The following is a 72,089-nucleotide window of genomic DNA, read 5'->3' on the forward strand; positions in this document are numbered from 1 at the left end:
TATAACTGAGTACAGTTGGGCCATTCCAGGGCTTCTCTCTACTTTATTATTATTATCAGAAACACATAAAATTTGCCATCTTAACCATTTTTAAGTGTGCAGATTAACCAAATGTGCATTTTTGTGTTACATATCTCTAGCACTTCTTTATCTTATACAGTTGAAACTATTCATTGACCACTCCCCTTCTCCACCTCCCCCCAGCTCCTAGAAGCCACCATCTACTTTCTGTCTGAGTATTTGACCATTTTTGACTTCTCATATCGTCAAGCTTCATCCATGTTGTAGCATGTGGACTTGCCTTCAAGTTCACGGATTCATCTGCTTGATTGACTCTCCTGTTAATTCTTTTTAGTGAATTTTTCAATCCACTTACTGAATTCTTAAGCTCCGGTATGTCTGTTTAGTTCTTTTTAAGAGTGTCTTATCTCCTGATGTTCTCATTTTTTACATGCACTCTTTTCCTGATTTCATTCAGTTGTCTATCTGTGTTGTCTTGAAGTACTTGACTTCCATAAGATGATTATTTTGAATTCTTTGTCAGGCAATTCATAGATCTCCATCTCTTTACTGTCATTTTCTGGAGAATTTGTTCCTTTAGTTGGGCCAAGTTTCCCTGTTTCTTCATATACCTTATTATTGTTTGTCATGATTGGAAAAAAACCCAGACACTTTCACCAGTCATTAAACAGCCTGGCCTCATACAGGGGAAGGCCTTCACCAATCAGTTTGGGTAAAGCCTCTGGGAACCTCTCAAACCTTTTATCGCTGTGGGTTATCTCTGGGATTGTGTGTGTCCTTTTCCCAGGGAGAGGTATTTGATGGTTTCCTTTTCAGGAGTTTGTGATATCTTGCTCCCTCTGGTGTTTCTCTGTGGTACTACACGTGCTGCTGTTCTCCATGGCCCCCAAACATCCAAGATGTGCTGGGTTTCCTTGTTGCTGTTGTTTTTTAATTTTTATTGGAGTACAGTGGCTTTCATCAGTTCAGTTCAGTTCAGTCGCTCAGTCGAGTCCGACTCTGCGACTGCATGAATCGCAGCACGCCAGGTCTCCCTGTCCATCACCAACTCCCGGAGTTTACTCAATGTGCTATTTCCTGAGGCAAGGCAAAGTGAAACAGCCATGCATACATATACGTCCTCTTTTTTGGATTTCCTTCCCACTTAGGTTACCACAGAGCACTGAACAGAGAAAACTAGGGGGGAGATGGAATCACTTGTAACCCATATTGAAATCCAAAAAAACTAATACTTTAGCTGCCAAAAAGCACATTCACATTCTGAATATGATTTGACTGCGACAGAATGACATTTCTGTCACGATAATTAAGAAAGTGAATAAATAACAAAAGATGTTAATTTAAATTTATATTGTTTGTATATAATTTTAAATTTTGTTTGCTTAGTGTTATGTGAATTATAAGAAATATGTGCCTTTTGTTACTCAACCAGGTAACATCAAAATAAAAATAGTCAATGTGGGCTATCTGCTAGCATATTTTTCTCCTTCAAAGAGGTTCCTACCCGTTACAAGTTGTATTATGTGCTGCCCATATTTCCTGGGTTGAAGTCCTAACCCCAAATACCTCAGAATGTGATCTTTTTTGGAAATAGGATCATTGCAGATATGATTAGTTAAGATAAAGTCATAACGGAGTAGAGTGGGTTCCTGATCCAATAGACTTATGTCATTATAACAAGCGGAAATTTAGATACATGCCACATATACAGGAGGGCTTCCCAAGTGGCACTAGTGGTAAGGAGCCCACCTGCCACTTCAGGAGACATAAGAGACTTGGGTTCGATCCCTGCGTTGGGAAGATTCTCTGGAGGAAGAAAATGGCAACTCACTCCAGTAGTCTTTCCTGGAGAATCCCATGGACAGAGAAGCCTGGTGGGCTACAGTCCTTAGAGTCTCAAAGAGTCGTACACAATTAAAGCAACTTAGCACGCACATATCCAGGAAGAATGCCACAAGAACATGAAGATGGCCATCTTTGAGCCAGTGACAGATACCTGGAACAGTGTTCCTCTTGGATCTAAAAAGAACTAACACTCCCATGTCTTGATTTCAAAATTCTAGGCTCCAGACCTATAAGACAATAAATTTGTATGGTTTAAGCCATCCAGTTTTTGGATGGCTTTGTTATAGCAACTATACTTTGCTATACTTTGTTATAGCAACCCTAGCAAATTAACACATCTGACTGAGGTTCTGAAAAATGTTTAGCTTTCTTCTCCTCTGTAAATTTGCTCAATATTCTTGAAGCTGTCTCACATGACTCATTTCGGCAAAAATTATATATATATCTATATCTATCTATATATATATATCTGTTTTTAAACCTCTTTTCCCAATTATCCCTTGAATTTACTTGTAATATTATTTATTCAATTAACCTGGAGCTTAGAAGATCTGTTTTAAAACAGTTTCCATGATGTCACTTCCTTTTTTGCTGACCTTTCTTTTTTTACACACTCACACAGTTTTGGAGAGTCAGAAACCCAAGGACCAATTGACCATCATTGAGAAAACTGCCAAGGTACAGAATATGTGAATGTGACATGTGACTAGATAGTGATGGCGCTTGTATCAAAAGAACGTACAGTAAACTCCATTGCATTCTTTATAGTCATCACTGGTATAGTATTTAATTCTTACATAATTGCCCTTCACTTTCCTGACCTCTTCCTTTTTTCATTCTTCCTACCTGTCTGGGCATTACTGCTTGTCTTTTTCTGTATTTCTCTTGATTACATATATCTAGATTACATATTACATATTCTTGTCTCAATTCACGTGCGATATTTTTCTTACAAGATGATAATTATTTAATTATGTTTTAGAGAATTTCTTGCCTACTATTTGTGTTCCTAGAGCTAAAGAAAAAGGATATCAAGAAATCGCCTGAGAGAAAAAGAAAATAGTCTCCAGATTCCATCATTTCCCATAAATCCTCTTTGCCTTTTCTCTGACTAATGAATGCAGAGTGGAAATTACTAACATTCCAGCAGCAGCGTGGACGCAGAGATGCTTGCAGAAGGCCTGGAATGTCATTCATTCAGGATTCGTTAGTTTTCTATGCAGATCATGGCATCTGAGTTAGGACAGGAGTGTCAGAGGGAAAGGGTGTGTTCTCGGCACTGCAGAAAACTGTCAAGGTGACTAGGTGGCATAGCAACTCACTCAATTATAAAAATAAATCCGAAAAGAGAGTGTATTAGGCACGGATTTTCAATTTTACTCCTGTCAATGTCAGATGGAGAATATATGTTGAAAATTGTAGTTACCGGGATCCCAGAAAAAAGCGTTAGAGAAGGAATAGTAGCAGAAAACCCAACCCTACAAAGACGAGGATATAAAATACACTCATCTTCAGGTTATTTTGAGATTGCTATAGTTGACAGCTTTTGAAATATTTTCTGAATTAGAGGCAGGGAGTAACGTTTCTATAAAATTTAAATCTCTCTCTATATATGTAGTGCATTCTGAACTTTATGGAATTGTGTGTTTTGAGTTTTTTAATGAAAGTTTTGCACTCATTTTTACCTACAGGTGTATTTTTCTCCAGCATTAATCTTATCATGAACCAAATAAGTAGCGAAGACCAGGGAATACTTAACATTTAGAAAAGAAATTTAATTGAAAATCAATTCTAAATAGTACAGCCACATTCTAAAGATGGGTCTGCCCTTTTTCGGCTTGAGTGTGTAAGGGTCCAGTGTCATGGAGGTCAGTTTGGGGCTGAAACCCTGCTCTGGGAGATGTCCCTTCAGCTACAGCTGTGAACTCCGGAGGAGCCAGACTCCACGCCTGGTGCTCAGCAATTAAACTTACTTGGCCACCCCCCTCCCCTGGGGGGATTGTGGAGACTAATTAGCAGAAAGCCTTGATTTTTCCACCAGGTGCTGTTTCACTTCTTCCCATATTTAGACATTTAAAGTGAAATTTTAGAGGTAAAAATCCCCCCTCCCCCAATGATATAAATTTTAATGTGGAGAGCCAGGAAGGAAGTTGCTCTCATTCTAAAATACATATGTGGGTCCCACAGGGAGTCCCACCTGAAGATGAGCAGGAGAGGTTATTGTAAGTTTAATCTATGAGAAAAGTGTTAGTTGATTTCCTATTTATGAACCCACCCTCCTCTGGTGCAGATCAAGGAAATAGGCGAGAGGGAGGTTGGGTGATATTTTTAAAGAACTGATTACAGATTTTTTAGTCAAACTTTGACATAATTTTTTAATTTCATGGCATATGAAACATGAAAGTCTTACAAAATCAGTGTGCTTATAATCATGTCAATCGTATTTGTAGCCGCTTTTAGGGTTTATGATGAAATTATTTACTGCTTACAGAAGGCACACAGACCCAGTTTCTGTGTATTGTATTTTCTGGGTTTGGATTAGACATTACAAGCATTTAAAATAAGTTCACTGTGTATGTCCCACTACTCTGTGAAAGGAAACCTTCTTGCCCTAAAGATGCTTATAACTTATATGTGGAAAGGAGATAGATGATATAGAATATCTGGGTGACCATTCCTACATTTATCCGATACATACCGGAACAAAAAGTGGAAGTTTTGTTCATTTCCAAGGTATTTCAACACTTCAGACATCTTTCTAAAGGAAAATTTTAATTTTTGTTACTTTGTTGCTTAAACTTTCCAGTAGCTTCCTCCCCACTTTGAGTTCTCCACCATATCCTTCTATGAACCCCATCCTTTCCCTTTGATAGAAAGTATCTTTGGCCTTGTTTAGTCCTCTCTCTACCACTAAGCTGTGCTTTCCAAAGAGGCAGGTGTTCTGTTTTCCCTGTTTATTTTTGTCTCCCTAGAAACTAGGGCCTTGAATGCTCCATAGCGAGTATTCAGTGCTCCAGAAATGACTGGAACGTGTGAATATTAACATCTCTAACTTGTGGTACTTCAGCAGGCAACAAAGCAAAGCCGAAAGGAGAAGTGCTCTTCTGTGTGGACCTCTGCAGCCTTGGCTTAATAGGCATTGGCTGGGGAGAGGAGTGGTAGAATTTCTAGGGTGCCGTGTGTCCCCACTGTCAGATTCAGGCTCAGAAATGAGGAGACCAGCGAACGTGAGCAGAGATAGGATGAGACGGTAAACCACTCGCTCAAGCTTGGAGCTGGCTGGGCACTGAGGTTTCTACCCTCATAGTGCCCTCACTCTCTCTCTTTCCCCAACACCTTTAATATCCTCTCACCCTGTCTGTTAGGGTTTTAGAATTGGTTTACGCCTAACTTATTCCTTCAATTTTTTTTTCTTGAGACTATTGTATTCCAAACACACATACACACACACACACACACACACACACACACACACACACATGCACACACATCTTTCTCATTTTCTTAAACTCTCTGCTCCATCCCAGCTGACTTACACAAGGCCTTCTATCATGCATTCCTGTAACAATTTCTCTATTGTGTGATCAGTGAAACTAACATGTTATTTAACCCATCAAGAGAGGTCCCTACTCACTTTTCTATGAACCACAGTTATGAAGCAACTCAACAGTTAATTATTTGCTGGATTAATTATTGGTTGAAAGGATTATATAGATAACTGGGAAAATGGGTGGGTGGATGAGTGAATGAATGGATGGATGGAAGGATGGTGACAGAATTGATGGATGGTGGATGAAATGGAGCAGTAACTTCTTTTTTACATTATCTTGTCAACTGGGATAATTCTTATACTCCAACAATAGATGAGGTGTTAATAGATGAGAGCAAAAACTCTGTAGGAAGGAATTAATAGCAAAATAATAAGTAAAATAAAACAATCTATTGCAAGCAGTCTCATGCACAGTCTTAAACATTTATAGTATACAACATATATCAAGTTACTTAAGATATTTTCCTGTTTTGTGGAGACTTTTGTTAGGTTTAGAGTGGAGGTAGCACATATTTTTTTAAATGAGACCAAGAAAAAGATCATTGATTTTAGTTGATTGGTTTGATTATGGTTTTCCTTAAAACTTCTTACTATACCATTTATTTAGTGTGAGCATAAATTATATCTTTGTACTTGATGAATTAGTGGATATAAGGAGGTGTCCTATGCCTCTTATAGTGGAAAGCATATTTATTTTAAAAATTTGTATAGCACCACTATTTAGTATTATTCCCGATAGACACACATTGATTTAAGTAGAAATGGAGCAATTGCTTTGATGTCTACTCGGAGGGGTCTCAGAACTATAGCAACACAGTAAATGAAGCTGTCATTCAAGTGGGCAAAATTGTTCCACTGCAATATTGCATAACTGAAATATGGAGCCACAAGGAATGTGACACAACTGAAACTAGATTTGGTACACTTAAGATCTGAAATGATGACTTCTTTTTAGATGACAGCAAACAGCAGATCCAGGAGCAGTTGAGTCATCTCACTTGAGACACTTATTTTGCATGCAATCTGTTTAACTCCAACTTTTACCATGTTTAGAAAATATAGTCCTCTTTTCCAGGGCACTTCTCATATCCATTTGTAGGCAGCTTATTGAAGAGCATCCAAAGAGAAAAATCCCATCTCATGCAAAGTAGTACACTTTGACATTTTTGTGGAGAGTCTCTTCTCTAATGAAAAATGACTGTTATCTTTTTTTTTTTTTTAAACTGAGGCTTGTTTATGTCTTTTTTTTTTTCTTCCGCTGTTGATTACTACCTCCTGCTCTCAGGGTATGACTTCCTGCAAGTTCAGTGCAGGTCTGCATTCATAGTCCACAGAGCAAAGATGTTTGAGCATTTTCCCTGTGTTCCCTGTAATAAGACTACTTATTTTATAGGCTCTGGGTAGTTGTTCAGAGACCATTCTCCATGAAGCTCTCACATATCTGCCCATCGTGCAAGCAGTGACACTATTTTTGCAAACAGCCTTGGAAAATAGTGTGTCTCTCTCCAGAGCCAAGGATGGAGCCAAGTCCCTGGCCCCAGATGGAGTTCCTCTGCTCCGGAGGTCAAGAATCCTGGTGTCATTCACGGCTCAGCAGCAACCTTTCATAACACAAACCATTGGGTATGCAGGTGTCACCCAGCTCTCCGCTCATTACATTGTGGGAGGGGGAACTCAAAGATCCTGAAACTTTGGCTACTGCTTTTACTCTGAGTAATAACATCATTAGTTTCAGATTCAGGAGTCTTGTGTCTTCTGCTAGCATCTGTGGGATTACAGTAGGCCAACTTGTTAGCTTGAAAATAGGATAACATCTCATATTCTTCCAGTAAGGGAGAACAGGGAGGTAAGATATGTTATTTTCAGCATTCTGATATAGAATTAATTAATGAAACCATTGGTTTTAACAAGTACTTGTACTTATATTAAATAATGTTTTACTGATGGCTGCGCTGTATGGTAAGTTTAAAATAGTGCTAAGAAGAAATGCTTCATTGTGACACAGTATGTGCATTTATTCAGTGTTACAGCGAGGGTAAAATTAAATTTACATATGTATAGCATAGCTCTTCACAGCCAGCACTTTGCATGTTTTGTTGAAATGTTGCTACTTTCCTAAGCTTAACATTTTAAACTTGAGAGAAAAGTAACCTTAAATTAAAAGAGTTGTGCAATTAAACATTTTCAGGTATTTTCTACCATAAAGTTCCTCAATTATTTTCTTACATTTGATGTCCCCCCTAATTTCTACTTTTTTCTAAGTCATGTTTCTGAAATATGCCTGGTTAATAAAACTCACTATGTTTGTTCACTTTCAAATATGGTTATACTTTAAAACTCATAGAGTTTAATTACTGCTAAACATTATTTTGAATTTATGAAACATTATGATTACATGTTTATAGGTTTGGGAGCATTCTCTTAAAATATTTAAGAAGCCTAATTTAAAAAACAGTTTTAAATAACTCAAATATAGTTTCATAATAGTTGCATTTCATAAAATAAGAATTTTCATTAAGCACGTTACTTGAATTTAAATAACTTTTAATTTCATATTGTAGGTTTAATAAAAGTAACTCAGCCTAATAATTTATTATATTTCTGATTTAGAATTACTTGAAAATGCAAATTCAGGGATATATAATGGTATTCTTTTTCATTATGTAAATCTAGATTTTTAATAGTGTCTGATAATTATGTTAATAGTGATAGATATGTTTGACATTAGTTGGTTATGTAATATTTTACAGTTTATATCTTTCTTGTTAACACACTGCCTTTCATAGATTAATTTGGGTGGTTTATTTGTTTTTCAGTCACTAAGTTGTGTTTGACTCTTTGTGACCCCGCAAAGTGCAGCATGCCAGGCTTTTCTGTCCTTCACTATCTACCGAAGTTCACTCAAACTCATATCCATTGAGTCAGTGATGCCATCCAACCATCTCATCCTCTGTCATCCTCTTCTCCTCTTGACCTCAATCTTTCTCAGCTTCAAGGTCTTTTCCAATGAGTTGGCTCTTCACATCAGGTGGCCAAATATCAGAGCTCAGCTTCACCATCAGTTCTTCCAATGAATATTCAGGTTGATTTCCTTTAGGATTGACTGGTTTGATCTCCTTGCTGTCCAAGGGACTCTCAATAGTCTTCTCCAACACCATAATTTGAAAGCATCAATTCTTTGGTGCTTAGCCTTCTTTATGTCCAACTCTCACATCAGTACATAACTATTAGAAAAATCATAGCTTTGACTATATGGACCTTTGTTGGCAAAGTGATGTCTCTGCTTTTCAATACACTCTCTAGGTTTGTCATAACATTTTTTCCAAGGAGCAAGAGTCTTTTAATTTCATGGCTGCAGTCACCATCCATAGTGATTTTGAGGCCCCCCAAAAATAAAATCTGTCATTGTTTCCACATTTTCCCCATCTATTTCCCATGAAGTGATGGGACCAGATGCCATGATCTAAGTTTTTGAATGTTGATTTTTTTAAGTCAACTATTTCACTTTCCTCTTTAACCCTCATCAAGAGGCTCTTTAGTTCCTCTTTACTTTCTGCCATTAGAGTGGTATCATCTACATATCTGAGGTTGTTGATATTTCTCCCATCAGCCTTGATTCCAGCTTGTGATTCATCCAGCCCAGCATTTCACATGGTGAACTCTGCATATGAGTTAAATAAGCAGGGTGACAATATACAGCCTTGACATACTCCTTTCCTGATTTTGAACCAGTCCATTGTTCAATGTCCAGTTTTTAACTGTTGCTTCTTGACCTGCATACAGGTTTCTCAGGAGACAGGTAAAATCATTGGGTATTCCCATTTCTTTAAGAATTTTCCAGTTTGTTGTGATCCACACAGTCAAAGGTGTTAGCATAGTCAATGAAACAGATTAGATGTTTTTGAAATTTCCTTGGTTTTTCAATGATCCAGTGGATGTTAGTGATTTAATCTCTGGTTCCTCTGCCTTTTCTAAATCCAGCTTGTATATCTGAAAGTTCTCGATTTACATACTGTTAAAGCCTAGCTTGAAGTATTTTGAACATTACCTTGCTAGCAAGTGAAATGTGTGCAATTGTACATTAGCCACTGGCAACTTCTGTTGTGCAGAAATGAAAGCTTAGCTTCGAGAAGCATGTTTTATTGTGAACCCTGCTTTTTTCTCTCTTAATTTCTTGTTTTTCCCTAATTCTATACCTTCCTTCCTCCTTTTTTTTTTTTTTAAATACACTTAGAGGGTTGGCAGGAGAAGGCAATGGCACTGCACTCCAGTACTCTTGCCTGGAAAATCCCATGGATGGAGGAGCCTGGTGGGCTGCAGTCCACGGGTCGCAAAAAGTTGGACACGACTGAGCAACTTCACTTTCACTTTTCACTTTCATGCATTGGAGAAGAAAATGGCAACACACTCCAGTGTTCTTGCCTGGAGAATCCCAGGGACAGGGGAGCCTGGTGGGCTGCCGTCTATGGGGTCGCACAGAGTCGGACACGACTGAAGCGACTTCAGCAGCAGCAGCAGCAGCAGAGGGTTGGCAAGTGGGAGTTGCAGACAGGGATGGGCTGGGAAACGTGGGGAGACTCCAGAGTGTTTCCCTGTCTCTCTGTCTTGAGTGGTGTCTCCATCAGGGACTCTGTCTTCTCCATGTCTCCAACTGAGCCTTTCTTCTGTGGTTCCAGCTTCTGCCAGGCAACCCTCACATGGTGTTCCAACCCCAGCAGACCCCTCTGACTCTTGAGGTCTGTTAACACCTCCTCCTCTTGTGTGCTTCTAGCCCTAAGACAATATTGCTTTCTGATGAGGTTAATCTCTGTGTTTCATCACTGTCCTTTGCTTAGCTTTTTAGCTTACCCTCACTTTTATAACTAGTTTGTGTATTAAATTTCCTCTTTTTAACATACCCAGAATGGTTTCCGTTTGCCTTCTTGGACTCTGACAACTTCCTTGAAGGGATAAAATATATTTATTGCTCATCCTAGTCAGATCTTCTTCCTTTCCTTTTATTCCTCCTTCTAGGTTCTTCTCTCTTCTCTTTTAGCTCTTGCCTCTTCAACTGGCTTTGACTTTTTGTGCATGTAGAATAGATGATGATTACAACCACCTAATATAGAAATATGGAAAACAATTCCAACTGAATTTCTTATTAAATATCTTATGTGTCCATGGGGTCGCTAGGGGTCGGACACGACTGAGTGACTTCACTTTCACTTTTCACTTTCATGCATTGGAGTAGGAAATGGCAACCCACTCCAGTGTTCTTGCCTGGAGAATCCCAGGGATGGGAGAACCTGGTGGGCTGCCGTCTATGGGGTCGCAGAGAGTCGGACATGACTGAAGCGATTTAGCAGCAGCAGCAGCAGCATACATTATTGAGTGAGTAAGTGAAATAGTCTTTAAAAAATAGTTATCAAAGCTCATTTGCATGTGTCTTTGTGCGTGTGTGTATTGTATGCATATATGTGATTAAGAGAGATGAGAGAGCAGGACACTGAGGTCACGTTCCAGTCCCAGTTGTGAATTCTGCTTTCGAGCTTTGTGCTAATCAAGTCTTTATACCTCTGCTGCCTCCTTTCTGTGATGAGCAAATTACCCAGATCTTGGAAGAAAGGCAAGGGAAGATGCAAGGTTTTTTTTCAGTGTCACACTAGAGCTTGTGCAACAGGCTTATTCAAGGATTATTTTATTGTCTAAGTAAGGGATTTAGTGAATTACAACCCAGACTAAGGCCTGTTTGTTCAGCCCACAAGTAAGGTCCAGACCAAGGCCTGTTTTTTCAGCCCCTGAGCTAAGTATGGAGTTTTTACATTTATATAAAGTTAAAAAAAAAAAAAAAAGGAAACCAATATGAGACAGATTTTATATGGCATGCAAATACTAAAATATTTACTATCAGGCCTATAAAGGTATTTATATCTCTATGTATATAGATATTTATATCTCTCTGTATATATAGATAGGACTTCCCTGGTGGCTCAGACTGTAAAGTGTCTGCCTACAATGTGGGAGACCCGTGTTTGATCCCTGAGTTGGGAAGATCCACACTTTATAGAAAATGTATGCCAGTCCCTGCTCTGGGAGAATGAGCTATTTTTTATTTACTACTTACTATTAATCAGAATTTAGGCTCAATATGGGTACATGATAACGTGGATAAGTTGGCAATGAATTTTGTCCATTGGAGAAGCAATGGATTTGTGTCTGGTAGAAAAGATTATGGCTATAGGACCTCAATTAGTTTCACATATAGCTTTGTAATTACCTTTTAGCATCTTCAATTGATTGTGAGTAGTTTAAGATCTCTCATTTGAGAAGACTTAACTATCCTCCATGTTCCCTTATTAAGAAGTCAAATGATCTTGTCAGTATGTATTTATTTTATATTTGCATTTAAATGATATTTTCAACTCTTAGAAAGTTATGCTTTGATGATAAATGGGCCACCTCCATCTTTCCTATTTGGCTGTCAGTTCTTTCAGAATTGTAATACTTCAGTCAGTTTGTCCGTTTAGTGTCTCAGTCTTATCGACTCTTTTCGAGCCCATGGACTGCAGCATGCCAGGCTTCCCTATCTATCACCAACTCCCAGAGCTTGCTCAAACTCATGTCATCAAGTTGCTGAAGTCATCTAACCATCTCATCCTCTGTCGTCCCCTTCTCCTCCTACCTTCAATCTTTCCCGGCATCAGGGTCTTTTCTGAGTCCATTCTTTGCGTTGGTGGCCAAAGTACGGGAATCTCAGCTTTAACATCAATTCTTCCAATGAATATTCAGGACTGACTTCCTTTGGATTGACTGGTTTGATTTTCTTGAAGTCTAAGGGACTGTGCAGAGTCTTCTCCAATGCCACAGTTCAAAAGCATCAATTCTTTGGCACTCAGCTTTCTTTATGGTCCAACTCTTGCATCCATACATGACCACTGGAAAAACCATAGCTTTGACCAAACGGACCTTTGCCGGTAAAGTAATGTCTCTGCTTTTTAATATGCTGTCTAGGTTGGTCATAGCTTTTCTTCCAAGGAGCAAGCGTCTTTTAATTTCATGGCTGCAGTCACCATCTGCCATGATTTTGGAGCCCAGGAAAATACAGTCTGTAACTATTCTCACTGTTTCCCCATCTATTTGCCATGAAATGATGGGACCAGATGCCATGGTCTCTGCTGTTTGAATGTTGACTTTTAAGCCAGCTTTTTCACTCTTCTCTTTCACTTTCATTAAGAGGCTCCTTAGTTCCTCTTCGCTTTCTGCCATAAGGGTGGTGTCATCTGCATATATGAGGTTATTGATATGTCTCCCTGCAATCTTGATTCATCCAGTCCAGCATTCCATCTGATGTACTCTGCATTTAAATTAAATAGTAGGGTGACACAGCCTTGACATACTTCTTTCCCAATTTAGAACCTGAAGGTTGCTCCATGTCTGGTTCTAACCATTGCTTTTTGACCTGCATACAAATTTCTCAGGAGGCAGATAAGATGATCTGGTATTCTCATCTCTTTAAGAATTTCTTCTAGTTTGTTGTGATCCACACAAAGTATTTGGCATAATACAACTTGATGTTGGACAACTATGTGTGAATTTTCTCCATCTTAAAACTCAGTCTGGGTGTTCTCTTAACAAAAATCCTATCAAAGTCCTCTCTGAATTGTTCCATTTTCTCTATTTTTTTTAATGCACCGCCTGATTTCCACAATATTGAATCATAGTTGATAGTGCTCATCTCCTTGCTCAGATTTGTTCAACTCTTTGGGATTCTCCAGGCAGGAATACTGTAGTGAGAAGCCATTCTCTTCTCCAGGGTATCAAACCCAGGTCACCATCTGAACCACTAGGGTAGCCCTTATCAAGAGACAGTGATTTTTTGTTTGTTTGTTTTTTAATGTAAGTTTTACTTATTATTGTTAATGCATTATTTGATTAAATAATACACAAACAAAATTGGTGCAGAAAGACAGAGTTGACTTAATGGAGACCACACCGAAAGGTTCGTGACATTGTACAGGAGGCGGTGATCAAGATCATTCCCAAGAAAAACAAATGTGAAAAGGCAAAATGGTTGTCTGAGGAGCCATTATAAATAGTTGAGAAAAAAGAGAAGTGGAAGATATACTCATCTGAATGCAGAGTTCCAAAGAAGAGCAAGGAGAGATGAGAAAGCCTTTCTAAGTGATCAATGGAAAGAAATAGAGGAAAACAATAGAATGGGAAAGACTAGAGATCTCTTCAAGAAAATCAGAGATACCAAGGGAACATTTCATGCAAAGATGGACACAATAAAGGGCAGAAATAGTATGGATCTAACAGAAACAAGATATTAAGAAGAGGTGGCAAGAATACACCAGAAGTACTATACAAAAAAGATCTTCATGACCCTGAAAACCATGATGGTGTGATGACTTACCTAGAGCCAGACATCCTGGAATGTGAAATCAAGTGGGCCTTAGGAAGCATCACTAAGAACAAAGCTAGTGGAGGTGATGGATTTCCAGTTGAGCTATTTCAAATCCTAATATATGATGCTGTGAAAGTGCTGCACTTAATATACCAGCAGATTTGGAAAACTCAGCAGTGGCCACAAGACTGGAAAAGGTCAGTTTTCATTCCAATCCCAAAGAAAGGCAATGTCAAACAATGTTTAAATTGCACACAATTGTGCTCATTTCACAGGCTAGCAAAGTAATGCTCAAAATTCTCCAAGCGAGGCTTCAACAGTTCATTTACCAAGAAATTCAAGATGTTCAAGCTGAATTTAGAAAAGGCAGAGGAACCAGAAATGAAATTGCCAACATCTGCTGGATCATAAAAAAAAAGCAAGAAAATACCAGAAAAACGTCTACTTCTGCTTTTTTGACTACGCCAAAGCCTTTGTGGATAACAATCTGTGGAAAGTTCTTAAAGAGATGGGAATACCAGACCACCTTACCTGCCTCCTGAGAAATCTGTATGTAGGTCAAGAAGCAACAGTTAGAACCAGACATGGAACAAGAAGACTGGTTCCAAATTGGGAAAGGAGTAGATCAAGGCTGTATATTGTCACCCTGCTTTTTTAACTTATATGTAGAGTACATCATGTGAAATGCCAAGATGAATATAGCACAAGCTGGAATCAAGATTGCTGGGAGAAATATCAATAAGCTCAGATATACAGCTAATACCACTCTTGAGGCAGAAAGCAAAGAGGAACTAAAGAGCCTCTGGATGAAAGTGAAAGAGGAGAGTGAAAAAGTTGACTTAAAGCTCAACATTCAAAAAACTAAGATCATGGCATCTGGTCCCATCACTTCATGGCAAATAGATGGGGAAACAATGGAAACAGTGAAAGACTTTAATTTCTGTCTGTCAGCAGATGGTGAGTGCAGCCATGAAATTAAAAGACACTTGCTCCTTGGAAGAAAAACTATGACCAACCTAGACAGTATATTAAAAAGCTGAGACATTATTTTGCCAACAAAGGCCTGTGTGGCAAACTATGGTTTTTCCAGTAGTCATGTTTGGATGCGAGAGTTGAATCATAAACAAGGCTGAGCCCTGAAGAATGGATGCTTTTGAACTGTGGTGTTGGAGAAGACTCTTGAGAGTCCCTTGAACTGCAAGGAGATCAAACCAGTCAATCCTTAAGGAAATCAATCCTGAATATTCATTGGAAGGACTGATGCTGAAGCTGAAGCTCCAATACTTTTTCCACGTGATGCAAAAAACTGTCTCATTGGAAAATACCCTGGTGTTGGGAAAGATTGAAGGCAGGAGGAGAAGTGGATGACTGAGGATGAGATGGTTGGATGGCATCACCGACTCGATGGACCTGAGTTTGGGTAAGCTCTGTGAGTTGGTGATGGACAGGGAAGTCTGGCATGGTGCACTCCATGAGGTCACAATAAGCAACTCAGCTGATGCTGACACTGAAAACTTTGAGAAGCCTCAGTAAAAATGAGTTGCTAGGTAACTGCTGTGCAGTTAAGTCTGGCTGAAGCAGTAGCCAGAGGCTGGCATGCTTGGCTGTCCCAGGCCTCTGCTTAGAATTACCCAGTTCTGAAAGCACTGGTGCTACTTGTCAATCACCTCTGTTAAATGTGGACAACTTCATGCTTTCTGGTTCATAATGACTAGAAAGCTTATTACCTTTTGCACAGTGACATTTTCTTCTGAGGTGTAGGTTTGGGCTAACAGGAGTCAGTTGGGGTTACAGCTCAGGCACAAGGAAGCTATTCTCTCGTAACTCACAGCCCACAGATGCAGAGTCACTGGGAAGGCATTGCAAGGCGGCAGCAGAGGGAAGCTGGTGCGCCTGTTGCTCTAAATAGCTGGCCTCGTCTGTACCCAAGGTCAGAAAATGTAGGGAATCACTGTAAACATTCTGAGTGATGACTGCACTAGACTGGGCTCCCATACTCAGAAAGTTAAAAGTCAGCAAGAATTCCTATACTCGGACTATTTCTTTAAGTTCTCATTCACTTTCAAGAAACTAGAACTGTAATTTGAAGAACTTTTATGGTGGCTATGAATTCAAAAGACAGAGGTGATAAGCTGAAGTTAAAAATCATAGATTCATACTCAGAGAAAAATGTTTTAGATAATACTTATTGACTTATTTATTTTTATGTCTCTCCACTTTAACTGGTTCTGATCTTGTTGAACAAGATGACTAGCAGTCAAATAAGGAGCTTAAAAAGCATAAAGGTATCTGAGCAGGTATTTTGATAATCTCTGAGATTAAAAAAAAAAGACCTGAGTTTATGAAAATTACATAGCTTCTGCCTTTATGGGAGATTTTGGACTATTATCAACTCTCATGGAATATTTAATAAGATATCAATATACTGTTATTCGACAAACCTAAAACCATCATGTGCCCTCCAGGTATCAGTGTCTTGCTCACAAAAGCTGGATACACTAGTGGATGTTTTTTAATATGAATATGGATATAAATTATAATACATGACTCATACCCTAATAAAGGTACAGATTAGGTTCATCTAGTGAGTCTGGATTCAGGTTAAAAGGATAGAGTGGCATCAAGTGTCACAAAAGGCCTCTCGGAATGGGGTCAACACCAGAGCATTTAACCAGGTTGTCCAGGAGGTGATATTTCTGACCAAGGGAGCAATGGATATAAATACCTGAACATGGTGTAATCAATTGTAATGATTTAGTATTACCTGAATGTAGGATAGTATAGAGAAGAGGGGTAGATAGTACATCAGAGATTAGGCTCAAAAATCAGGAACTATGAAGACACTTATATGCCAGACCAAAAAGTTTGGAGATTATCCTATGTGTGAGTGTCCATTAAAGGTTTAGGCAAGAGAGTGACTTGATAGGATTTTTCATTCAGAAAACTCTCTGCAGAACACAAAAGTGAGTCATAGTGAAGTAAGACTGGCAAAGTGGGTGCCAGTTAGGTGGCTGTTGGAAAGGCAGAAAAAATGATGTGGCTCTGATTTATAGCAATGACAGTGCTGATGACAATAAATTAAATAGGTAGCACTTATTGAGTAATTGGGTCTGAGATCTAAAGAAAAATGCCAAAATGACTCCTTAATTTTACACTCATAAATATACTGTTATGGTCTTTCAGCATTGACTTAAGAAATGTTCGTTTATGTTTCAGGGCAAATGATTCCATTTTAATTACAAAATGAGAAAATAAATATATTTTGCTTATAGTTGGCCTCTTTTTTCAGTTATTAATTTAGAAAATATATATAATTCTATTAATATTTACTTGTATTTTTTTGAGGCAAATGGAGTTATTATGAAAAACAGTTTATTTGAGCTTAAAAATAACCAATTGAAATAAGTAATGAATTCTTTCAAAAGGTAGAAGCAGAGTTTATTAGTGGGTATATGTATGTGTTTGTAGATACATATAACCTTAGAGTTTTCAATGAAGTTCTAAATTTGCTTCAAGCCATTGTGCAATGATACTTTTTACTCTTCATTGACTTCTACCACTTAATGTAAAAACTACATTTGGGAGAATGGCTTTTATCTGGCTTAAAACATATTGAGTTTTCAATCAATCTTTAACCTTCTGTTGTTGGGGCTTATTTACTCTTTATAAAAGACTACTTCTAGCAAAAAATAAAATCCTATAAAAGAGTTTATAGAATTTTTGACAATAAACATGCTTTTAAAGCAAATTTTTAATAGTTCAATCATAAACTCAATATTTAAATCTCCCTCAATGTGCTGTTGGTTTTTAATAATGGATTTTGGTATGATCCCAAAAAAGATTCATGTTCAGGTATTAAACAAATACTGCTTTGAAAGATGAATTTCAAAATATATTTTTCTCTAGTACATAATAGGAATTTCCTCTGTCTTTTCTGTTTGTAAACAGTAATGAAAACCAGTTTTGTGGGTTTGATTCCTGATTATGTCTTTGTGGTAAACACAATGTATTTGGATAGTAGAACAAAATAATAATTCAAAGGCATCAATTACAAAAATATTTGCTTTTTAAAAAAATATTGACTTTTTAAAACCTAAACTGATATTTTAAAAATAAGATAGTTTAATTAAAATAGATGAAACAATTATAAGAATATTTAATATAACCTATATTATGAAACACTTAATTTTTTCTTATCAGTTTTTAAAAAGCACCAGATATTTATAATATTTTATATCCAAGCCAACTCTTGAGGAGGGCATGGTCACCGTCTCCAGTACTCTTGCCTGGAGAATGCCCATGGACAGAGGAGCCCGGCGGGCTGCAGCCCACGGGGTCGCAAAGAGTCAGGCATGACTGAGCGACTAAGCGCATCATTTATAAAATTAATTTACAATTTATTTTCCCTAATGCACAAAATGAGTAAAAGTCTCAGAATAAGGAAACTATACCATACTTGTCAAAAATTTACTACTTCAAAATTCTTATTTGTAAAAATGTAAGTTGATGAAATGTCTTATGTGAGATATCCAGGAATAACTAAACAATCATCACCTCAAGGAAAAATGTAAACTCAAGAAGACAGGTTTCTTTGTTCAGAAATATTCATTGCTGACTTCAATCTAGATATAATACAAGGCATAAATATTCAATGGCTAAACAATAACCCAATTAAACTTTTTTTTTCTATTAGGCATCCAATCCTATTTTTGTATCTTAAATGAAATAAGGAGAGAAAAATTATGTTTCTTAGAGAAATGAGGTTATTGTTAGAAATGTTATTTTCCCAGCTTCTATTTGTTATACTTGGAAACACACTAATATCTATCCACGTATTATTATAATTAATTATGCATATATATTTTACATCCAAATGTACACTATAAATAGTAATTTTAATAAAACATATAAAATTCCTCTGAAGTGGCATAGCTAAAGTAAGTAGTTTTTCTTTAAAATTCATTCCCCATGCTTCCCCATTAACATGCAAAGACAAATCTGACAAAACATTCAGAGGAACACAGAGTGAGTGCCCTTTATTCATATAATAACTGATTACTGCTGTGACAACATCCCACCTTTTTCACATAGTTGTGAAAAGAGTTCATTTTAAATTAATTGGCATCACCATGAAATAAATTATAAAACTGTGTAGTTGGGAAGAAAATCAGGCCCACATAAGATATAATTGGGTGCAACTGATACAAGGATTATGTGGGCGAATGTTAGAAATGGAGTTTTTGCATAAGAAATAAATGTATGAAGGCTATGATACTGAGACCAGATTGTTTTTGTTTTTAAAGAGAATTTCCTCTCTTTAAAAAATGAATCTCTTTGGATTGTATAGTCCACGGGATCACAAAGAGTCGGACATGGCTGAGCGACTTTCACTTAGTGATCTAACAATGATTATTATTATTGATTACTTATTTTAGGACATGGCTTGTATAATTCAGAAGCTTAGCTGATCAGCTTCCATTTAAATGAAAGGAAAGGTCCATTTAATCTAAACTTCAAGTCCTAGATAATAGATTTGAATGTTTCTTGAAATATTAGAAAATAAATCTAGACTATTCTCCAAAGTTATGGGCCAGGATGCTACTGTTTGTTTAGAAGCCAAGATGATATTAAGCTCATTAGAAAGATATTGGAAAGGAAACAAAAAAACATTTTTCTTTGCTTTTATTATATCAATATGTCTGCTCATTGGGAATATTATGAATACATACATAATAACTACACCACACAAAATTTGAAACACTATAAACATATATAACTATATATGAAACTATAAACATATAAAACAATGGAGGTGAATAGAATGAGTTCTATATAAACACAGAATGAAAAGAAAGTTTGGGGAAAGATATGTGACAGTAGTTCATGTTTGTAATGCCCAAAAGGTTTCAGTTGTTTATAACATAGTATTAATATAAAAAGTGTTGATTATATTTTGAAGTTGAAATAGATACTTCCTAAGCAAGTATTTGCATAAACTTATAGTCTTCCCCGGTGGTGTAGTGGTAAAGAATCTGCCTGCCAATGCGGGAAACTCAAGAGGCTTGGGTTTGATCTCTATGTTGGGAGGAGCCCCTGGAGAAGGGAATGGCTACTCACTCCAGTGTTCTTGCCTGGATAATTCCATGGACACAGGAGCTGGTGGGTCCCAGTCCATGGGGCTTGCAAAGAGTTGGACATAACTGAGCAACTTTAACACACATAGTAAAAACTATCAGAAAATGGAAAACACTAGGCTTAGGAAAACTCTTCTTATAATTTGAAGATCATATCTATGTCACTATTCTATTCTATTACTGCTTAACTGCTTAGTTTAGTTTCTAATATAAGTAATTCTTTTCTTAAAGCTGATGTAAATATTTTTAGAAGATGGCATTAAACAATGGTTGAATATTTAAAGATGTTACTGGGAATGTTAATGATCTTATTCATTTTTTGGCAAATTAACCTTTTATCTAAAAATCCCATCCATAAAATCACTCATCAGCGATAACTGATGAATAAAGTAGCATATGGAGTAAAAGAGACCTACAGAGAACAACATATCAAAAATAAAGGTCTGATATTTTACCAAAATTCATCACTACCAAGTGTTCCAAATACCTGCAAACTGATTGATTTTATTCCCCAAACTGGCAGTTTTCTAAGTCAGAAAACCTTTAATTATAGTTGAGGAGGTAAGGGGAAAGGATTGCTATTGAGGGCCTTTGACTGGAGTCTGTGAGAGGTGATTCAACACCCAGTTTTTTTAACAGATCTTATTGACACCGACTGCATTTTTACCCACCACCCACCGTCTGCTTCTGGGTGGGGAAAGTCTGATTTGTGACTGCCTGTGCATTCTTAGAGAAAGCCTGAGGCCGTCACTGAACAGGAAGGAATTGGCAAACTGACTGTAAAAAGGCCAGTTTGCATGTTCAACGAAAGGAAAGGGTGCCTCAGTATTTGAGGTTGAGCAGGATAGTAGATTTCTGGCGTCGGCAAAGTCCTAATGGGAAGGACGGCGCGCTGCTCTTGTGGGAGCAAGGTGCTGGTTGCGGCCCATGAGGAAAGCACTCTTCCTACCAGCTCTGCCTCTTAGCAGCATGTGGCCTAGGAAATAACCATGGTCATGGTTTTTCATGTCTAAAAGGATGGATGTGATTTTAATTTCTACTTTAAAGTTTTCTTTTTCTGTTTCTAGGAGTAATTTTTAAATTTCCTCTTTAAATACAGGCTAAATTAAGGTTGGGTCCTTCCAGATAAATGTTGCAGAGTATATATAGCTCTTTTTCATTAAGTGCCGCCTAAGGAACACTGAATATTCACAATCAGTGTTCATTATGTTTTCCTTTAAAGAATTTGCACGTATCCAGGGAACACTCCATTTGCATGTGTTTAAATGTTTATTTTTCAAGGCAAAGAGGAGATAGAATTTTGTTTATCAAATGAATAGCCTGTGGAAACATAAAACAAATCCTACTATTTTTCCTCCATTTTCTAATGTTCAAATAATCTGCAAAATAGACCTATCAAAAAAATTAAGTAAATCTGTGAAAATAAAATGGAAACATGGAAGATCTATTGAATCTTTATAGCTTCTCATATTGACATTAAATTAATCAAAATTATCATGGAATATTTACATGTAGTGAAGTAGGAAATGGCAATCCACTCCAGTACTCTTGCCTGGAAAATCCCATGGACAGAGGAGCCTGGTGGATCACAGTCCATGGGTTGCAGAGTTGGTCAAAACTGAGGACATTTACATGTAGAAAGAGTGCAGTGTAGGAATATCTCAAAAGAAAGGCATTTTGAAATCTCTTTGAGTTCTATAAACAAATTACAGTGCTGAAGGAGTGAATGCTTAACTCCATACTTATTTGAGTAGATAATGTTGCAGTAATCTTTTACTTTATGGGATAGGTACTGTTGTGCAGCTCATCATATATGCACTTATCCATTCTCTTTATTCCTCCTCTTTCCTTTATATTTTTATTGAGCTAAGAAAATCAATCCTTCCCACCCACAAGGCCCATTCCATACATGACTGTGTGATGCCACAGTATTAAACTAAGTGATCTATTTTGACAGTTTAATCAATGGCATATATGTATATATGTGCCATTTTTTCTTTGTCATTAATCTGAGGGCCATAGCAGTTTAGATAACCACTGCATCATTATGTAGCAGATGCTGGTTGCAAAGAAATAGTTGATATACTAAATGAAGGGTTTTGGTTCAGAATTTCTCTTTTTACAAAAGTGAAGTTTTGACTAATGCAAATGGTATTTAAAATCATCAGTATGATGCTAAACAGTCTCCCATGCAGCAACATGAGGATATATAGTTTCCTGAATTTATAATGTCATGAGAATATCCACTTATGGTTTAAGAGTGTATTATATCTCCATAAACTTCCTTTGTACTCTCCCAGTAAGAGATTTTTAAGTACCTGATAAAAGAAACACATTCTAAACCAGTGACTTAAACATTCAGTCTTCAGATATAACATCTTATTTTTCTATTGAAGTAAAGCTTGTTTTCTAAATCCTAAAAAAACTTACATTGTGTTTGTATATTTAAAACATTCTAGCCTTGAAGTTTATCGATCTAGCTGATCTATCCTATCACTTCTTTCCCCGCAATTATAATCTGATTGTTAGTTTGTCATTTACCTTCTTTACAGGAAAGGGAGCCATTTCTTATGATTTCCAATCTCTTTGCTATTTACCAGTTTCTTATAAATCTCTGACTTTAGAAATCGAGGAAAAGAATCCTTGGCCATCAGACTATAGATTAACTTCTGAGCTTCATCAAAACATTTGATAGTTGGTTCTGCAATATTCTTTGAGATGAGGTCCCTGGTACTGAAGTCAATGTTAATCTGTGGAAATAAATTGCATCACATTAGACTAGTTTAATAAAGACTGCATGGTCTATACAGATGGGAGATCCACATATGATTTGAAATTTTTTAAGCATAAAGTTAATCTTATACAAAACAGCGGAAAGGTCACACGTTCATTTTCTGAGATGCAGAACACATGCTTGGTTCAATTACTTTACCTAGGTTGAGAGGGTTGGCATTGATAGAAAACAGAGGTCAAACCTTATTTTGAGATTATAAAAAAATGACAAAGGAGATGCATATAAGATTTTTTGTGACTTTACATTCTTTTTGCCTACCATCTTTTATTTCTTTCTAGTACTTTGGCCTTAATATCTGAAATGTTTGTCTATAGGCAGAGCAGTAATTAGAATTTACTAAGCTGGCCTTCACCAGTACATTCCCATTCTCCATAGCTCCCGGTGTTGTTTCTCATAATCTTGCTTTTCATCCTAAATTGTGTTTCTTTTTGTTTGCCAAAATGGACCAACTAACACTCTACCCCTGTTCACAGAACACCATGCCTCCCAAGGAATGTACATACACACGTACAGATGTGTGTATGCATATTCTTGCCCCCTTAGCACTACCACAAGTAAACATTCTCAGCAAGGTCTAATAGAGATCTATTATATTGGAACACATCACACCTGCAAATACATAAATGCCCCAAACCTCATGGAAATTCTTGTCCAGTTCTACCCATTTCCAGGATGCTTTCTGAGAAGCAGAAAATTTCACATCCAAGTTTTTTCACTTAAACTGAAAATATTCGTGAATTATCAAAGAGATGTGAATCCTAAAACTCAAAGCTCACCAAAGGCAGGTTCTGCTGCTGCTATAATAGGAAGTCAATAAATATTTGTCGAATAGAATTATGTCTCTTGGCAAAATGAGGGAGACCAAAATGCTAGAAATTGGGGGTCTGGTAAAAAACTAGAAATGACAATTTATGTTCATTGAATTGAAGTTAAAAGATAGGCAGACAGACCTTCAATCAAATTTCTTAGCTACTTACTTGCTGTTTATATGAGTAAAGCAAGTTTTACAGTTTCCTTCAACTTTCTATTTCCTTGGGGTAAAAAAGGATAATAATAATGTCTTGAAGTCTTTTAAGGGCTAAATGAGACAAGCAATATCAAATTATTTCAATATTATTATTCTCATACAAAGAACAAAAGAAAAACTTTTATTTTGAAAAGAATCATCAAAGGCCACCATTTGCTCACTGATATTTTCTTTCTTAGGGATTTCGGCTACTTGGGGATTCAGATTACATTGTGTTTTTATTTCTTTGATTATCCTCTCAGGTCCTGCATCAAAGTTCCAGATGAAATTATGCAAAGTCCTCCAAGGCCTCAAAATCTGCAATCAGTTTCTGCTTCTTTACACAGAAAGATGATGTGGAGTAGTGGTAAGGTTATAGGATAGTTTTCCAATCTATGTTCTAATGCTTATGACCTTGGTGACCTGGGTGACCAAGCTATTTTTCATCTTTAAGCCCAGTCATTCTTGACTGAGTTGTTATAAAAATTAAAGTGAGATGATCCATATAATCATTGTTTACACAAATATTTATGAGTTTGTTATGTGCCAGATGCTTTCTATATTTGGAGAAAGTACTATATATTTTCTATACAGTTTAATTTTAGATTTACATTAGAAAGAATGAGAAGGAGCCAGTTCTCTAAGAATCTGAGGAAGAACGTTTCTGGCAAAAAAAAAAAAAAAATCAGAGTCCTTAAGGCAAGAATGAATTGGTGATGTTCTGAAGAGCCTCTGTGTCTGCGTGGTGGGGGTGCAGGGGGTGATAAAGTTCCCGTGGGGAGGGAGATTGGGAGAGGAGGCACACAGGTCAAGTCTTGTAGGATTTATCTGCTGTGGTAAAGGGCTCCTATCTTTCTACTAGAAGCAGTGGGAAGACACAGAAGTGTTTTTGAACAGGGAGATGACATGATATCATGTCATGAACCTGGTATAGTTCCTGATTCCCATAGTGGGAATAAAGAATAGTGGGTATTATCAAGATTCTGTAGGGGTTTCTCAACAAATAGTGAAATCTTTTTCATATCCTGTCTTGTGTTGCTAGGGTATGAGATTATACATGTGCTGTTAATTCTTCAATGGTGTCGTCTGCAATTTATTTAACTTTATATCCCCCTTAATGGTAAATATACCAAGGTAACTCCTTTAGGCATTCATTCATTGGGCGAGTTTTCACTGATAGCAGGGACAGTGCGTGCAGAGTACTGTCTTATTATTTTATTCAGAACTGAACATCTGCAATAGCTCCATATTCCCTATTTAAAATGCCCAAAGCCCTGATCTTGGCATTCATGACCAAGACAATATTGTCCAAGCCTAGATACTTTTTCTCCTCTCTGTGCCCTGTGTTTGCTGACTCTCAGATTTCTTATATTTTGTTGCTGTTGTTGTTCAGTTGCTAAGTAGTATCTGAATCTTTGTAACTCCTTGGATTGCAGTATGCCAGGCTTCTCTGTCTTCTATTATCTCCCAGAATTTGCTCAAATTCATGTACATTGTTACCAGTGAATATTTTCCTTCACCATCCCAGGCTAGCTGAAACCCACTTCTCATCTAAGTCTATCACAGTCTTTTATGTCCTTAAAGTGAAAGTCACTCTGTTGTGTCCAATTCTTTGTGACCCTGTGGACTGTAACCTCTGTCCATGGAATTCCATTCTCTTCTCCAGGGAATCTTCCCAACTGAAGGATCAAACCTGTGTTTCGTGCATTACAAGAAGACTCTTATCATCTGAGCTACCAGGAAAGCTCTTATGTCCTTAAAGTTATATTCGAATAACATCTGCTTTGTAAGGTTTACCTTTTCTGATCTGTGAAAGGACTTTGTGTTTTTTAAATTATATTTAATTTTGCCTATCCTTCACTATGCCTTGTGTAGTGTGAGGATTCAATATACGCATGTTGTGTAAGCAGCTTCTACATTTGTTAAAAATCATGGTAAATTTTAAGCAGAACTATTCATTTCCATATATTACTGATAATTAACATTATTTGTTCAAATATACTAAATTTGTACTTCTGACTTCCCCTCTCACTTTTCTGATTTGCCTGTTTTCCTACCAATAAGCTGCCAACATCAGCTATAGATATCTAAGTGATGGGCAGAGACACTGTTCCCAGGAGATAATCAGTAGTCTTAGGAAGATGTGTCTTGGCAATTCATTTTAATGTCAGTGACAAAATAGCACACCCACATGTTTTTATAAATGTCATTATTTTTCTCCAAGTTGTTCAAGCTGGAAACTTAAGAATCATCTCTGACAACTCTTTTTTCCCTCTGATCTCTCTCTCTATCTATATATATATAGAACTTTCCTTACTCACCTTTTCTTTTGTAATTTCACAATGCTCCTTTTATTTCTCACTCCTTCAGTTCAGTCGTTAGTCATGTCCAACTCTTTGTGACCTCATGGACTGCAGCACCCCAGGCTTCCCTGTCCTTCACCAACTCCCAGAGCTCTCTCAAACTCTAGTCCATTGAGTTGGTGATGCCATCCAAACATCTCATCCTCTGTCGTCCCCTTCTCCTCCTGCCTTCAATCTTTCTCAGCATTAGGGTCTTTTTCAATGAGTCACTTCTTTGCATCAGGTAGCCAAAGTATTGGAGCTTCAGCTTCAGCATCAGTCCTTCCAGTACTCATTGGACTTCCAATACTCAGGACTGACTTCCTTTAGGATTGACTGGTTGGATCTCCTTGTAGTCCAAGGGACTCTCAAGAGTCTTCTCCAACACCACAGTTCAAAAGCATCAATTCTTTGGTGCTCACCTTTCTTTATAATCCAACTCTTACATCCATATGTGACTACTGGAAAAACCATAGTTTTGACTAGACAGACCTTTACTGGTAAAGTAATGTCTCTGCTTTTTAATATGCTGTCTAGATTGGTCATAGCTTTTCTTCCAAGGAGCAAGCATCTTTTAATTTCATGGTTTCAGTCACCATCTGTAGTGATTTTGGAGCCCAAGAAAATAAAGTCTGTCACTGTTTCCATTGTTTCCCCATCTATTTGCCATGAAGTGATGGGACTGGATGCCATGATCTTAGTTTTTTGAATGTTGAGCTTTAAGCCAAATTTTTCACTCTCCTCCTTCAGTTTCATCAAGAGGCTCTTTAGTTCTTTGCTTTCTGCCATAAGGGTGGTGTCATCTGCATATCTGAAGTTATTGATATTTCTCCCTGCAATCTTGATTCCAGCTTGTGCTTCATTGAGCCCAGCATTTCACATGATGTACTCTGCATCTAAATTAAATAAGCAGGGTGACAATGTACAGCCTTGACGTACTCCTTTCCAATTTGGAACCAGTCCGTTGTTCCATGTCCATTTCTAACTATTGCTTCTTGACCTGTGTACAAATTTCTCAAGAAGCAGGTAAGGTGGTCTGGTATTCCCATCTCTTTAAGAATTTTCCACAGTTTGTTGTTATCCACATAGTCAAAGGCTTTGGCATTTTCAATAAAACAGAAGTAGATGTTTTTCTGGAACTCTCTTGTTTTTTCTATGACCCAATGGATGTTGACAATTTGATCTCAGGTTCCCTCTGCCTTTATGAAATCCACTCCTATCTCTCCAGTTTATTTATTTTTTTTATATAGTTTATCTTTCTCATGCCTATCTTTCCATTTTAATCTTGTATAACAATGTCTTTCTTAAACCATGGAATTTTTCTTTTATGTGATACCTCCCCCTGTACACACAGTGGACAGCATTACTATGCCAATTTCACCAAAATATCACTTTCATTGTATGAATGTTCAGTCGACAACCATTAGTTTCTATAATATAAAATTTAAACATGTTACCCTTGCATTTGAGCTTCCTCAGACCTGAACTTCAAATGTTGTTTTGAAATTACCTCCTACTTATCTTTGGTGACATACAGAGATGAACAGAATTTCATATACTTTCTGTTCCCAGAGTGAATTTTCTGTCTAAAGCCCTTGTTTATGCTGTTTCACCGTCTAAAATCCCTCTCTCCTCCACAACTTTATTCTGTACAGATTTTCCTCAATCCTTTATAATTTAGCTGAAGTTGAATATCCTCCAAGAACCCTTTCTTGATTACATAAAGAATGTCACTATAATTTCCTTATCATCATACATTATTTTGATTTAAAAATCCTAAGAAATTTGATTTCTTGCTTAAACAGATTTGGACACAGTGGCTTCTGTTAATGATAAGTATTCAGTCTGATAATCACAGAAGAAAATTTGTTACTATAAAGGGAATTCAGTAGTTTGTGGCATGGAATTAACTTGTCTTTTATCTGCTATCTTTCCCTGTTTCTTTCACTGATTCTTTTTTCTCTACATGTCCCTCAACATACAAGCAGAGGAGTCACGCATCACCTAAGTTCTGTGCCAAGTCTTCTCTCCCTGGATTATTTTCCTTGTTAATTTTGTCTTCTCCTGTTTCAAAAAATTTAAGCAATGACATTATCTCTAAAATAATCTTTAGGATATTTAAAGAAGATTACTTTAACTGTAAATAATAATAGTTAATATTCATCAAATATTACTACTGTTGTGCTGAGTCTTTATATGGCTACTGTATGTCACACACACATACCCATAAGACGGATAGTATTATTATCCCTGTTTTTCTTTAATAAAAAAAGGACCTCATCTGAAAAAGTGGTTGTTTTGTAGTAAATTTCTATAATTTATTCATTTAAATTATTTCATTGAATGGGTACTTAACAATTGTGCTAAGATCTGACCATATAAAAATAATTAAGTTGAAAGTCAATCAAGAAGACAGATTTTGGGAAAGGAATTCAAAGGAAAGAAGCTACTTTCTTTAAAAAAAAATCTTTCTGAGAGAAATGAGGTTGTAAGCTGATCATCAAGGTATTATTATGAGTATAGAAGATTATGGAATGGACCTGGGAGGGGATATTGGAAAAAGCCCAGCAGGTTTTCAGGTGGAAAAGGGCAACAGCCTGAAAAGGCATAAAGGTCTATATCACACAGACTTTTACAGGTCTTCTTAAATAATTTTTAATTAACTTGAAAGCAACAAGAAGAATTTTAAGTAAGGTACTAATTAATGTAAACACATGTGCTTGAAAAAACATGTTACTGGCTGCTATGTGATATAATGACTAGTTGTGGATAAAGGGGAGAAAAATTAGTAGGTCATACCAGAAATTCAGGTCGTTTGTCATGGTGGATTAGGCTGGGTCATTTCACACAGAATGGAGGGAAATGTATAGATTTCAGAGATACTTAGAATGTAGAATAGATGAAGCCTGCAACTGAATATTTATGAAGTGGGATAAGGAACAACATTTTAAAGAATGACTGGATGTTAGAAATATTCTGAAGAATGAGATGACAAAGTGTCAATGGATTGGATATGGCGCTGAAGAGAAGAACCAAGGATGAGTATCAATTATTCAGCCAGAGCAGAAAGAATGGAGTTGCCATTCACTGAGACACAGAAACTCAGAAGAAAAGTTTGAGGCAAAAATAAGGACTCAGATTTGTAGTGAAGGTTGAGATGCCCTTTTAGAGCTGAGACTGGAAGAGATCCCCTGGGGAGTAAATGCAGGTAGAAAATAAATGACGACCACCTCCCCTCAAGATAGTGTGTGCTGGGCTATGGGTAGGAATGCAAAAGAAATTGGTAAAGAATTGTCAGTAAGAGAGGAAGAAATTAAGTACAGGACACCAACTGAAGTTAATATTTTGGTTAAGAGAGGGTGATACGTGTCATTAAACGGTCCCAAGGAGTCGGTCTAAATAAGGTTTAAAAAAAAAAAAAGAAAAAGAAAAAAAAAAGGTTTGAGTGTAGTCTACCCACAGTGCCCTATCTTTTCTTCTTGAGTCCCCTGAAATTTTAGTATCAAGACAAAAGTGAAAATATTCAGCCTAGCATGTATTCTGATACATACATTCCTTTAACATGATCACTTTGACGTTCATGTCTGCCAACTGCACCTCCAATTATGCTCTCATCTCAAGTTTGATGTTTGGCTAAGTCATATCAATTGCTATCTCAAAAAGTAAGCACAGAGGAGATATTGATCTTGGAGTAGATTGAAAGTAGGCACCCTATCAGCAGGTAACCCTATAGAGATGCAGGCCTCCCAACTGTGTGGACCTGAGGCCCTCCTGAGCTGCTTGGGCCCTGGGGGAAGCTTAGACTCAGCCGAGCAGCTCAGATTAGTAGGTCCAGAGCAGGGGCTGAATGGCATATCGATTGATGAAATAAACAGAGTTATATCTATATTATTTACTCATGGGAATAGTCACTTGCATTTTTGTTTCTATGGATACACTTAAGTTTCAATGATGCTGAGAAATACATTTAATTTGCTTATTTTTCCAAAGGTCACGGATTATCTCAGCTCTCTGAGACTGCTGCACTGCCAATCTCAGAAAACAAGACATAGGCTTGTGATTCTCACAGAATGACAGCTGAGATGTCATCGCAAGTGTTTAGCGACTTTTAAGTCCTGTCATTTTTGAAAAGGCCTTGACACAGCTGACATTGACAACAATCCAGTGCATTAAAATGAGTGCCTCTGACTGGTGTTTGCATTGTTGTTTAAAAAGCGATTTTATTATAATGAGCCAGGGATATTTTAATGCTCAGGTGATTTTGATAACTGCAAGTTATGCAAGCCAATTCCTCTTTTCTATGACAGCAGTTTTAAGTTCTTTTGGCTTCCAACAAATTATTGTAGCAGGAAGAATGCATTTGAAACTGTACCTTTTGGCTTTCCTGTGACCCTAAACTGTGCTTTATATATTTTTACATAATTTGAATGAAAAGTTCTCAGTCGAACTCTCACATTCAAATGAGATTGCCTTTCCCTCATTTAGAATGTATGGTGTAGCAGGAGATGGTCATTATGCAAAGAGTGTGTGCATGCATATGGAAAGCGCCTTACTCAAATGGGGCAGGCAGCCACCTCAACCTCATTCACAGCAGCGCTGAAAAATTACTATTCAAATTAAAGTTGCCTATAATCATGTTTTTGGCTACATAATTCTGTTTAATCACCGCTAACACCTCTAGTATTACTTCGTTTTTGGCATCATTAAAGGCACACGAATATCCTGAGGTATATTCTCAAGGGTTACTGTGAAAGTTGAGAATAGCCAAGTTTATAACATTGAGAGGGAATCCATTCTGCACAGGAGTGTATCCTTTGTCACAGTTGGTTTTAAAGACAGAAATAAGTGACATGAGTTGGGAGGCAGCACTGACATCTTAAATTGGACAAGAGAAATGAAAAAAAAAAATCAAACATATGCAATCAATGTATAAAAGCTTGAAGGATATGGATTGCTAAAAATAGATGGAAGGAGCAAGTGCTATCTGGAGCAGGCAACAGAGAATAGGATGGAATAGGTTTCCTTGACGAACCCCGACATGGTGATCCAAGATTAAGTGGCACAGGGATGTGTGCAAATTCAAAGAGCGTTTTGTTTTAGAGTTGAAAGGCAGCAGTCATTTTTTCAGAGGGCCAAAATGATACTGCAGGCTACTAAATGAATTATTCCTGCCACTTTTCTTGCTTTACAGTTTAAGAAGTTATACAAAATAGAGAGAATATGAGAAGAGAAATACAGCTTCTGACAGAAAGGAAGATAGACTTATGTGACGAGGTAGTTTTCTGCTTTCACCTTTAGCGTAAACACCGAGGTTCCCAGGCTGTGTCGTGAACATTGAAAATATGTAGTAGATCTAGAGGAAGGAAATTAAAATATAAAAGCAGGGGCAGAAGACCTCCCTCTTTAGGATCTGTGTATCTTAATGACTGCAGGACTCAATATTTTCCTCTCTAAGCCTCAGTGCATTTTTCACCTTTACAAGGTGGATGATTGTATTGCCTAAGAGAGAGCATGGTGATCAAGTCAGATAGTCCACATAAAAGCCCTGGGCAAGTGTGCAGCTTAGGGTTTCTTTATCTCTGCTTTTCTTCCTTTCTTCTTCCCCCTCCCTATCCTCTTCTTTCTCTGTCTCTCTCTCTCTTCCTTGTTAAGAGATCCCTTGAGTTGAAGAGGAAATAAACAGAGATGCGGAAATCACTAGGATTCAGAAGATGCTCTTGGCTCCACGTACACTCTGAGGCACCCAGAACTGGGCTTCTTCCTCTACTGGGCCAGCCTTCTAGACACCAGCTGGCGCCCTGCTAGACTCTTCTTCTGTTTCCTCTCCTATCATCCTTCCATCCTTCTGTTTTGTCTTATTTCCTTCTATACTCACATCTCTGATCAAAGCTCACTAATTACTTCCTTTGAGATACATTTCCTGATCCCTTAGACTTGGATTTTTCCATGTAGAGTGACCATATTACCTGTATTTCCCTATCACAACATCCATGAACGTTTATTCTAATTTTTTTTTAAACTAGAGTCTTCCCACCAAGATGGTTAGCTTTATTTATTCAGAGACTCTTTTTTCATAACTGCATCAGCATGGTGCCTGGTATGTAACAGACCGCTAACTATTGATAAGTGTACAAAAACTTAGTAAATTAATAAATAAGCAAACATTTTATCTGGTGGTGATTTTATAGTTCGGGGGTGCTGTTGACAAGCGGCAACTTGTGGGTCAGGACCAAGACTCAAAATAATATCAGCTCATTGGGGAAGTAACACTTAAACATGCAAAGAGGAAAGTGTTAGTTGCTCAGTCATGCCCAGCTCCTTGCAACCCCACAGACTGTAACTCACCAGGCTTCTCTGTCCATGGGATTCTCTGGGCAAGAATACTGGAGTGGATTGCCTTTCCCTTCTCCAGGGGATCTTTCCAACCCAGGGAGTGAACCGAGGTTTCCCACATTGCAGGCAGATTCTTTACCATTTTGAGAAAATACGAATATAAAATGGAGGATACAAAGCTGGCATTTTGAGAATATCGAGAAATGCTTATAGTGCCATGGGGTTCTCTCTGCCAAGAATTCAGAGGTCTATCTTTTCCCTCAGGATTATAAAACTAACCTTATTTTTGTGTGTGTGGGGGAGGGGTGTACCATGTGGCTTGTGGGATTTTAGTTCCCTGATCAGAGCTCCAATCCCAAGCCCTCGGCAGTGAGAGTGCAGAGTCCTAACCACTGGAAGACCGCCAAGGAATTCTCAAAATTAACCTTATTTAATATAAAGGCATGGCTTCCCTTGTGGCTCAGACGTAAGCAATCCTCCTGCCAATGCAGGAGACAGGTTTGATCCATAATCCAGGAAGATCCTTCATGCCTCAGAGAAACTAAGCTCCTGCACCACAGGTACTGAAGCCCACCTGTCCTTGAGCCTGTGCTCTGTAGCAAGAGAATCCACTGCAGGGAGAAGCCCACACACCACAGCTAGAGAGTAGTCCCCATCACGCCAAAACTCGAGAAAAGCCTCTGCAGAAGTGAAGACCCAGCAGAGCCACAAATAGATGAAGAAATAAAATCATAAAATAAAGGCCTTATCTCAGTATCCTGCCTCAGTACTATTCAATCATTATCATCTTTTAGCTATAATAAAAGGACCTCCCTGACCACTTAGAACCTTTATAACAATGTCCCTTTAGAACCAGACATGGAACAATGGACTGGTTCAAAATTGGGAAAGGAGTACATCAAGGCTTTATACTGTCACCCTGCTTATTTAACTTATGTGCAGAGTACATCATGTGAAATGCCAGGCTGGATGAAACACAAACTGGAATCAAGATTGCTGGGATAAATATCAGTAACCTCAGATTTGCAGATGATACCACCCTTATGGCAGAAAGCGAAGAGGAACTGAAGAGCCTCTTGATGACAGTGAAAGAGGAGAGTGAAAAAGCTGGCTTAAACTCAACATTCCAAAAATGAAGATCATGGCATCTGATCCCATCACTTTATGGCAAATAGATGGGGAGAAACTGGAAACAATGACAGACTTTATTTTCTTGGGCTCCAAAATCATTGCAGATGGTGATTGCAGCCATAACATTAAAAGATGCTCCTTGGAAGAAAAGCTATAATAAACCTAGACAGCATATTAAAAAGCAGAGACATCAATTTGCTGACAAAGGCCCATCTAGGCAAAGCTATGTTTTTTTCCAGTAGTCATGTACGGACGTGAGAGTTGGAGCATAAAAAAGAATGAGCACCAAAGAATTGATGCTTTCGAACTGTGGTGTTAGAGAAAACTCTTGAGAGTCCCTTAGCAAGGAGATTGGACCAGTCAATCCTGAAAGAAATCAATCCTGAATATTCATTGGAAGTTCTGATGCTGAAGCTGAAGTTCTAATCCTTTGGCCACCAATTGCAAAGAGCTGACTCATTGGAAAAGTCCCTGATGGTGGGAAAGAATGAAGGCAGGAGGAGAAGCGGATGACAGAGAATGAGATGGTTGGATGGCATCACTGACTCAATGGACATGTTTTAGCAAACCCCAGGAGATAATGAAAGACAGGGAAGCCTGACATGCTGCAGTCCATTGGCACTGAACAGCAGACTTCCCTGGTGGTCCAGTGGTTAAGTCTCACCCAGAGCAGGGGGCACAGATCTGATACCTGGTCGGGGAACTAAGATCCTGCATGCTGCTTTATGTGCCCCGCACCAAAAGAAACAGGAAAGAAAAATAAAAATGCTAAAAAAAGATACAATGGAAACAATTTCATCTGTTTTAAAATTTTTTCCACTTAATCATTTGTTGCTTTGCTGTTTTTTCCTGGTTCTAGAAATCTCATTTTTTAACCCAACTAGACTGTTTCTTTTGAGCCAAACCATAGTTTCAATCTACTCTATTGTCTTGCATTTCCTTATCAAGCTACCTCATTTACACAATACATTGCATTGTACTTCTGTGTTTATTATCTTTTCTCTTGCTTAGACCCAACTTTCCTTCCGTGGAAGGAATTTATCTTATGGTGGTTAATCGTAGGCATAGAATAAGCATTTATTGATATGAAATAAGAGTCACCAAATATCACTGTGCTACAATAAAAATTAAAAGCAAAACATCCAGACACAGATATTTTAAAAGTGTCCCGTGTAATGCATTAAGATGTCTTTTCCTTTATGATGATAGTTTCTTCTGTTTTATGGATTATGATGTATTCACAGTTAATAAATACATTTAAGAATTAAATTTTTTTGTACTTTTTTTTAAATTTAAAACACTGCCAATGTATTTGTCCCAGATTGTTCATAATTTGAATTTGAATTTATATAATTTTTAAACATTACCGTGTGGTATGATTTGGAACATTTTCTAATCTCACAGAATGACAATCAACATAAACAGTTTTCTCTTTAGTCACATATTTTCCCTCCTGACTAATTTTCTTGTTAATATAAGAGATGATATAAACATAATTTGTAAATGACAGATATAAAACATAAATATTTAAAATATGTCAGTATCTTGGGTTTCCCTGATGGCTGATACTATTTTAATTTTAAGACTTACATTCTTCTGAAACCCAATAATATTGTTTGAAATTTTTAAAATATTATTAAATTAATGGTCCAAATTGAAGGAAGAATAAATACAAGGTTAAGAATTTTTTTCTTTGCCACATTCCAGTTCTTACTGTGTGTGGTAAGGACACTTTAAAATATATATTGCTTATGTAATAATTTTCTCATTTTTAGACTACTTAGTCAGAAATATCTGACTCACACTTTTATTTCCCCTTGCAATATCTTCTGAAAATATCTAGGTATAATCCATTCAATTAGTAGATATTTCTACCTGAAACGTGTGATTTGCTAACATGTTTTTCTAATTTGTGTTCATATATATATACATTTAGGGGCTTCCTTGGTGGCTCAGACAATAAAGAATCTGCCTTTAGTGTAGGAGACCCAGGTTCAATCCCTGAGTCAGGAAGATCCCCTGGAGAAGGGAATGGCTACCCACTCCAGTATTCTTGCCTGGAGAATTCCATGGACAGAGAAGCCTGGCAGGCTATAGTTCCTGGGGTTGCAAAGAGTCAGATATGACTGAGTGACTAACGGTTTCAGTTTCATGTATACATTTATCAAATCATTCAAAGTGGCTTGTCCTCAGATGGCCTTAGAAGTTAGTTAATCAATGTTTTGGGGTAGAGTCAGTAGCACTTATAGTGACTTGTGTAAAGAAAAACAGGAATTAAAACTTAAAGACTGTTCTGCCTGAGACAAACCCTAGAAATGCGATCTCACTCACCATTTTCATCTATCCTGTATGGTTGCTGTGCCTTTTTCACAGCTACATTTTTAGATGAGGAAACTGAGGCTCAGAGGGATAAAATAGGTCAACACAAGATTACAGGATTTGAGTCTGTATCTCTAACCTTTAGATTTTCTACTACATCACACAATTAGTGTAGAAACCAGAGAGATGGTAAAACTCTAAGGGAGAGGGCATAAAGTTTCCTGCAATTATAATCTCTCATAGAGACCTGAAAGTTCAGTTTTTCTGTGCAGTTTTGCCTATTAGAAAAGGAAACAAAGAACCATTAGTAACATCCATTTATAGACAGGGATTGTTAGTAAATAGTCTGATGGTAAATTGTCTAATTGTGTCAATTAAAAATTATTGTCATGCTAGCAATTTTACAGATGAAGAAATAAAGACATGAAAAGTTGAAAAGAAAGTAAATGGGATTTAATAAGACATCTGGATGATGTGACCTTGTCATTGTTCTCTATTTTAGGGTTTTCTACCAAGGAAATTGGTTATAATTTTGATTTCTTTATGCGAGACAGTTTTACAACTGTAATTGAATATTGAAAAATGAAGAATGCTTTCATATGAATCTCATTCTTGTGTTAATTTTCTACTTATGAAAATGGTATTTTCCAACCTCCTTATCAGCTATATCACGTTGTCTTGTGAAGTCTGCCTACTGGATAAATCTAGGTTACTTCCCACCCTCTCTTTATCTTTATCACTGCCTGTCCAGCCTTATCCCACTGCTTCTCATTAGTGATATCAAAATGCTTGTGATTTCTGGAAAACTCTAGGGAGTTCTGTACATCTATGCTGTACCCTGTGCCCTCAATCTGAAATACTTTCTTCATTTGCTCTCTTGATAAATATGACATAGTTTTCATGTGTGAATCACCCTACAAATCCATCCTGTAAATCTCTGGATAGACTTCATTGCTCTTCCACACACTGTTAATAACAAGCTTTAAATGATTCAACTTATTAGTTGCCTATTGTGTATTTGACTGGTTTTATCACATGTCAATCTCCCCTTCTACTGTGTGACTTCATTGTGGGAACAGATTCTTCATTGTGGAAACAGACTCTCAAGAAAATTCCATTTAATGACTCACACTAACACTTGTATTATGTAATATTAACTGATGGGCTATAGCCCATGTATGTAAGAGACATATGCCCTTTAGTTAATTTGAATTGGAAATAATTAATGGCACATAATAGGAAAGATGATGGCTGTTTCAATTGTATATATACACTTCATCTTCAATGAGAATTTTGTCATATCCATTAACAATATTTTTAGATACTTCGAGTCAATATAATCCTTGATTTGTAAAGCAACTATAAAATTAACTAGATGGACAAATTATAAAATAAGTACGAAAGTTTTGTATCCTAAAACAGTAACTGTACTATTTTTTAAAATTATTACCATATTAATTCAGGAAAGATTAGGAAAATAAAACTATTTTATCCAAATTGATAATTTATTATATATTATAACTTTGAGTTCAGCTGTAATTAAAAGATTACATTTCTTTAGTATTAATTTAAGATTTTTCATATATAATATTTGAAAAACTTAAAATAATCATTAAGCAGACAGATTCATGAAGAAAAATAAATCTGGCTTTCAAACCAATATCACAATAAATAGATTACCTTTAGAGTTGATTTCAAAGCCTTTTAGGGAATGACACATAAATCAACTTGACAAATCTTATACACTACATTTAAATTTTTCTGGACTCATTTATTGATTCTTAGATAGTGACTGGGAAATGAATGTTGAAATAGCTCCACAGGAGTTAAGTTACTTTTTCTTCCCCCCTTTGAATTCCAGGCTAAGCTTCAGTGGTTCATATGTCAGCAAAATTTTACTATACCAATATATGCTTCAGTAATTAATGTCCATCTAAAACTTGAACTATTGATACAGCAACTTTATGCCCTAGATTTAAAAAAATGTTTGCATTTCATCTTTGCTGTCCTCTGTCCTCATTAGTACAATAACTTCTCATACCATGAATTTTAATTTTGGATTAGAACATATAGTAGCTGTCACTTGGGAGGGTATCAGTATTTCAACTCTGTAGGGACAGATGACGTATGTGGTTTATGTTTGGTGCTAGTGGCTTAAGGTAGAGTCCCATCTGCTGCTTAGGCATTAAAACTCTCTGCTTAGATGTTATAATCAGTGAGGGATTACAGCAGTTTTAAAATGTAAATAGTTTAAACTTTAAAGTTAAACATTAAGGGGATGCAGCAGAGATGATCATCATTTGGTTCTGGAAATTAAGTCAATTATAAATGAGATGGTATATACATAAAACATTTTTGAGGGGCTCTTCTCAAAGTCCTTCCAGGTTTTCCTGTAAGGCCTTTTCTATTTTCCTAATGCAGCACAGGTGGAATCTGACCGCTTGAGACATACCTGTGGCTCATTTTTACTGTTGTAGAGCCAGGCCACCCGCACACCTGTGGCTCATTTGCACCACGGTGATCTGGCCACGCAGGATGGCTGTTTGCTCACTCCCTGTCCAGCTCCTGCTCCAGCAGTCCCTGGCTCCCTACAGCCCACTCACAGGGTGGACCTTAGCCAGTAAACATCTGCATGTTTGCCTCTCAGCCCCAGTCAGTGATTGCTTTAATCTTTAGGACAGAATGACTCCCTTTGATAGTTTAATAAGGGAAGACCTCTGCTCCAAGAAGGCGCTTGGAGGGCCCTGACCCTCTGCTGGTACCCCTGGTAACCCATGAGCCAATCCGATGTCAGTCATTTCCCGGCTAACTAGCAGCCTTCCCATTCCTCCCCATCCCCCGCGGCAAAGTCTGTAGCCGTGTTCCCTCCACCGTCCACCGCAAGCCACGGGGTGTGGCTCCAGGACCCTACGTCACACGTGCAAGCTCCCCGGTTCACTGAACCGTGGATGTCTCTGCAAGCCTGCGGGGTGCACCCCAACAGCCATCAAGGAAAAAAAGTCAAGCAACCCCCTCTTTGAGAAGGTAAGGCATTATTATATGCCGTGATGTGGGCCTCCAGAATATTAAATATTACGAATTTGTACTGTTGGTTAGTAGGCTTTACCTTCCCGTACGTATCTTCTTTTATTTTAAAAATTGTATTCAAGAGTTCTATTCCAAATTGACCCCTGTGCTTACAAAAGGAAAAATGAAACTGAATTGGAAATAAATCCAGAAGCATGCTTAAACAGGATTTCTGTAGAGCTGTTTAATTTGGGACATTAGGCTATTTTTTAAGCGCCTGCTTGTTGTGCTCGGAAAATAGAAACACTGAAGCACATAGAGAGTGCTAGAAACTATTTACTGAATCAGTGCCAGAGGATCACCATAAGGAACTTCTGTTCAGATTTATGGATATCTTCTGTTTGAAGACATGGCGACAATTTAATTTCCCTTGAGGTGGACCTGGTGTCTTTCAACTGGGAGCAGATGTGTTAGTGGATAAGTGGATAAATATTCTCTGTTGTGGAATATTTCACTCACCTCTTTGGGGGCATCGGCTTCAATGAATTCAGAATAAATCATCCTGGCTTTGGAAGCAATTTTTTCTGCACTTTCTGTTTTCTTAAAGTCTTCACAGGCAAGCCAGAACTCAACATTTTCTTCACTAAACTCTGATTTTAGGAATGTTCGAAAAGCATCTAGACCAGCTATAAAATACATGAGGAAAACATTCGTGCATCACACAGTTCAGTCACGTGACCAATTGTATTCATTGCTTAGTGAAAGCATTTGAGGATTCAGTGGCAAATATTTATCATCCTTCTAAATATAGCATTTATATATTTTAGTTTTTAACTTTAGAAAGCTTGATTTTGGATCAGTAGTCATCAACGTAAAATATTCAGTCTATTTTTCTAATAGTAGCCCTTTAAAAAATTGAATAGCAACCAGAAATGCTAGGATTCCCATATGTTCCAGCTCTTCTCACTGTCTTATTTTCAGTCACATTTAAACTTTTATTATTGCTGTTCATAAATGTTTAAGTTTCTGACCACCTGTTTAGACTCTTTTCTCTAGCTTCCTCATTAAAATGTGCCCCAGAATCTTTTTTGGCACACCAAGAACTCCTTTGAGAAGGCAATGTTTCTAAATCTTTTACAGCCAAGGATGGTTAAGAGTGGGCCTCTACTGAGGTACCAGGTTAGAAAGATTATTATCAAATTCCTGCAGTTGCCTGAACTACGCAGTCCTTCAGTTTGTTAGTCAGTTTCAGTCGGTACCTTCCTCTGGCAGTGTCTGCTCATCACTGAGACTGGTGTTCAGAGGATTCGCCTTCCAATACATTGGTGGTTTTCTCCTCCACCTGCCAAGGGGGCCCCTCAGCCTGGCTCAAAGCTGCTTCTCCCTAACTATGTGCTAGAGGGCTGACTCTTCCGGTTGCAAAGTAGGGAGAAATTGACTAGCAAAAAAGTAAGCATCAAACATGTATAGAAAGGGGCCTAAGTTAGTTGTTTGTTGGTTCCTGCAGGTTGGAAGGAAAGTGATAGTACAGAAAATAGAAAAGGTCTTCATGGAACGAGGTGATTATCTAGAAACCCTGGATTAAAACTAAACATAACAATTTTTTTTTTAATGATTCGAAGTAGAGTTGAAATAACAGGTCATTGCAAAAGATTATCAGATACCAATTAAAATTCTCAGTAGAAATATTGCAGAGTGTGAATGTTGTTAATATGTGAGCACTACAAAAATTCAATTGCACATTTCTTCTGGTTAGAAAATACATTCGAGAAGCTTCTTGACACAAATTTGGATTATAAAAATCCTCTTAATAACACAACTACAATTTTCCATGAGTTTGATGCAAACATTGATGAATTTGAGAGGTCTAATAGAATTTATACTAAAAAAAATCTATTTTACATAATAAAGTGTATACTTTAATAATACTGAAAGAATATTGTAGACGCATGTCTGGCACTATTTTATATGTGTGTCATTAAGGCAAACGAAAGTATTTTGCAATATGGGTTATCTAAAAACATCCCAAAGAGATGGGAAGTTAGAGATCTAAATAAAAATTATTATTCTCTCCCCTCCTGCCATATTCATGAAGAGGGACATTGAACTAACAGTTGCTCCTTCTTTTCTCTTCCTGTTGCTCTGTTTGGACACATAGGAACAGAATAAACAGGCAACGCTGGGGCTAGTTATCTCTTCCTTGGATAGACTATTGTTGAATCACTCGTCTACTATGTACATACAATTTGAAAGTTCATAGGTTGTCAAGTGACTTTAGAATAATGTACCACCACAGTCACAACCGTATATTATCTGAGGGTCCCTCTGTGTGAGGGAATAGTTATGGGTAGGTGTGATGGGGGCTGAGGAGTGGAATATGTCAGGAGCAGGTGGCAGAAGCCTCACTAATATCTCTGCTCAGTATGTGCAAGGCGTAGCATCAAGTCACAAAACAAGTAGGTAATATGGTGGGTCATCTGTTTAAAGCATTGAAAAGCATTGAGCTATTTTTCTGGTTTTAGAAAAGCAAAATCCAAACAGCTTTGCAGATGAATCTGTGACTTTTGTACTTTCTGTGGGCATGAGGTACAAAATCCCAGGAGATCTGCAGGGGGATGCATCTGCATTCATCTATAACCTTCATGCCTCTGTCTGCACTACTGCCGCGGCCAATCCCCCACCTGCAGAGACACCTTCCCTAGGGTGTTAGCAAACCTGATCTGTCCCGCTTGTCATGTATTTAAGGAAAAAACAGGTGCTTGAAACTTACAGAAATGAAATTCCGTATAGCTTTAATATATGTTCTTAGTTGGAATCTAGGGCTTAGATAAGTTGTTTTATGTCTATGCTTTGTGTGTGTGTATGTTGTGTCCGACTCTTTGCAACCTCATGGACTTAGCCTGCCAGGCTCCCCTGTCCACAGAATTTGTCATTTCTTGCTCCAGGGGATCTTCCCTGTCCAGGAATCGAACCTGAGACTCTTGCATCTCCTGCCTTGGCAGACAGATTCCGTACCACTGTGTCACCTGGGAAGCCCAAAGTATGTGCATGTGTGCTTGGTCATGTCAGACTCTGCAGCCCCATGGACTGTAGCCCATCAAGATCTTCTATCTATACTTTAGGAATTAGTTATTTAAGAATCATAAAATGATAGTGTAATTTCATCTAAATCAAATTGTTTTTATGAAAAAAAAGCAATGAAGAACATATTCAGATTTATCATGTTTTAAGCATTTCTAATCTTCTGATATTTACTTTATAAATTTAAAGTGGAAATGCCATTTGATTAGAACAAACACTACATTTAAATATTTTCTGTGTCTCTTGTAGCATCATTTCTATCCTGTATGAGACAGAAATGGTGTAAAGCAGGTTTATGTACAGCTTAAGCAGAATTCTAGATATCTTTGTATATGACTGTTTTGTATTCTGGGATGTTTTATTTATAATTCACCAAACTTACTTTATTAAGCCATCATTTTAATTACAATTATATATGCACAATATACATATATATATACAAATATATTCAAATATGTTTTTGTATTCTCTAAAGTAAGAATAACTCAGTTGAAATAAATACTTAAGAAACTCTATTTTAGCCTGAAGAAGCAAACAATTTATTTAAATTTTCAACTTTTCAGTAGTTTGTGTGTTTTAATTTGCAACAATAATAGTCGTGATATATATAAAATGATAATGAGACTGGCTTCCCTGGTAGCTCAGCTGGTAAACAATCTGCCTACAATGCAGGAGACCCTGATTCTACTCCTGCTTTGGGAAGATCCCCTGGAGAAGGGATAGGCTACCCACTCCAGTATTCTTGGGCTTCTGTGGTGGCTCAGATGGTAAAGAATCCATCTGCAATGTGGGAGACCTGGGTTTGATCCCTGGGTTGGAAAGATTCCCTGGAGAAGGGTGTAGTTATGCACTCCAGTATTTGATATACATCAAATGATGATGAGACTAAGACAACTTTATCACTTCCTTTCTATTTGGAATTTTCTTGTTCTTTTAATGTCTGTAATTTCTATAATCTTGTCTTCATTTAGGCCAAACCTAATTCCATTTAAACTTTGGGCCTGTATAAGTTTGTAAGACTTTGGGGAATCGTATACTTCATATATTGATCACACTCATTGTTTATAACATGTCTACAACTTTCAGAACTTGTTGATTTAGTTTTAATCCTTGCATTTTTAGGCCTGTTATCATTTGGATCTTACCTTGATTGGTTAAAAGTGTGTCCATATTTTCAGACCACGCCATTGTTTCTGCAGTTGGTGACCTGTGGAAACAACATCTACCCTTGACAATAGCATTGTGATCTTTTTCTTCTGTAATGTATAGTAATATTTGAGTTATGTGTATTTGTTGAATTATATCATTTAAATGAACTTTGCATCACTAATTAAACTACAAAAGGTCAACAAGGATTGTATAATATTTTCCACAGTGGACAGCAATAGCAAAGAAAGGGGAATGTGATTTGACACCAGCAAGTTACTTACTATTCTAACCAACAGTTTTGATCATACTTGCAAATTCTTGATTTCTAATGAAGGTACAAGAGAGATTGTTCATTGCCCTGTGGAGAATAGTGAATTTAATCTCAACTATATTAATTGTTAATTTATGTGGGTTATACTAGTCTGTTCCTGAAGAGTTATCATGATAGCAATAGTGATGAATGAACTATTTTCTAAGTTTTCACAGTATACAAAATTGTCCATTTCATAATTATGCATCTTAAGTTTCTTTACAGTTTTAAAGATTTTTAACATGGGATGATCTTGAAAATGTTTATAGTATTTTAAGGAGTCTTTACCCCATTTTGAGACAGCTTTCATTTCTCTTTAAAGGTATGTTTCCATCTGGGTTGATTTATTTAAATCTAGGTATCTGTCAGGACAGAGTAATATCTTTTCCAAAGTAGTCAAAAAATGTATTGACTTAAGTCTTCTGAAGAAGTTATACTTTGGGGGATGTGATGTAGAAATAATAAACCAGTTTTCTGATATAAACTTTCTGAGATGTAAATATTTCATGCATTATTCCCCTTAATAAGCAAAGATCCTAATGAAATAAGTCCCTATCCATAGAAAACATCTGCTACCCAGAAGAAAATTCTTGGATGATGTAGCTGTGATGTGCAAATGACTTATTAGCTGTGGAAAGGAATGATCTAATTGAAGGTTTCTATTAAAAAGATTGATAGTCTCATATCCAGTCATTCTTATAAAATTTATATTTGCATATCAAGGTGACTAATTTTAAATATGCTAGTGTGATGCAGCCCCTATGCTTTTACATTCTATTACTTTGTGTGATTTGCCCCAGTTTTCATTGCTCTTCTCTCTACTGCTGTTGCAGTTATATTTTCAGGTGGTAATGTCTGTACTCAGAGGCCACACAGGGAGGCTGGGTGACAGGGAACACTTGCTGCTATCTGCCATTACTTGGATTTCCTATCTCCCATTTCTTTTACTTTTTCCTCAATGACAGGCAACTGATTTTCCTTTCTCCCTTGATCTACTAAATCTCGGGGACACAAGGTTTTCTGTGAAGCCGTTTTGAAATGGTGTTCTTTCATTCAAATGGGCAGTTTCAGTTCTCATCTTTCATAAATGGAGAATGGGACCCGATCTAATTTTACTTAGAAGAGCTTGTATACACTATGAAAACTGTTACTCTGAAATGCTCCTGTTATATTTCATATGAGTCCAGCATTAGTTCTTCTATCAAATTTTAGGAATTCTGTCAGTTCAGTTCATTCTCTCAGTCGTGTCCAGCTCTTTGTGACCCCATGGACTGCAGCACGCCAGGCTTCCCTAGTGTTAAAATTATCATATGATCACTTAAAATGCACATGTTTAAAATGTTGTCTGTATTTGTAGATTGAAGTTTGGTGCTTAGCGTGGTACTCAAATTTCTCCTTAGTGCCTGTGGAGTGTGTGTTAATGAAGAGGGCAGAGAGTTTTGATCTCCAGTCTGGCTGCAAAGTACATTCATTTTGAATCAGGTACAGCCATCAAAGAAAACCCTGAGAAGTAGACTCTAGGCAGAATCATTCAGGGATGAATATGTACTCCCCCATTTGTTTGTAAGTTGTACGATGACAGGAAAAAAAATATTATTGTCCAGCAGGGAGAGCACTGTGTCTGGTTCGAGAAATATTTCTTGGACGTATAAAAAAATGACTGAATGGCCAAGCCCCAAACAGTGGCAGGCATTAAAGTCTTCAGTGGAAGAAGTGCAGTGACTTTTAAGATGCTAGTAGATGACAGTAGTGAGAAGACTAGTGAAGGTGTAGCTGAATTTTATTAGCGTCAAAGTGTGTTTTGGGGGAGGAAAGAGGAGATGCTTTTGCATCACTGGGCAGCAGCAAACCAGGGACCTCTCTGTCAACCCCACGTGAGTGAAACTATAGGAAATGGACAACATGCATTTTGAAGGCATCAAAGCAAACCATGTCCTTTAAGGAGAGCCAGTTTTCTTAAGCCAAAAGCAAAAAGAATAGTCAGCGAAGTGCTGGTTGGAATGTAAAAGAGTCTTTTTAGAATGGAATTATTCAAATGAGTGGCAGCTATTCTTATTATCATCATAAAGGTAGGGAAACAGTAAAAACACAAAAAAGAGAGCAAAGTCTTGGAGCTGGTGCAGAACCAAGAATAAAGAAAATTTCTTATGTTTTGAATTGGAGAGAGAATACTAAAATATTATAGGTATTCCATAGGTATAGAATATTAGTGATAATAGAATTAGAGATACTAGGATGTTACAAAGGAAAAAAGTTGTCCTTCAGCCCTCTGAGTAAATACCCGCTACTGTGTGTGATTGTGCCTGGAATGCCCTCAGCTCACTATTTTCTAACAGATTTCAAATTTGACTTAAAGGTTCAGTTTCAAGCCTGATAGAATGGAAGGGTTGGTTGTAAAGCGATGCTTTTCAGATTCATTATTTTAAGAAACAATGTTAATTTGCTGTCCAAATAAAAAATTGGGGGTTGATTACATGTAATTCTTTGGAAAAGTAATTTATTGCTATATGTGAATAAACTGAAAGACAATTTTTATAATAGCACGAAAATGCATAACAATGTACCAGATGTTTACAGTCTGTATCATATTATGTTAAACACGTCACATACTTTACCTTATTTAATCTTGAAAATGACAGTCTGTTTTAATCCCATGTTACTGATGAGTAAGAAGAAGGGGTGTTAATAACTGGTGTAATATCACACATATATTAATGGGCAGTTAGAGTTCAAACACAGGTGTATTTTGAGTTTCAAATACACAAACTCTTCACAATTCTTCTTGGCATGGGTGAGTCAATATACATATGCTTATATACTTTGTTCACATTTTGGAACATATATAATGTGTCAAATAAATTTTAGAGTGCTTTTCCTGCAATAGGATTTATTACCTGTCACAGCAAATATTTCCTCTATAAAGCAGTTAAATTTTAATTTCTATTCAATAGAAAGTTTTTCAGAAGACAGTGACTCTTCAGTTTTGTGTGCTTTCAAACCAAAATAGGACCTTTCTTATTTTAGATGTGACTGACACATAGGTTTTAAATTTTTAGAAATGTAACTTTATGAATGTTAAGAAAAATCTATTGAATTAAAATTGGGGGATAAAGAGCATGGCTGGCTTAGAACATAATGACTGGGCTGAACTTACTTGACATGTGGTACTGTAAATAAATGGACATTGTACATTTCCCTCCCTCCCTCTTTCCTTTCTGTCTCTTTTGCTTTTCTTTTTTTCTCTTTTATTTGTGTTTTAGTTGCAACTTTACAAAGCTTTTGTCCAGCTCTTCTCCTTTGTGTGTGTGCATATATTTCCTGTAAAATTGTGATGCATGGTCAGGGTAACTTGTGTGTGTATGACTTGCCATGAAAATTTTACTTGTGCATCTGGAACCAGAATCACACTTAGCATTTCATGGGGTTTGGGCTGATATCCTGCCTTATGTGAGTGCCATCAAGGCCAGCAGTTCTCATATTATGTGTCCAGAGTCGAGTCAGGCCAGATGGGAACTGTGTGAAAGCTACCAGTTATCTTGCTAATGGTGCCCGATCAAACCTGTTGTATTCCATTAAAAAGATGTGGGCTCCAGCAACTGAACTCTCCACACTCAATTAGCAAGCAGGAGATTCACACAAGGAGCCCAGTGCTTCAGGAAATGACAGCTGCTGCCTTATCAGCAGATAGTATCTGTGTTCAAGTTTCTCAGTCCATGTTGCAACAGGGAATAATTTTTGCTAGGATCATGTATAACTTAGTTCTTTAACCTGAACAATTAATAATTTGGGAAAGCCTCACATAAAGAGAGTGGGTTTTCTCCACTTTGTAACCTTGCCTTATCTTAGTAAATATAAAGAATTAACTGTAAACACATGCGTTATGGACAGCTTTTAGAAAAGAAGGAAAAATCAGTTGAGAAAGGAGAAAAAGTACAAATCAGGAGGGAAGACAACAATGAACATATTTATCATAAATGAAAGAAATGCAACATCAAGACTCATGGAGACTCAAGTGTTTTCATTTGTACATCTTCTGAGATAAAAAGAACTTTAAACAGCAACTCACTTCACCGGCATTTTTCGTTCCACTGTCTGACTGTCACAGATGATGCCAAATTTCTCTTTCTGACTGATCTTCCAGCTGAAGGGAATGTGACAGCAGGAACAGTACAATTAGTATGCAAATAGCTATCCCCTGGGTCACAAATTGGCATTCTTTAAATCATGCTGTCCTCAGCTTTTTTTCATTTGTTGTTAACTTTTCACTGGTCAGAACACTTAAACTTCTAAGTAACAAATAACTCTTTGAGTAAGTGTGGCATTTTCTCCAGTCTGTAGCATAACTGGAACAAATTCCATTTGGAAGTTTGGTCTCTAAAGTTCATATACATCCATTTCCAAGACAACTGTTTTACACTGAGGTTAAATCAACTCAGGAAAAAACATAGGTATAGTTTTGTAGACCTGTAGGTCTTTAATCTGACTAAAAAGTAATTTTGTTTCTTTTCTTCGATTCTCAAAGTCTGAGAAAGAGTTTGTTTTAAATACTCTTATTTTAAGTATATGTGTTTAAGGATTTTTCCAATCTTATTCATGAACTAAAATATTCTAGTACAAGGCATCATACTTTTGAAAAAAATTGTGCATTTGTTATAGTTTACTTTTTAAATTCATTTTGATGTTATAATTTAATAACATACATTTCTCAATTTATTTTACCATGAAACTTAAGGCATTCTGTGCCAGTATTTCTTTATGCAGTGCTGATGTTTGAGATAATAGTAGCTGAATATATTTATCAAGGTAAAGGACTTATATTGGAATTTTTATTTGTAGTTGAAATTTTGTACCTATAACCCCATGTTTCATCAAGCTTTAATACCAATATGACAGAGTTCTTTGGTAGTAAAATTCTACCAGTGTATATTTATGACCCTTAATGTAAATTAAACACTCCTGAAAGATTGACGATTTTCAGGGTGAAAGAAATAGGAGCCAGAAGGCAGCAGAAAAACTGCTTGTCCCTGAGTTAGCATGGAAGCATCCCCATTTCTCTGATCTACAGAAATGCCAGAGGACACTCCTTAGGCAAGTGGCCCTGGGCTAATGAGACTGAGAAAAGCAGAAGCGATGACCTAAAAAGTCAGTATCATTAAGAAAGGAAGCCGTCAGTTAGCTCCATTCATTTGGTTAATTCAAGCACCATTAAGTAATGTTCTTATGAGATGCAAAAACAGAATCATTAGACATATTTAGGCTTGTTGTTTTGCTGAAGGGGGATAATGAAGTACTAACTTTATAACATATGCCTTGAACGTAGTACATTTTAGAAAAAGAAGCTGTCAAAACTTAAAGATCCTCATGGTAAAAACCAGGCAAAGTCTACAAGAAATAAGAGCCAGGAGTAGACTAATTTTACATTAAAACTTAAAAAAATGAAATTTCTGTTTTGAGTTCAATGCAATTGCAAGTATATTCCTTCTCATAACTCCTCCCACACACATAAATTGTTATTTAATGTGTACTTCCTATGCTTTTCAAGCTTCTTTTAATTGTTCAGGAAGAACAGACTTAGATTTTATTTGCCAACCTGAAAGTTCGTGATAAAATGAACAGGTGAGTAAATAAACTTGTCTTCTTAAGCTAAATGATTCTTGATTGTGTTCAGTACGACTTGAGAGAAGATTGTTGTGTTGGTATTGCTAAGACATCTAATTGTCCACACCTCTTAGTTTCAGGGGACTCAGACTCTGTCATCAGAGCTCATGCCCAGTTGGCAGGCTGAATGATGGCCCCCAAAGATGCTCATGTCCCTCTAGCCTGGAACCTGTGGGTGTGTTACCTACATGGCAAAGGGAGGTCGATGATTCTAGGTTAGCGAGATGGGCCTGGTGTAACTATAAGGGTCCTTGCAAGAGAGGGCCAGGAGGGTTCAAACCAATCCTAAGATATGTGAGGACAGAAGCCAGAGGCTGCTGCGGCGTATGGAAGGGCCAAGGGATGCAGGTGGCCTCTAGAAGCTGAAAAAGGCAGAAAAACAGGTTTTCCTCTCAGAGCCTGCAGAAGCAACCAACACTGCCAGCACTTTGATTTTTGTCCAGTAAAGCTAATTTTGGGTTTCTGACCTCCTGGACTCTAAGATAACAAATAACATACTTGTATTGTTCTGAACTTCTCAATTTGTGACCGGTTGTTACAGAAGCAATAGGTAACTAATGCATCTGCAGAACTCTCATCTTTAAAATGCTGCTTAAAAGAAGATAGGAATGAAAAAAAATGGGCATGAATTTGAGGCCAGAGTACTGAGTTCACATAAAATGTGGATCCTTCCTACCAAACAGTAATCTTGACATCTCTGAGCCTCTTTGCTACAGAAATGGAGATAACCTTTTTCATGGGTTATTGTATGAAACCAAATGAAAATATGCTAAGCCAAGGCACCTTACCTGTAGTATTTGTATGTTTGTTTCTTATTCTTTTCCCTTATTTGGCATTCACAGAGTGGTGAATGGTGGTTAAGATGTAGCATGGGGCTTGTATGGGGAATGCTACCATCATGCAATCAGTGGGGGTTTCTGTGTAAGGAGTTGAGATTTAGTCTATGAATTTTTGAATGTTTACTTTGTATAATGAGTTATGATAGGTATACAAAATGACGTGCATGATAGGAATATAAAACTTTAATCAGACAATCTGAAATTGATGATTCTGGAAAATTAGCATGATGAACTTGTGTGTGGAATGAATTGAAAGAATGTGATAATAAAGTGGTCCACATATGAGATGCCAAGGGTTTGGATAAGGACAATTGTAGAAGAATGGAAGGGTAGCCATCAGTATTCTGGTGGCTGTGTAGAAGGGATGGAAGAGAGAAGGTCAGAGGACTAGATTCCAAACCTGATAGCCTGAAAGAATGGTGTTCCCTAGTGACCATGGTAATAGCAAAAGGAAAGCCAATTTAGGGAAATCAATAGGTAAAAGAAAGTTTAGGGATACACAGTACATTGGCAGAGTTTGATTGAATTTCCTGTCAGTCGGAGGTCACAGCATTTTTGACAGCATACCCCAAGACAACACAGAGCTTTTATATCTATATGCAGCCTCTCTATTAATTTAAAAAGGCTATTTCTGTCTACCCTTCACTACCTTTAGGTAGGAGAAAAGTCATTTTAAAAGAATTTAATTCTCTTACAAAATTTAATCTATTAAATTAATAGATCCATGTTTTGTGAAAACATAACATTTTATTTTGGTGCAACTCCTTGACAGTGTTTATATCTGTAAAAAAATTATGCTGAATGGATTGTATGACATCCACGTGAGGATGTCATGAAGTATTGGTGTGGGGGGGATCATAATATTTGAAATAATTGAACACAAAATATAACAAAAAATTCCTAAGGATGATTTCCTTGGTCATTACTCTATGAGATAGACAGTTATTTTATCCTCATTTTACACATGAGGAAAGTGAGACTCAGAAGGTCTGAGAACTTGTCCAAGGTTGCATAACCAGAAAGTGGTATGAATGGACTGAGGCTGAGTAGTTGCACCTGATATTTGAGTAGCAGTGATAGTTAAATGTGTAATATTTAGTTTAACAAGGGAAACAGCACAGAAAGCAGAGCCAAGAACAAAGGTTTTGACTATTCAAGAAATGTTTAAATGCTTTTGTAACTCTGTATGAACAGCAACACTTACATGAACCGGGGAGGAAGACATGGCACAATAAGTCAGAGAAAGACTTAAGGATGTGGTGTGGTGGTGTGGAATTCCCTTTTAAGAATGCTGTTCGTAGCGTTTTTGATGGGAAAAAGGATGATCAAGAATGTCAGATGACTAAGAGGTTGTGAAGAATGAGGGGAAATAAAATACTGGAATTTGCCAGGGTGGTCACTGGAAGAACAAACAGGACCATCATGCATGAGGTTAGGAGAGTGAGGCAGCTTACAACACAGCTGCACTGATTATGGGTTCATATTATGTCCCCAGGCAGATTCGAAGGGGAAAAGAAGAATAACAATGATTATGTTTATTATTTTTGCAATTGTCTTTTTAGATTTAAATAATAAGCTTATAAAAGCAGTTTATTGGGAGGTTTAATAATTTAACATTTGTTTCTTTTTGTTAACAAAGAAAAAATTGCATATTTCATTTCTGCTTTGCCTCAAGTTGCTGCTGCATGAAGTGTAATTTATAAAGCAGTGAGCCTGAGCATTGTGTGGTTCATAAATTATTTGAGAGCCTTCTGAGGGAAAAGTTGGAAATGTGTTGAGCAGTGGCAGCGCCATTGAAATGTGTCTGATCTCCCATAGTGGCTGCTTAGAAATGTAACGCTCGTTTGAATGTTTAGTTTAGTATGCTGGTTGACAAATCAGTCGCATTACTTGCTAGTCACATCTCACGATTGTATGTCTTAAATGTACTTTTTTGTTATTGTAGCATACCAGGACACTGATTTGCCTTGATAAAGTGAAATTTTCAAAGTTTACCAAGCTTCAGAAGCAAGCAAAATGCCCTTTTATGTTTTAAAAGTTAAAAAATACTTAAAATTTTAATGCATTCATATATCTTAATTAATTAAAATTAAACTTGTTTATGTAATAGAAATGGTAAAGCTAAATGTATCAGCCATATCAAAAGACCAGCTTCTCTTTTTCCTTTGGAAAAGACTGACACCAGTATAATCTCATAGTCTTTATAATATCTGTTATTAATTGACTCCTTGTGGTTTTTCTTTACTTTAGCTGAACATTTTAACATAGAGGAAAATGACCATTAAATTGACTTTTTCCCCCCTCATGTTTCAAATTTCTGTGTTGCCATCTTATACGTATGTATCTGACTTTTTCCTGAGCCAGCCTCCCCTTTCCTCACCATCTGGTAGACCATCAGTCTATGTACAAAAGCATGTGGGGCAGGATAGCAGTCATGGGAGACAGCGATACCAGCAAGTTTTATGGTTTTTTAAAACAATATTTCAACTGGAATCTATGTACATCTTTGGCTAAAAATATTCTGTTCACTTTATGTGGACCAACAGAATATTCAAGATACGTTAGTGGGGATTGGCACAGTCTGCGTAGTGGAATTTTGATATAATGAGAAGAATGAGTCTTCTTATTAAGATTACAGTGTAATCTTAAAACACACAAAAAAGAAGATGCTTACGTGCTCCTTGAATTTGAGGGCACTGATTCCTAAAAAGAAAGAATAAAACACAAATTCAGGCTGTATATGCCTGAATCAAAACTCTGTACAGTGTCCTGTACTATTTTAAAGACCAGTGATTCCATTCCTTTTACAAGGTATTACTAAATCAGATACTTAAGCCATGATACAAATTAAAGTTTATTTAATTCTGCTGTTACATCTAGATTCAAATTCCTATTAGGGATAACTTGACACACCCTCTTATAAGTTACCCAGAATCAAAAAGGAAAAAGGCAAATAAAAATCTCACCAAGGCAATCAACTTTTTCCTCAACACATAGCATGATTACTTCTTTTCTTCTTAGCCATGTATTTCCCCTTAGCAAATAATTTGCTGTCGTGTATTTTATATATATATATATATATATATATATATATATATATATGTATGTATATCTGTCTGTGTATGTGTATATATCCATATATATTTCAGCTTTTAAATGTGAAATATCTTTTCCTAGAATGGAGAGGGGGAAAAGGCAATGAACAGCTTTTCACTCTTTGTAGCAAGTATTAGTAAAATATCTGACTAGATATGTGAAGATTTTAAACCATTTAATTTTTGACAGGCTGAATGGGTTTCCCTTAATTTGCAGATTACTGCTGGAAGAACTCTCTTTGCAATATTATGAAGTAGGCAGGAAGTCATCAAATATGTGCACTGCTGGGAATCAGACAGTAGCAACGTCTTCCATTGAATTTATCACTTTGACTACTTGAGCCTTTTAATCTTCTGATCATTGGTGCTTAGGCTTGACTTATAGACTGGCTACAGGAAATTCAGAAATGTCATATGTACATTAATTTTCAATCAATTGATTTTTAGACAGTGTACTTTACACAGAAGGATATTATATGAGTTGTTAGCCTATACTGTTACAATGAGTGTGCTTTCCTGAGCTCTAGTTCCCCATTGCTTATCCGGTAAGCCCACAGTCCTTAGCATGGCAGCATGTAAATTGTTTCTCTAAGACACAGATTTTTTTCTTTACTTTTAGACAAACGGAGTGCCTGCATTTCCTGAGGGTGCCTCTGCAATCTAACCATTCCATTCTTGGACTTTTTACCATTCTATCCATTTTCTTTCTTTCTTTCTCTCTCTCTCTCTCTCTTTTTTTTTTTTTTGTCTTTTGAAATATCTCTAAAAGCATAGCCTAAAAGTTGCCTTTATGGGGAGTTCCTGGCTGGTCCAGTGGTTAAGAATCCGCCTGCCACTGCTGGGTACACAGGTTTGATCCCTGGTCCAGGAGGAGAGCACACGCCACAGAGCAGCTAAGCCCGTGGGCCACAACTGCTGAATCCTGCTCGCCACAACTAGAGAGCAACCCCTGCTCCCCAAAGTAGAGAAAGCCCTCCCACAGCAACAAAGACCCAGCACAGTCAGTTGTAAATCAATAATTTTTCTTCAGGTTGCCTTTACTTAGAACGGTTCTCCGGAGAACCGTTCTTTCGTTCACCTTCAGGGTAATACTGCAACGCTCTTAGGATTTGTGTTCTACTTGTCACACTGTCACTCTTGTCTTTCTTTTCTGAGGCCGAGATAAAGTTCTGTTCATCTCACAGCACATGGCATAGTACCTTGCCCTCTAAGAATGCCCTCTGAATATTTGTAAAAAGAATAAAGTGAGATAGATATGGTAGGAAACCATATATAGATCTAGGAGACATTGGAAGTACTAAAGAACCCACAAGTAACAATGAGGAGGGTAAATGAATTAATGATAATTAATGATAATTAATGATAATTAGCCATTAATGATAGTGATTCCCATTAGTAAGCCTCTACTGTATGCCAGATGTGTATATAGCTTTATACAGCGTGTTCAAGTTCATTCTTATACAAGCTCTAAGGTTCTCTTTCCATGTGTGAGAAAACAAGCTAAAAACGTCAGTTTTTTCTTTCCAGAAGTTATTTGGTTTAAGTGATTTTGTAAGGATTTAAATATGGGCTTCCCAGATCCCAGAACCTATGTTCTTTCCTTGCATATAATTTAAAATCTCAAATTACATTAATTCTTTGCTGTAAAGGTATTTGTAGTAGCTTTAAAGGAACAAAGGTGTCAAGCATTTTTCTAACAACCTATGAAGTTATTATTTTATGGAAGATATGTCTGGGAAATAATATAATGAATGTATTTATTCAGGATCATATCTGAATACTCTTATTTGTAGATCTAGATATGGTAATAAATATTTAATTGAAAGAGTATATGAAATAAAACATGAAAATAGAACTATGCAAACTCATTGGGTAGGCTTTCAAGTTTTGCAGTAATGTAAGTGGTGTATGGATTATGATTTACTTTAAAAGAAGCACTACACTAGTGTCAGCCTAAATTTGGTGGGACAAGGAAAGGAAGTGAAAGGGGTAGATTCAGGGTATGTTTACTTTTGCAGTTTTAGCAATACGATTTAACATACTTAATACCTATGTTGCATGGACTTTTTTAAACAAAACACACACACTTATAAGCACTATGTATTATCTCCTCATGTCTCTTCCTAATTTTGTAGATCATTCTTTATTCCACCATCTCTGCCCTTTTCAGCATTTTTCTGATATTTTTTGGTGGTGGTCATCCTAAGTTTCCTACATATATCCTAGCATAAATTAGACATCAGTTCATAAATTAGACATCACTTGTTCTCTTTATTTTGGAAAGTTTCTCAACTAGAGAAAAGCCAACGTTAGCTGACCTTTCATGATGCAATCATAAAAGTAGGTTATACTCATTGTTATGTGAAAGAATGTAAGTTCTTCCCAGCATAGACCAATAATTCTGTTCTTAAAATGGAAGGAAGTTGGTAGAGATCACTTCATAAATCGTGGTTTTTTCCTAGACCACAAAACTATATATTCACTATTTATTATCTGTACTTTAAAATTTATAAGCTGAACCTTAGAAAATACAGTAAGGTTCTTACGTATGACTGCGCAAGTAGTGGGGCTTCCCTGGTGTCTCAGATGGTGAAGAATCTGCCTGCAGTGTGGGAGACCCAGATGCGATCTCTGGGTTAGGAAGACCCCCTGGAGAAGGGAAGGGCAGTGAACTCCAGTATTCTTGCCTGGAGAATCCCATGGACAGAGGAGCCTGGTGGGCTATAGTCCTTGGAGTTACAGAGTAAGACCCAACCGAGTGATTAAAACACACACACACACACACACACACACACACACGTAGTAAGCTTCTTAAATTAATACCCATTGGGTCTTAGATTGACGCTCACATCTCTCTCAATCTTAATCTGTTTTCCCCCGCACTTCTGATGAGAAGTTCTGTTTTAACACGGAGCCTAGATTAGCAAAGGGCATGCAGACTCAAAGATGTATATAGGAAGTCCATCTTTTTATAACCAGCATGTGTTTAGGGAGCCATATGTTAAAGTAGTTCACTCTTTCCATGAGACTAATGGTATAATTCTGAGTTATATTTTAAGCCACACAATATGTTTTATTTTACTTTTTTACAAGCTTTTTATTTTGACATAATTATAGATTCTCAGGAAATTATAAAGCCAGGACAGAGGGGAACCATATGTATACCCCCCGCTCAGTCTTCCCCAGTGCCTGTGTCATCCAGAATTACAGCACCATGTCGGAACCAGCAGGCTGACATTTGTGCATGTGTGTTTATTTCTGTCATTTGCCACATCTAGATGCATGCATCCACCATTGCAATAGAGATACAGAACCTCAGTGACCTCCCCAATCTTCTCGTTTACAGTCATCCCTCTGCCTCATCTCTAACCCCTGGGAATTAATAGTCTGTTACCATCTCTCTTTCTTGTCTTTTGATCTTGTTACGTTATCATACATATATGAATGTGGCCTTTGTAGACTGATTGTTTTTACTTAGAAAATGTCCTTGAGATCCACCCAAGTTGTTTTTGTAACCCAAGTTGTTCCATTTTATTGATGAATAGCGTTCCATAGTATGGATGTAGCACTGTTTGCTTAACCATTCACCTACTGAGGAACATATTAATTGTTTAGAGTTGTTGGTCTATGATAAATAAAACTGTTATGAACATATGTGTGGATGTAAGTCCTCTAGAGGAGGAAATGGCAACCCACTTAGCTACTAAACAACAACAGAGTTTTCATTTATTTGGAATAAATGTTGAGGATTGCAGTTGCTGGGTCATAGGATAAGTGCATATGTGTATACATGTGTGTATATATGTATACCTGCTAAGTTGCTTCAGTCATGTCCAAATCTTTGCAACCCTACGAACTCTAGTCCGCCAGTTTCCTCTGTCCATGGGATTTTCCAGGCAAGAATACTAGAGTGGGATGCTGTTTCCTCCTCCAGGGGATCTTCCCAACTCAGGGATCAAACATGCATCTCTAACATCTGCATTGGTAGGTGGGTTCTTTACCACTAGCGCCACCTGGGAAGCCCATACATATGTATACATCTAAATATATATGTGTGTAAAAAAGAATAGCCAAAATGTTTTCAGATAGCTATGTATATGCATGTATATATACATATGTATTCATTTACATATATGTATATACATAAATATATGTTTAAAAATAACCAAAGTATTTTAAGATAGCTTTAATTTTCCTTGTTTGCTTTAGTTTTGTCACTATTTTTAATTTTATCTCTTCTAATAGGCATGTAATGATAACTAATTCTTGGTCTTAATTTTAATTCTCTAATAGCTAATAATATTGTGCACATTTTCACATGCTTATCTACAATCTGTATATCCTTTTCAGTAAAGTACCTCTTCATATGTTTTGCCCATTTCCTAATTGAACCTCTATTTATTTTTTAAAGCTTTTGAATTTTGATAACTAATTATATATCAGAGTTTTGATAAATATACATATATATATCAGATATGTAGCTTCCAGATATTCTTTCTTAATAGTATGTCATCCTCTTACCAGGATCTTTCACAGAGTAAGATTTTTGATTTTAGGAGTCCAATTAATTTTTTTTCTTTTATGGACGTGCTTTTGTGGCTGTTTCTGAGACATTCCCCCCAAGTCCTAGGTTTTAAACATTTTCTCCTATTCTAAACAATTTAGAGTTTTATGTTTTATGTTTAATTCTATGCTCCATTTAGATTTCATGTTTATATAAAGTGGGAATTTAGACGTTGAGTTTCTTTTGTATGGGGATTTCTTTCTTTCTTTTTTTTTTTGGCCTATGGATATACTACTGATAATTTGAGTGGCATAGAATTTAGGTTTAAAACCATTTTCCCTTGTAATTTTGATAGTATCACTGCCCAATCCTCCCCCATCCAACATTGCTGATGACTTATACCATATGATTCTCATCTCTTTATATTTTTTTGTTGCTGGATTCATGAAATAGTTTAATACTATTACTTAGTGTGGTCCTATTTCATTCACCTAATAAACTGGACACATGATTGAGCATTATGACATAGAGCTTTATGTTTTTTAGATCTGAAAGTTTTTCTTTCATTATTTTCCAATAATTTCTTCTCTTAAGGTTTGTTTTCTTTTTCTGAATCTCCAATTTACCAAGTAGATTGTGAACATCTTGAGATTTATATTTATATTTTTGGTCTTTTTCAGCCATTGTGAACATTTAGTCTAAGATTCTGCCTCATCTGTCCTGATGCATAATCTTTTTTCTTTTTTACAGCATTTAACTTTTTCAAATTAAAAATATCTTTTTTACTCAAGACTCTTCTCCAAGTATCTTTTTTATTTTGGATATATACAGTATTTATTCTTTTAATATTATTTCACAATGGTATTCCTTCTCTTGAAGGAGAAGCAATAAATATATTTTCAATGTTACTTTTTTAACAAAAAGTAGAAATAATTTTATATCCATTTTAAAAGTCCTTAGTAAATATTTTTTATTATCTCATAATGAAAATTATTTTTCATTATTTCATTATTATTTTATAATTTTCATTCTTTCCTATATCATTATAATTTTCTAGCCTATGAGTCTAATGATTTCATGGAATTTAATGATTACCCTGGGGTTTCCATGGTGGTTTAGTGGTAAAGAATCCGCCTGCCAATACAGGCTATACAAGTTCCAACTCTGGGTTGGGAAGATCCCCTGGAGAAGAAAATGGCAACCCTCTCCAGTATTCTTGCCTGGGAAATTCCATGGATGGAGTATCCTGGAGGGCTACAGTCTATGGGGTCACAAAAAAGTCAGACAAAATTTAGCAACTAAGCAATGATTAACCTATCAGTTTAATGGTTTCAGGTATTAAGTACCTGTGGCTTAATTTTTAACCATTACTCTCACTATGCCAATTATTAGGTATTTAGGTATGTCTGATTTTCTGAACAGTATATATTAGCATACAAAAAAAAATTGGACCATTATTTACACCAGATGTACAAGTATCAACTCAATGGATTAAAGACTTATACATATCCTAAAATTATAAAACTAACAGAGAAACAAAAAGAAAAGCTTCTTGACATTGGTATTGGCAATGTTTTCTTGGATATGACACCAAAAGCACAGGCAATAAAAGAAAAAATAGACAAATGGAATTACATGAAAAGAAAAAGCTTCTGGACAGCAGAGAAAACAATTAACAGAATTAAAAGGCAACCTACAGGATAGGAGAAAGTACTTACAATTCATATATCTAATAGGGGTTAATGAGGTTAATATACAAAATATATTACAAACTCATATGGAAATTTCCCTGGAAGTTCAGTGGTCAAGACTCTGAGCTGCCATTGAAGGGGGCTTAGGTTTGATCCCTGGTCCAAGAACTAAGGCCCCATGTATCATGTGACATGGTCAAAATACATAAGTAAATAAAACTCATACCACTCAATAACAGATAAAGTAACCTGATCTAAAACATGAGCAAAGGGCATGAATTGACATTTCTTAAAGGAAGACATATAAGTGGTCAATAGGTAAACAAATGGGTGCTCAACATCACTAATCAACAGGGAAATGAAAATCAAAACCACAGTGAGTTATCACCTCACATCTGTTAAGAGAGCTATTATAAAACCCAAAAGATAACAAGTGTTGATGAGGATGTGAAGGAAGTGATTATTTCACATTATCTACCTATATCAAAACACAAAGTTATATGTTTTAACTGTATAAAGTTGTCATTTGTTAATTATAACTCTGTAGAACTGAAAAAATCAGTTTAAACACATCTATATTTATTTAAAATAATGCAATTTTTTTCAGATTACCTATAGCTCTTTGATCCAGGAGCAAGGGAGAAAGTAAATGGTGAAGAGTTTTCACTGCTACATGCAGTCAGATTAAGTAAGAATGCAGAATTCCTATTTCCCCAGGGTTCCATATTCTCTGCTTTAAGTGGCCTTTGTGGCATGGCTAAACTGTGTACATCCAGTTATAGCTAACTGTATTTGATATTACTGTATATGGATATAGGAATCAGTACAATCTCCTGGACTTCCTTGGTAGCTCAGTCAGTAAAGACCCAGAGGGATCGGGTGGAGAGGGAAGTGGGAGGGGATCACGATGGGGAACACATGTAAATCCATGGCTGATTCATGTCAGTGTATGACAAAAACCACTACAATATTGTAAAGTAATTAGCCTCCAACTAATAAAAATAAATGGAAAAAAAATTAAGAATCTGCCCGCAATTCAGGAGACCCAGGTTTGATCCCTGGGCTGGGAAGATCCCCTGGAGAAGGAAATGGCAACCCACTCCAGTATTCTTGCCTGGGAAGTCCCATGACAGAGGAGCCTGCTGGGCATGAGCTGCAGTCCATTGGGTTACAAGATTTGGACACGATTTAGGGAGTAAACCACCACCATATATATATTTCCATGCCTGCATGCTCAGTCATGTCTGACTCTTTGCGACCCCAAGGACTGTAGGCCACCATGCTTCTTTGTACATGGGAATTCCCAGACAAGAATACTGGATTGGGTTTACATGTCCTTCTCCAAGGGAGCTTCCTGACCCTGGGATTGAACCTGTATCTCCCTCATTGGCAGGCAAATTCTTTACCACTAGGCCACCTGGGAAGCCTATATATATGTGTGTGTGCGTACATATATATACATATATTCATATATATATAAATCAATACAATCTGCTATGTTATAACCACCTAATTAATTACCAAAATCAGTCTCATTGCCATACTGCCAATTGTTGCATACCTCCTTGCTGATTATCCCTCAAACTCATCAAATCCATTGTGTCAAAAAATGAATTTCTCACATTCTATCTTCTATCATAGATTCTTCAGTTTTTGCTTGTGACCATTACTATACCCTCAATCTCTCATATGTAAATGTTATAGTTGGTATTATTAGTATTATTAATGTAAATTAATATGGGCTTCTCAGGTGGCACTAGTGGTAAAGAACCCACTTGCCTATGCAGGAGACTCAAGAGATGCAGTTTCAACCCTTGGGTTGGGAAGATTTTGTGGAGAAGGGAATGGCAACCCACTCCAGTATTTTTGCCTGGAGTATCCCATGGACAGGGAAGCCTGGCAGGCTTACAATCCATTGGGTTGAAAGAGTCAGACACGATTGAACTGACTTAGCATGCATACATGCATGAAGATAATGTATTATCAGGTCTCATTTAGATATCCCTCACATATGTATATAGCTCACAAGTCATTTATATGTATCACAGCGAACTGTGGAAAATTCTTAAAGAGATTGGAATACCAGATCACCTTCCTGCCTCCTGAGAAATGTGTATGTAGGTCAAGAAGCAACAGTTACAACCAGACATGGAGCAACAGACTGGTTTAAAGTTGGGAAACAAGTACGTCAAGGCTGTATATTGTCACGCTGTTTATTTAACTTATATACAGAGTACATCATGTGAAATGCCAGGCTGGATGAATGACAGGCTGGAGTCAAGACTGCTGGAAGAAATATTGATAACCTCAGATATGCAGATGATACCACCCTTATGGTAGAAAGTGAAGAAGAACTAAAGAACCTCTTGATGAAAGTGAAGGAGGAGAGTGAAAAGGCTGGCTTAAAACTCAACATTCAGAAAACTGAGATCATGGCATCAGGTCCCATCACTTCTTGGGAAACTGTGGAAACAGTGAAAGACTTTATTTTCCTGGGCTCCAAAATCACTGCAAACGGTGACTGAAGCCATGAAATTGAGAAACGTTTGCTCCTTGGAAGAAAATCTGTGGCCAATCTAGACAGCATATTAAAAAGCAGAGACATTACTCTGCTGACAAAGGTCCATCTAGTCAAAGTTATGCATTTTCCAGTAGTCATGTATGGATGTGAGAGTTGGGCCATAAAGAAGGCTGAACCCTGAGGAACTGACGCTTTTGAACTGTGGTGTTGGAGAAGACTCTTGAGAGTCCCTTGAACTGCAAGGAGATCAAACCAGTTAATCCTCTAGGAAATTGATATTTCCTGAATATTCATTGGAAGGACTGATGCTGAAGCTGAAACTCCAATACTTTGGCCACCTGATGCGAGGAGCCAACTCATTGGGAAAGACCCTGATGCTGGGAAAAATAGAAGGCAGGAAGAGAAGGGGAGGACAGAGGATGAGACGGTTGGATGGAGTCACCGCTGGACATGAGTTTGAGCAAGCTCCAGGAGATGGTGAAGGACAGGGAAGCCTGGTGAAATGCACGCATGGGGTTGCAAAGAGTCGGACATGGCTGAGTGACTGAACAACAAGAATGACACAGATCAACCAGTGTTACCCAAGTTTCCAACTAAACTAACACATTTGTCTTCACTGACTGTGCTGTCTCCAGATTCTTTTTTCTCTCCAACTATTCCTGTATATTTTAGAAGAGTCTTACTGAAAACAGATATAATCTCATTAGTTTCTGTCCTGGGACCTCATATGTCTCTGTTTCTTTCTAAATTTTCTGTAACCTTCTTTGGATGACTTTCAGCATCTTCCACAATCTGGTTTCAGTCTGATTTTCTAGATTTTCTTCTGCAGTGTGTTGTTTCAAGTAGATTGTACCCTAGGAAAACTGTCTTTTTCCCATTTAGTTTACTCATTGTGTACCTTTGTTCATACTTTGAACCCCCTCTGGAATTGCTTAAACTGCACCATCTTTAAAGTTTTAAATTCTAAATTTTGACCATAAGTCAAAGTTTGACTTGTACACTTTCTCCTTTCTGATCCACAGAACTGGAAGCTATCGTGTTCCTATGAACTTTCATAGCCTCTGCAAAATGTCTAATCACTTCTAAATTGGGAACTTTTAATGTCTCTCCTTCTAGATCTTTCTTTTTTTAATCTGTGAAGTTTGTTTTTTATTCATCTTTTAATTTCTTCTTAGGACTTAGCATACTACTTGATACATAACAATAAAATTGTTTACCATGTTACCATTAATAGCGTTAAATGTAAAAGTATAATTCAGTAGAATAAACAACTTGCACATTTTCATTCCTCTCTCATCAGCTAGGGAGACTTCCATAGCAACATGGCTTTAACTTGCCATGGTTATATCTGCAAGATGGAATTCATCATTAAATAGAATAGTGCTGTTTAAATAAATAAGCTCCCATATCTATTCCCTGCTCATAATGTGAAAAGGCAAAGAATGTCTATCCTGAATATGTAGATTTTTGGAGTTTGGGGCAAGAGTCAATGTTTGAACTGTTTCCTGTTTCTACTGACCACCTTTTCTCATTTGTATTATGGCCTCAGGCAACAAGATTATAGCACAAAGATTTGGCTACAGTTTTACATTAATTGCATGACACACCTCATTTGATAAACATCCCTCTGCTTTATAGAGTCTATGAATTGCCTAAAAATTTTAATTCCTCAGAAATGTTTTCATCACAGCAGAGTAACAGGTGGCAACACAGTTTAATTTTTCTTATGTAAAAGCTGCAGTTTGCATAGATAACCGTTTTTCCCCTTAACAATAGCCAGTAGATAAATTAAAAGACATTTCCACTTTCCACTTTTTTCAGAAATAGACACCTCAGAGTCAGAAACAGTCAGAATGTTGCTTTGATAAACAGGAAGCCTGGTTAATTTCAGGATAATGGCCTTGAGAGGCAAAATTAACAATGGAGTAATATATAGCTTATTTTCTTCATGAAGCTGACATATATCCAAAGGGAAAAAGAGACTTGGTAATTGGATTTTGTGCTCACACTAATGGGATCAGTCCTGTATATTTTACTTGCCCATTACTTTTTTCACTGAATTTAGTGAGGTGCTATCATTTATTTCCAATTCGACCTAAAGATATGAAGCCAGTAACAAATGGAAAATTTGTTAATATTAAATTTGTGATTTATTGTATCATATAACTTTTACTTGTGTAATTCTGATTGGGATGAACTCCTCTGAATCTTTTTGTTTAAAAGGAGACAAAAATGGCTTATGGAATTATTACAATAATTGGTCTATTTGAAATTATATAAAACTGCATAATGCTTTAAAAATAAATTTAATCATTTATAATGTGAAATATGAGATCCTATTAATATCAAACTTTAATATTTCCATATCAATAGATTTCTTGAGCATAGTACCCAATGTCTGCAAATTATTTCATGATTTATTTAATCAATCCTCTGTTAAAGTTTGGGTTTTTTCTCCTTTTTCACTATTTAAGATAATGCTGTGATGAACCTTCTCGTGTGGACATGTTTTACACATATGTTGTTGTATCAGTGTAAATTCCTAGAAATGAGATTTTTACATCAAATTCTATGCACAATTTATATTTTGATACTTAATATCAAACTTCCCATTAGAAACTTTTTATCAATTTGCATTTACACAAAGAGCATTTCCTCAAAATTTATCTATGACTTTTTATTATTTCTAACAAAATCTTTGCCATTCTGATTTAAAAAAGCAATGAAATGCCATAGCACATATAATGGCTTCTTTTGTTAAAACTCTTATGTGCAACTTATAAATATGTTTGATTCAGAAAAAATATATGGAGACAAATTTTTAATGGAACTTACTAAGCCCTTACAAGTAATAAAACCAACTTTTCTCAGGTAATTGATAAGCATCTGTGTTTAAATTTGATTCCAATTCTTTTACCTCCAGGTTTATAAATGGAGCTCATAGTATGAAATAATATAATATGTATATAGTGTATAATGTAAAATTAGTGTTAATTTCAATTGATCTGCATTATTGTGTATATGTCACAGTATTAATTTCTACAGACATGAATCTTTGTGTATCATTAATTTTTTAAAATTGAGGATATTTTATTTTTCATATAGGATATGGTCACATTGCCAGTTACTTGGATTTTACTCATACACGTGAAGACAACCTTCTTGGTTAATTTTGTTTGATTGGCCAGTACAACAAAAATAATCACATACATATATTTTTTTACTTACGAAATTACTTCTAATCTCAAAGTTAACATTTGAGACAAAAACTGTATTTTTAAGGTGTGAAAATGATTCACTTAGTTCATAAATCTGACTACCTGGAATGTTAAAATTGGAACCCAAGTTTGTCCAAAAATTTTAGAGGAGTCTAACTTAGCCTCTTCCTTTCTCCCTCCAGGCCAGTAATCCTGACGATAACACCACTGTTTAGCTCTTTGCTGTGTATTTTAAAATAACTTTTGTTTCATCAAGCAGTGCAAGATAAAAAGGAATATCATTTTAAAGTAATTCCTAGCATTTTTCTAATCTGGTCTCACAGAGTCTATCTAGGTTTGTCAGTCCCTGTACAAAACATTCTATATTCTTTGTTCTACAGAGTTGTAATAGTAATGGGATATATACCATTTGATGATGGTTTAGTCAGAAGGCGTGTCTGACTCTTTGTGATCCCATGAACTGTAGCCCTCCAGGCTCCTCTGTCTGTGAGATTTCCGAGGCGAGAATACTGGAGTGGGTTGCCATTCCCTCTAACAAGGAATCTTCCTGACCAAGGATTTGAACCTGGGTCTCCTGCATTTTAGATAGTCTCCTGTATTACAGGTAGATTCTTTACCAACTGAGCCACCAGGGAAGTCCCATATACATTTTAGTGTTAATTGTTCACCATAGACTAGTCATGTTTTACTTTTATAATATAATAATTATGTTATCTTTCATATAGAATATTACTTTTTCATAAGAAAACCTGAAAAGATCCATATTCTCCCTACAACATCTGTCCTTAGTTGTTTTCTGGTTCACTCATTCAGTCATGTCCAACTCTTTGCAACCCCATGGACTGCAGCACAACAGGCTTCTCTGTCCTTCACTGCCTCCCAGAGTTTGCTCAAGCTCGTGTCCATTGAATCAATGATGCCATCCAACCATCTCATCTTCTGTCATCCCCTTCTCCTCATGCCTTCAACCTTTCCCAACATCAGGGTCTTTTCAAATAAGACAGCTCTTCACAGCAGGTGGCCATATTGGAGCCAGCCTCAGCTTTAACATCAGTCCTTCTAGTGAACATTTAGGGTTGAGTTCCTTCAGGATGAACTGGTTTGATCTCCTTGCAGTTTAAGGAACTCTCAAGAGTCTTCTCCAATGCCACAGTTCTGAAGCATCAATTCTTTGGCGCTCAGTATTCTTTATGGTCCAACTCTCATATCCATATATGACTACTGGAAGAACCATAGCTTTGACTAGATTGACCTTTGCTGGCAAAGTCATGTCTCTGCTTTTTAATACGCTGTTTAGGTTTGTCATAGCTTTTCTTCCAAGGTGCAAGCATCTTTTAATTTCATGACTGCAGTCACTGTCAACAGTGATTTTGAAACTCTTTCCACTTTTCTCCATCTTTTTTCCATGAAGTGATGGAATCAGATGCCATGATCTTAGTTTTTGGAAGTTCTCGCACTGTTGCAAAAGTTCCAAGCCCCACAACAGACTTTCCAACCTGGGGCTCTGGCAGAGGGACTGAGAATCCCCAGGGAATCTGACTTTGAAGGTAAGGGGGATTCGATTTCAGAACTTCCACAGGACTGGGGAAACAGGGACTCTTGCAGGGTACAAACAAAACCTTTTGAGCACCAGGACCCAGGAAAAAGGAGCAGTGTCTCCATATAAGAGACTGAGTCAGACTTGCCTGTGAATGTTTGGGAGACTGGTGGCAGCATGGGCCAAAAGTGGTCTGTCTTTAGTTAATCAAAGCAAAATTCTTGTTATTACAAGGCAATATAAAACTAAAATAGTAAGATATACAAGGTAGAACACTTTCATTCACACACAGAGTGCAACTTAAATACAGAAGGGGCAAATTTCATCCCTATTATCACAATTTTCTTAAAGATTTTATTTTATTTTTTATAGTTTTATTTATTTAGGCTGTATTGGGTTTCCATTCCTGAACCGGCTTTTTCTGGTTGTGGCGGGTAGAGGCTACTCTGCAGCGGTGGCCTCGTTTGTTGTGAAGCACAGGCTCTGGGCGTGCAGGCCTCCGTGGATATGACACATGGGTCCAGTAGTTGTGATGCATGGGCTCTAAGGCACAGGCTGAATGGTTGTGGTATGTTTGCTCCACAGCATGTGGGATCTTCCTGGCCCAGGGATTGAACCCGTGTCTCCTGCATTGGCAGGCAGATTTTCTACCACTGAGCCACCAGAGAAGTCCTTAAGATTTTTTTTTTAAAGAGGAGTTTTAGGTTCACAGCAAAACTGAGAGGAAGTTACAGGGATTTCCCACATACCCTGTGCCTTATACATGCATAGCATCTCCAGTTATCAACATCCCCCACCAGAATGAAAATGGAAAAATCTGCATCAATGAGGCATAAGCATCCAAAGAGCAGAGTTTACCTTAGGGTTCATTACTAGTACTGCGTATTCTATGGGTTTGGACAAATGTATAATGACACCTATCCATTACTATGGTATCATACAGTATTTTCAGTGCCTTAAGTTTTTTTCTGTGCTCTGCCTATTTATCACTCACCCACCCAAATGATGTTAGTCACTGATCTTTTCACTATCTCCATAGTTTAGTCTTTTGCAGAATGTCATCTTTTACTTCAGTTCATTTCAGTCACTCAGTCATGTCCAACTCTTTGGAACTCCATAGACTGCAGCACACCAGCCTTTCCTGTCCATCACCAACTCCCAGAGCTTTCTCAAACCCATGTCCATCAAGTCGGTGATGCTATCCAACCATCTCTTCTTCTGTCACCCCCTTCTCCTCCTGCCTTCTATCTTTCCTAGTATCAGGGCCTTTTCCAATGAGTCAGGTCTTAGCATCAGGTGGCCAAAGTATTGGAGTTTCAGCTTCAGCGTCAGTCCTCCCAGAATTGACTGCTTGGATCTCCTTGCAGTCCAAGGGACTCTCAAGAGTCTTCTCCAACACCACAGTTCAAAAGCATCATTTCTTTGGCTCTCAACTTTCTTTATGGTCCAACTCTCACATCCATACATGACTATTGGAAAATCATAGCTTTGACTAGATGGACCTTTTTTTGGTAAAGTAGTATCTCTGCTTTTTAATATGCTATCTAGGTTGGTCATAACTTTTCTTCCAAGGAACATGTGTGTTTTAATTTCATGACTGCAGTCACTCTCCACAGTGTTTTTGGAGCCCAAGAAAATAAAGTCTTTCACTGTTTCCATTGTTCCCCAACTATATGCCATGAAGTGATGGGACCTGATGCCAAGATTTTAGTTTTCTGAATGTTGAGTTTTAAGCCACCTTTTTCACTCTCTTCTTTCACCCTCATCAAGAGGCTTTTTAGTTCCTTTTCACTTTCTGCCAAAAGGATGGTGTCATCTGCATATCTGAGGTTATTGATATTTCTCCCTAAATTTTTGATTCCAGCTTGTGCTTCATTCAGCCAGGCATTTTAGATGATGTACTCTGCTTATAAGTTAAATAAGCAGGGTGACAATATACAGCTTTGCCATAATTCTTTCTCAATTTGGAACCAGTTAGTTGTTCCAAGTCTGGTTCTAACTGTTGCTTCTGACCTGCATACAGGTTTCTCAGGAGGCAGGTAAGGTGGTCTGGTATTCCCATCTCTTGAAGAATTTTCCACTGTTTGTTGTGATCCATACAGTCAAAGACTTTATGAAGCAGGTCAGTGAAGCAGAAGTAAAAGTGTCCTCCATGTCTTCTTGTGGCTCGATATAGCTCATTTCATTTTAGTCCTAATAATATTTCATTGTTCGAATGTGTTCATGCATCTACCGAAGGACATCATAGTTGCTTCTAGGTTTTGGCGATTATGAAGAAAGTCGATATAAACATCATGTGCAGGGTTTTGTGGGAGTAGGATTTTAAATTCCTTGGGTAAATGCCAAGGAGCTTAAGTACTGCATTTTATGGTAAGGGTATGTTCAGTTTTACAAGAAACCACCAAATGCTTTCAGAATGCTGCACCAGTTTGCATTTCCACTGACAATGAATTGGTGTTCCTGCTGCTCCACATCCTTGCCAGCATTTGTTGTCAGCATTCTGGATTTTTGCCAGATATTAGGAGAGGTGTGTAGTGGTTTCTTGTTTTAATTTGTATGTCTCTGATAACATGTGATCTGGAACATCATTTCATATGCTTATTTGCCATCTGTATATCTTCTTTGGTAAGATATTTATTGAAATCTTTTGCTATTTTATTAGATTGTTGTTTAATTATTGATTTTTTGAGAGATTTTTTGTATATTTTGAATAACAGTCCTTTTATCAGAATTGTATTTTGCAAATGTTTTCTCCCAGTTTGTGACTTGTTACTTGTCTGCCTATTCTCTTGGGAAATGATTTTTCATAGCTTAAGAAATCTTACTTTCCCAGTCTATTCTTAGAAACATCAGTTTCCAATTATTTCAATATAGCTTCTGAATTATAGCATGAGGCTAAGACTTTTGTTGGCATGGGTTAGATTTTGTAGGCTTGCCTTTCACGAGATTTGATATCACTATTTTTCAACAGGAAAGTTAAAAGAGATAAGTAGTTTTTAATAAATGTAGATGAAGCCAGTATAGTTTTCCATAGTGGAGAGTCTTAAAAGTTAAAATTTTGTAAATATATATCACTCTGTGAATACTTTTGGTTTTTTTATGTTCAGATTTCCAAGTGCAGCATAATCATTATTTCCATTTTTCCAACATGAAATTCATATCCAGGTGAAATACTATTCCAAAGAGAACAGTATATCATGTTATTGGCTTTTAGCTCAATTTCACAACCGGTGCAACATGAAATCACTGTTAAGTGAAACTACTAATGCCTTATCCTTTTGTGAAATAGATGTCTTTCAGAAAAAAATCCTAAACAAGGGGAGAATTATACCAAATAGAGACCAGTATCAAACTGAAGTGAAAATTCTCCTAGGGAGAAAATTATTTAAGTGGAATAATTGTAAAATTATTCTTGTGGAGTTTGTCATCCTCCTAGGGCTTTTGCCTAAATATAATTGAATATAGTTGGTTGCAAGACATATTGATCTTTTAATTTAAAAAAAACTCTCTAATGCTGATTTTTTGATATTATGACTCTAGAGACATATACATATGTCTGTGGAAATAATAATTATTGTGTATATATCATTTCTGTCTATTTCTAGCTGTGTATTTGCTTTTCTTTGTCACTTGTGGTATTTCTCAGGGACAAATAATGAAATAGGCTACAAACATTGACGAGGTGAAATGGGTTTTGTCAATCAGTTTTTCCATACAAGCTACTTTTTAGATATAAATTCTGTATCATAAATCTAATAAATATGATCACTGGGCTGTGCATTTCTAAAACTTAGTACCTGACTTTTTTCTGTCCTAAATATGCATTCTGTTTGCATCATCTCAATAACTATTTGAATAATATTCAGTAAATTCATCAATGCTACTTTAAGGCTGATTTTCAAATCTTCCTTTGCAGCTCAAAAACCTTCTTCTGAGCTTCTTATCTTTTTATCTCTACTGAAAATGTCCCCAAACCCTTCAGAATGTTCATGTTTATCATCTTGCCCATTTATATAAATGGCTCTTTCTTTTGTAATTTCTCTTTCAGTCAGTTTTTCTGTCATTTACGCTGTGACCTGAGAGGATGCAATCCAGGAGTCATTTTTGACACTTTCCTCTCTCACACCACATCCTGTGTAGTTTCTTACTGCCCCTTCAGTTGTCATTTCACGTTCTCTTTGCTTTCACTAATTTGATGCAGCTCTTGGGTGATGTACCTACATATTCACCTGGAGTGCTCCCTCGCCTTCCTAAAGGCCACACTCCATGACGCAGCATGATTCATCTTCCTGAAAAGTAAACTTGTGATCATGTTGGTGTCTGACCAGATGTCATGCAAATGAACGCAGTTTCCTTCACAGACAACCTTTATGTGAACTCAGAGGGGCAGCTGCCTTTATGAGGTAAAAGGAGGAGTGACTGAAATTTCTTCACCTCAAACTTCTCCCTTTGCAGAAGCATCATACTAACTGGAATTTCCATCTTCCTCTTTCTTTTGGTTCATACATTGAAATCTCATTTTAAAGCCCAATCTTGGTTTTTGAAATACACCACTTATTTTGCACTAGTTTTATTTTTACGGAGAAAGTGGCAAAGCTAATACGGAGTTTGTATAGATGCCTCATCTATTCCACCTTCCTCCCTTAATATGAAAGATTTTTAGAAATGGGAATCTCTAAGACCAGACCACCTGATCCGCCTCCTGAGAAATCTGTTTGCAGGTCAAGAAGCAACAGTTAGAACTGGACATGGAATAATAGACTGGTTCCAAATCGGGAAAGGAGTACATCAAGGCTGTATATGGTCACCCTGCCTATTAAATTTATATGCAGAGTACATCATAAGAAACGCTGGGCTGGAGGAAGCACAAGCTGGACTCAAGATTGCCGGGAGAAATATCAGTAACCTCAGATATGCAGATGACATAACCCTTATGGCAGAAAGTGAAGAGGAACTAAAGAACCTCTTGATGAAAGTGAAAGAGGAGAGTGAAAAAGTTGGCTTAAAGCTCAACATTCAGAAAACTAAGATCATGGAATCTAGTCCCATCACTTCATGGCAAATAGATGGAGAAATAAGGGAAACAGTGACAGATTTTATTTTTGGGGGCTCCAAAATCACTGCATCTGGTGATTGCAGCCATGAAATTAAAAGGCACATGATTCTTGGAAGAAAAGCTATTAGCAACCTAGACAGCATATTAAAAAGCAGAGACATTACTTTGTCTAGTAATGTCTAGTCCATCTAATCAAATGTTTTGGTTTTTTCAGTAGTCTTGTATGGATGTGAGAGTTGGGCCATAAAGAAAGCTGAGTGCCGAAGATATGATGCTTTTGAACTGTGGTGTTGGGGAAGACACTTTAGAGTCCTTTGCACTGCAAGGAGGTCCAACCAGTCCATTCTGAAGGAGATCAGTCCTGGGTGTTCGTTGGAAGGACTGAGGCTGAAGCTGAAACTCCAATACTTTGGCCACCTGATGCAAAGAACTGACTTATTTGAAAAGCCCCTGATGCTGGGGAAGATTGAAGGTGGGAGGACAAGGGGATGACAGAGGATGAGATGGTTGGATGGCATCACCGACTCAATGGACATGAGTTTGAGTAAATTCCGGGAGTTGAT

General features: G+C 36.9%; 1 protein-coding gene across 1 annotated transcript; it reads right to left on the bottom strand.

Moving 5' to 3' along the window:
• Positions 1-22,482: 22,482 nt before the first annotated feature.
• Positions 22,483-47,484, bottom strand: RGS21 (regulator of G protein signaling 21). The gene is made up of 4 exons (XM_065936920.1): positions 47,474-47,484; positions 43,094-43,170; positions 39,387-39,553; positions 22,483-22,686 (listed from the first exon to the last, which is right to left on the bottom strand). The coding sequence occupies exons 1-4, from the start codon at positions 47,482-47,484 to the stop codon at positions 22,483-22,485; spliced, it is 459 nt and encodes a 152-aa protein (XP_065792992.1).
• Between the last annotated feature and the right edge of the window lie 24,605 nt (positions 47,485-72,089).

This window comes from Muntiacus reevesi, chromosome 5 (genome assembly GCF_963930625.1).
Source record: "Muntiacus reevesi chromosome 5, mMunRee1.1, whole genome shotgun sequence".
In the NCBI taxonomy this organism is placed as follows: Eukaryota; Metazoa; Chordata; class Mammalia; order Artiodactyla; family Cervidae; genus Muntiacus; species Muntiacus reevesi.

Excerpts from the sequence above, each read along its gene's own strand:
- RGS21 (XM_065936920.1), bottom strand. Across the intron at positions 39,554-43,093 it reads CACACTTTTAACCAATCAAG|CTGGTCTAGATGCTTTTCGA; the intron begins GTAAGATCCAAA and ends TGTATTTTATAG. Across the intron at positions 22,687-39,386 it reads AAGCCGATGCCCCCAAAGAG|ATTAACATTGACTTCAGTAC; the intron begins GTGAGTGAAATA and ends TTATTTCCACAG.